Source organism: Taudactylus pleione, unplaced genomic scaffold (genome assembly GCF_031769625.1).
Source record: "Taudactylus pleione unplaced genomic scaffold, aTauple2 ptg000618l, whole genome shotgun sequence".
NCBI classification, from domain to species: Eukaryota; Metazoa; Chordata; class Amphibia; order Anura; family Myobatrachidae; genus Taudactylus; species Taudactylus pleione.
The window spans coordinates 226,425-298,513 of NW_028285020.1; the positions used below are offsets into that span (position 1 = coordinate 226,425).

Here is a 72,089-nt window from a genome sequence, read left to right on the forward strand (position 1 = left end):
TACGCGAAACCCGGAACACCTGGGGATCATACTTTCAGTGGTGCGAGGCCAGAAACTAAGTGTGCCACACTCTGTGATAGATCCTCGCGGAAGCAGGCTTGCGCGTCCTCAGCATGGTGGTAATAACGGAGCTAGAAACAGGTCCCGCCGATGAGGTAGGAGGTACGGAGCGTTGATGGACAGGCTCCGCAGATCGGAGTACCACGGCCTTCTGGGCCACGCTGGGGCCACCAGGATCAGTGTGCCTCCGTCCTGTTTGAACTTGCGCAGGACCCGAGGCAGCAGAGATATCGGAGGGAACAAGTAAGCCAGTTGAAACAGCCATTTCACCGACAGCGCGTCTATCAGACTTGCGCCTGCGTCCCTTGTCCTTGACCCGTACACAGGCAGCTTGTGATTGTGACGGGACGCCATCAGGTCCAGCTCTGGCAGCCCCCACTTGTCCACGAGTAGTTGGAATACCTCTGGATGAAGCGACCATTCCCTGGGATGCACGTCGTAACGGCTGAGGAAGTCTGCCTCCCAATTGAGGACTCCTGGGATGAAAACTGCCGAGAGAGCTGGAAGATAGCGCTCCGCCCAAGCCAGGACGTGGGACACCTCCGACATCGCAGCTCGACTGCGAGTCCCTCCCTGGTGATTGATGTATGCCACCGTGGTGGCGTTGTCTGACTGCACCTGAACGGCCCTTCTGTGAAGAGCGGTGCCGGACGACTGCAGGGCTCTGTATACTGCCCGCAGTTCCAGGATGTTGATGGGAAGAATCACTTCCTTCGCCGACCAACGACCCTGAAGTGACAAGGAGCCTGTCACCGCCCCCCAACCCCGGAGACTGGCATCTGTCGTGAGCAGAACCCATTCCGGAATCCAAAAGGGGCGCCCCTCTAGGAGATGAGCTGTCTGCAGCCACCAGGCTAGGGACAGACGCACCTCCGAGGACAACACCAGCATCTGAGAGTGGATCCTGTGTGGCAATCCGTTCCATTCCGAAAGAATCAGCCCCTGCAGGGGCCTGGAATGGAACTGGGCAAACTCCACCATGTCGAATGCCGACACCATGGACCCCAAAACTCTCATCGCTGAGTGCACCGACACTCTGCCACTGCTCAGACAACTGTGAATCCGCAGCTGTAAGGAGGAGACCTTCTCTGGAGTCAGAAAAATCTGTTGCTGACGAGAGTCCAGCAGGGCCCCCAAATGAACCATCCGTTGTGATGGGATGAGGGAAGATTTCTTCCAGTTGATCAACCAGCCGTGCGCCTGTAGACAAGCGACCGTCAGGTGGAGATGCTGGATCAGTACCTCCGGGGAGCTTGCCAGCAAGAGGAGGTCATCTAGATACAGTAGCAACCGTATCCCCTGGCTCCGAAGGTGAGCCGCCATGACCGCCATTCACCTTGGTAAATACCCTTGGTGCCGTGGAGAGACCAAAGGGTAGAGCCCTGAATTGGTTGTGGAGAATAGCAAACCGCAGAGACCGTTGGTGCGATGTTATAGGCACATGGAGGTAGGCGTCCTGGATATCCAGGGAGACCATATAATCCCCCGGTTCCATCGCCAGTATGATGGAACGCAAAGTTTCCATCCTGAATTTGGGAACCCTGAGAAACCTGTTCAGGGACTTCAAATTGAGGATGGGGCGATGAGAGCCATTGGGTTTCTGCACCAGAAACAGCGTAGAGTAATACCCCATCCCACGTTGAGACTGTGGTAAGGGTATAATGACCCCCGCCGTCAGCAAGGCCTCTATGGCTTCCTGAACCTGCAAGGCCTTGGTTTTGTCCTGAGAAGGACTTGTGCAAAAAAACTGGCAAGGCGGCCTGTGCCGAAAAGACAGGGCGTACCCCTGGGAGACCACTTCTCGCACCCAGGCATCCGTGGTGGTATTGTGCCAGCATTGGGCGAATTGAAGAAGTCGGCCTCCCACTCTGGGGTCCCCCAGAGGGAGGCCCATCCCATCACGCAGAAGGCTTATCTTCTGGCTTGGAAGAAGGGCGCCTAGCACTCCAGGCTTGCTTCTTTGGCTTTGAGGCGGTCTTGGGTGCGGACTGCCTCGGGAAGGACTGACCCTTTGCCTTGCCCTGAACCTGAAAGGAACGAAACGCCGAGCTCCGGACCTTAGCAGGTGTAGTAGCTGAAGGGAGGAAGGCTGACTTGGATTTTGCCAGGGTATCTACTATTTTGTCCAGGTCCGGACCAAATAGTAATTCCCCATTAAAAGGTAAGGCCTCCAAGAGTTTCTTTGAATCCGCGTCTGCTCTCCAAGACCGCAACCACAAGGATCTACGAGCAGACACTGCTGCCGCCGAAACCCTAGAGGTCAACAGGCTAGCATCCAAAGATGCTTCTCCAATGTAGGAGGCGGCATCTCTCATCTGTCCTAACAACGCCCTCTGGACGTCCGGAGATTCATCCGTAAACGTGTCCTCCAAGGCGTTGGCCCACCCCTCAATGGCCTTGGCCACCCAGGAGATGGCCATGGATGGCCGGGCTACAGCCCCTGAGAGAGAATAAATAGACTTTAGACAAGTCTCCACCTTCCTGTCCGTAGGATCCTTCAGCGAGGATATAGACGGCAATGGCAAAGTAGCACTCCTGATGAGGCGTGTTACATGGGAATCGACTGCAGGCGGAGTTTCCCATTTCTTACAATGTGCTTCCGGGAATGGATAATTGGACGCCAAGCATTTCTGTGGCAGGAAACGCTTACTGGGCGTCTGCCAGGCCACCGCCATGTGATCAGTCAACTGATCAGACAAGGGGAACGCTGTAGAAGTAACCTTAGCTTTTTTAAAACTAGGATACCTTGACTTGGGAGCGGGTGCCTCATCCTCAATCAGAAGAATGGCCCGCACCGCCTTAATCAGAGCACGCACATTGATGGAAGACTTAGTGTCTACCTCCTGGACTGAGGCATCTGAGGCTGAGTCATCCTGCACCTCACCATCATCTGAGGACCCCTCAGAATCCGAAAGATGCGCAGCCTGTGCCATGACTGAGCGTTTAGACGCCCTGGAGGGCACGTCACTGCGCAACATCGACTGAAAAGCCGAAGATGCTGCCGCCAAATCTTGGACCGTGTGGGAAAGCGCATCCACCCAGGGTGGAGGAGCTGTCACAGGAGCCTGAAACGGCACCACAGCCGGCTGTGCCACAGGGGTGGACTGAATATACATTGGCAACCCCGCATAGGGACCAACAGGCTGAGACCCTGGGGGAGTCTGCAATAATTGTGGGACACCCGGGGAATGGGGGATGGCAGGCTGGGGCAACGCCCTAGTAGGGGCGGCAGTCGGGACCGATAGATGGTCCGCGATGGACACCAGCACCTGGGAAAACATCGCCCATGGTGGCTCCTGCGACATGGGAGGTTTAGACGTACCAGGGACCGCCTGGCACCGTCCGCACAGGCCGTCCTGTGACAAATCCTACCTATCCACTCCTGCAGAACAGCGCCTGCAGGAGAACAATGCCGGAGCCCCGGAGTGCTCAATCTCCTCCTCAGACATGACTTAGGAAGAAAACGTGCGCACTCACCAGTGTGCTGAACAACAGCCCACAATATGGCACCGTGTAGCACACAACTGTATGTGACGGACCTCACAAATACGTGATCTATATAAGAGAGGTCAGTAGAAACACCCTTCCCCCGCACACCTGTAGGGCTTGTAGGAGAAGGAAAGGGATAGGTATAGGCTGACAGTAAGTAGAAATAAGCACAGACAGGCAGCACTAGCAATAATCACATACCATGCAGGAAGATATACTCACTGCACCTTTCCACTACAATCACCCTCCCAGATTCAGTGTCTGGGAGGGCTATAGCGCTGTGTACACTGTCCTTGTCGGGGGAGACGTACACAGGGGGACCGGTCCGCGTGCTCCCTGAAGATCTGCGCTGCCACAGAGAAAATGGCCGCTGGAGACCTCAGAGGAGGAGTGGCCGAGTAATCTGCAGCTCAGCGATGCCAGACTCCGAGCTGAAAGGCGCGCTGAGCTGAGAGGAGGAGCCGCTGACAGGGAAGGCTTCCTCCCCTGGCTAGCATATTTAACCCCCAAGATTGCGGCATCCCGCTTGCCGATTAATTTACCCTGGTGGTCTAGTGGTCTGGCGGGGTATGCCTCCGATGGAGGGGGGGCCCGCCGCCACTGCTAGCGCCCCCGGTCTGTCCCCTAGACCGGGGGCATGGGACTGCATATAAAAAGGCATTACCCGCGCACCGGCGTCTTCCGGCAGCAGTCCCGGGGGAAACCAGAGTCCAGCTAGTACAGACTCTGGCTTCCCCCGCCGTGATCCCCAGTTCAGTGCTGGCGTCGCGGCGCCAGCAGGGAGGAGCGGCAGCATGGACGTCTGTACAGACAGCCCAGCGCTGCCGCTCTGGAGAACAAAACTAATGTAAAAATAAATTTAAACTAGTTAAATAAAAAGCTTTAGGGGGCTGCTCCTGCAGCCCCCCCCCCCGCAGGGTGACCCGACTCCGGCCGGGCACCATCTCAAACTGAGGTGCCTGTGGCTCGGGGGTGGGGTATAGGGGAGGTTGGACCCAAGTGCATCCTGGGAGCAGCTAAAAGCTTTAACTCCGTGGTGCCCGAGGATCCAGCTATACCCCAAGGTCACCCTGTGGACCCCTATGGACCCTGAAGTAGAAATAAGCAATTTTTTTAGATCTCACTACATATGTGGAGGAAAATAAACTGGAGACAAATGTTACAGCAAGCCTACCGATGCAAACAATTTCATTTCTAATACAAGTGAACACCACAAGAATTGGCTCAATAGTGTCCCAAAGAGCCAATTCTTGAGATTAAAACAAAATTGTAGCAAAGAAGAAGTATGCATTGAACAAATTCAGACCATGGAAAAAAGGCGCGAAGAATAAGGATATAATAAAATGATGCTGAAAAATAGCAAACAAGAAGTCCTCAAGAAAGATAGAGTATCATTAATTCAACAAAAAGGCAAAAAAAATCAACTAGACAGAAGCACTTAATCAGTATGCGATTATCTCAGAATATACCAGACATCATAGAAAAATAGAATAGTAGATTTTCAAAAGGCATTGCCATCTTCTGCTAAAGGACCCGATATTAAGAAAGATGATTCCGAGAAATCCTTCAGTCATATATAGGAAAGTCCCCAATCTGAAGAAAAAGTTAACAAGGAGCGCTCTGACCACAGAAAGTACACACCCCATTAGGAATAAGGCAGTTTCTAGGTGTGGAAGCTGCCTTGCACGCAAAGTGGTTAAAAGTTCATCTAAATATACGGACTTCGTAATTAATGGGCAGACACATAAGATAAATTAATTTATGACATGTCAGACCACTCATGAGATTTATAGAGTGTAGCTGCCACTTAGTATATGTAGGTAGAACCAGCAGAGCCTTGAAGACCAGATTTGGGGAGCATCTACAGAATATCAGGAAATACTACACATTCTCGCTCCAATCGTTTTAAAGAGGTCCATAGTTCTTCAATGAAAGGAATCATACGGCAATAGAGAATGTAAAAAATACATGGAAAAACAGACGAAGAAACGAGACTGGATATTCAAATTAAAACCATTATCCCAGAGAAGGCTGAACTTAGACTTTGAGCTGAAATGGTTTCTGTAGTGGTCCATGAAAATGTAGAACCCCTCCCTCCATACCACTATACCTGTTTATCCTTTTAGTTTATTATCAGTATTTTTATATCAGGAATGTGAGACCCTTTTCATCGTATACCCCTCTCTTTTATGCACTATAGAAAGTTGTTGCGATCAATTTTCATTTTATATACAGTAGGTATTATGCATTTGCACTTGTAATATATTCTCATTTGCTGCTCATCACTTTGCACTTTGATGTGCGTTTTTTCTTTGCCATCCATGAATTTTATCTATACACAAATTTTATCATATATTTTTGCCTAGACTGGATTTTATTATTTAATTTTTTATAAATAGATTACAGATGTTTTCTTTTTTATTACATAAGGCTATTGCCCTGTTTTAAAGATGGCAGCAAGCATCACGATCTTCTACACTGAACATGGCAATTTGCCCCATTATAAATGGCCGCTTTTCCACAGAAAAGACATAGAAAATGTCCCTTCCACACACAAGATGGCCGCAAAAGTACATATGAGACTTTAATTTTTATTAATTTGAGACCCGAACTTCAGGAGAAGATGGAAGATAATTGTTTTAGTCCTATAAAATGAGTTGTGGTAAGAACTTACCTTTGTTAACTCTCTTTGTAGTCCATAGGGTCCACAGGGAGACCTTGGGGGTGTAGGTTGGATCTGAATCCCGGGCACCACGCAGTTAAAGCTTTTGCTCCCAGGATGCACTGGTCCATCTTTCCTATACCCTGCTCCCAAGCCAGAGGCACCTCATTATGTAATATATATCAATTATATGAGGCATATAATTGTAATAAATTAAATTTGGGGTAAGCGTTTGGGCGTAGGGCCCCCGGGGCTGGTCTGGCTGGGCCTCCTCATGGCATCACCACGTAATACACAGTTACTTTTCACATCACCTTTTATATTTGTCTTTTATTCATGTAATTTTTCACATATTTTAACCACTTTTTAAACACTTATTAATTAGTCTTACACATCTATACTTTACACTTCACACGAAAAATGGAAGAAGGGTGACAGTGATGCCCTGGGCTGGACGTTTTTCAGGGTGCACTGCGCCCCGGAAGTGAACCCCTTAGTGTTAGGGACTGCTACTGACAGAGAAGTTGTGAGGTGGCCTAGCAGCTTCCCATGTATATGCAAATGCATGCAACCAATATCTCTGATTTCTATTACCATGTAGTGTTCATATGTTGTTGCTGGTATAATTCCATGTCAGAATGCGTGACACTTCTGTCATAGCCGCCCGACTTCGAGCGCCTCCTTGATGGTTGATGTAAGCCACAGTTGTGGCATCGTCAGACTGTACCTGTACATGTTATCCCTGAAGTATGTGCTGGGCCAGGATGAGGGCCCTGCAGACAGCTCGAAGTTCCAATATTCTGATTGTCAGGGTTGATTCGACTGATGTCCAACAGTCCTGAACGGAGCGCGGACCGGTCACTGCACCCCAACCTGGGAGACTGGCATCTGTTGTTAGGATTACCCAGTCCGGGAACCAAAGGGGGCGACCCTTGGTTAGATTAGATGTCTGTAGCCACCAAGATAGAGACAAACGCCCCTCCGGACACAGCACCATCGTCTGAGCTTTGAGCGATGGTGAGCATATTCCACCATGTAGAAGGCGGACACCATGGATTCCAGAACCTCCATTGCTGAGGGGATCGACACTTGGCGACATCTGCGCACTCGTAGTTGAAGTGTGGAGATCTTGTCTGATGTCAGAAAGATGCTCTGATCCTGAGAATCCATCAGGGCTCCCAGATAAATCATTCTCTGTGAGAGATTCAGGGAGTACTTTTTCCAGTTGATTAACCATCCATGCTCGTGCAGGAAAGAAATGGTTAAATACAGATGGTGGAGAAGTACTTCTGTGGATCCTGCTAGGAGCAGGAGGTAATCCAGGTAAGGAAAGAGTCGGAGACCCTGACCACCCAGGTGCCATAATTTTGGTAAACACCCGTGGAGCTGTGGAAAGTCCAAAGGCAGAGCCTGAAATTGGAAGTGATGCTGTAGTATAGCAAACCGGAGATATCGCGGATGTGAGGGCACTATAGGTACCTGTAGGTACGCGTCCTGAATATCCAGAGATACTATAAAGTCTGGTGAAGAGACAAAAGCAGGAAAAACTCTCTTTTTGGGGGCCCTTTGTGTGATTATACTAGTTATGTAAAATAAATACTTAACTTTTAATGAATATGCATTAAAAAGAATTTTGGATCAACTCAGCCATGCAGTGCATGTGTTGCTTGATATCCGATATACATATACAGATGTGACAATACATACAATTAACATCAAAACACACAAACATATATAATTGATTTACTCTAGGAAAGCTAAGCGAAGTATTCCAAGATAATAACAGAGAACTGTGTGAGGTCAAGACCCTCAATTAGCATACAGTATTTAGGATCAGAACTCACCACTTCGCAGAAACACCCTCGCTTTTTTAGAAGAAAGCAGGAGTGCAAGAGGATACCGTCCAAGAGGAGGAGGACGAGGAGAGGTAATAAGAAGGGGAAGAGACATAAAGACATGGGACTCTCCCATACCGCAAAGACAGTCGTCCAGAAACCGCAAAAGGACTTAGGGGAAATCTCCAACCTAAAAGTCATTAACCTGTCCTCAAGACATCTAACGACAACAGATATTAAAGTTCTCAGTAAAGGTTTATCCTTTTCCCCTAAAATGTCATTCAACAGATTTACATGGGAAAAAGACCTACGCCTGTTCGGACGCAAACTACTTCTAAAAAAATTTTTTTTTCTAATAAACAAAATAGTGATCCAATCACTGATACCCAAGAACTAACCGACTTACTCCCACAAGAGATTCCTTTACCTTTTCATACAGAGGAGGAATTACAGGCTCTAGCAGATTTAGAAGAACTCATGGGGACACAAGAATCTTCTGAACATTTGAGAAAAGGGAACATTTCCTATAGAAATATCTATAAAAAGAAAAGCACATTTACACCATCAGACGGAATATGCCCAGAGGTTAAGATCTTTTTAGATCTTGTCTCTAGGGATATGGATAAAGCAGAAAGGGTCAAAATAACGACTGTCTATCCCAATGATAATCTGAGTATGGAAGAAAGACTAGCGCTCAAGAAAATGAAGGAGTGGGATGACTTATTAATAAAACCCTCGGACAAAGGGGGCAACGTGATATTGTGGCCCACAGAGATGTACCTGAAAGAAGCCTATAGGCATTTACATGACAAAACATGTTACAAACAAATGATCTTCAATCCCACAGAACTTTTCAACCTACTTTACCATAAACTCATCAACGATGCTCTCAAGAAGGGCACCATTACCAAAACAGAACAGGCTTTTTTACTAGTAGACAAACCAATAACCTACCTTCTACCTACTACCAAAAGTCCACAAGGATTTGAACAACCCTCCGGGACGACCTACCTTGTGAAGAGTAAAGACCTTACCCAACGCCTATTAAACAGAGGTTATAGTAACAAAACCATCAAAACTGTAAAATATCAGGCTTTGAAAACGGATAGACAAACCCTGATTTTTTCCAACAAAAAATTAAAAGAAAATGGGGATCAAGTACGTTTAATCACCAACTTCTGCAATGAATGGAAAGATCTTCAGAAAATTGTCACACGACATTGGCACATTCTAGTGATGGACAATGACTTACAAAAATCTTTAACAAATAAACCTATTTTTAGTTGGCGCAGATCCCAAAATCTAAAAGACAAACTAGTGAAGAGTCACTATGTGAGTAACCCCAGAAGACAGTTTAAATTAAATGGTACCTTTCCCTGTGGCAAATGTAAAGCTTGTGGATATATCATGAGAAAAGACCAAATAACTGACAGATATGGCCACAACATTGAAATAAAACAGTTTATTAACTGCAACGCCATGGGGGTTATCCATTGTTTGGAGTGCAGCTGTAACCTCAGGTACGTAGGCATGACCACTCGCACCTTCAAGCAGAGAATTCTTGAACATGCGGGGAATATTAAAAATGCCCAAAGTGATCTCATCAAAATGAAGAAATTGACCTCTGTAGCTAGACATTTTCTCAAATGCCACAAAGGAACAACTCAAGATTTAAAGGTATTCGGTCTAGAACATGTTAGATTAGGAGTTAGAGGAGGTAATCTTACGAATACGTTACTCAAGCGAGAATGCGAAAGGACTTTCAAACTGAATACGGTCAGCCCTAATGGACTGAATGAAATGATCAACTATACCCCTTTTTTATAATGATTAAAATTTACAATAATAAATGTTACATTATTTTATGAAATATTATTTATAGAATATTACACATAATTATTCCCTTAACACTCTTCACTATTCACTTCCGTAATAAATTCACAAAATTGTCACCTAATTTTTAATTAGCATCTTATAATTTAATTTATTTATCTCAATTATATTATAAGTATGAGGATAATAAACTCACTAACAAACCATGACACTATCTAACACATACTCTACACCCCTTATTATATATTAACAATCTTATATTTACTCCATAATGATTTTTATCTAAATTATATATATTTACACTTACATTTTTATTTTTCACTTATATATATATATATATATATATACACACACACCCTTTTCAATCGTTTAAATTTTTTCTTATATTTTTATTTATTTTCATCCTTTTTATCATTTTTCATATTATTATTTTTTTTATTTTTATCATTTTTTTATATATATATTTTTTTCCTTTATTTCCCCCTTTTTTTTCATTTTTTCAATCTTCCCCTTTTCTTATAATTATCACTAATTTTCATTACTAAAATTAAAGTTTGACATAATCATCCTATGGGCATAATAATAGATTTTGGTTATATTAATTAATTGATATAATAGTTCTATTTGCCTTTAAGGACAGGGATGGGTTAATCCCAGATTCAATGAATACCCTAGTGTTTCTGTCTATTGGAAGAATTTCACGTCACACAGACCATTAAATCCGTGGCATCTACCTTTGTCTATTCTCCCTACATCAGCCAATAAGAAGAGAGGTATGCAAGACCAATCAAATGGCGTTTCACATTTTGACATACCGAAACTGGCTCTCCCATAGGCTGAGACTAAGATTAAAGGACCACATGTGTCCTGGTTACCGGCATCTGACGGAAGAAGCGGAAGCGAAACGCGCGTCTCAGATCCGAGGATTCCCGCGAAGTACAAGCGGGACATGTGTCAGCTGCACACAAGCGGGCTCTGCATGCGATCCAACCACCCTCAATCCACACCATTCTGATACATAATCAGGTACCTTTCACCCCTACTGTCTCCAGGCACACTATATGACCATTGTACTTGGCGAGAGCAGGCAGCTCTGCAACACCTGATGGCAGACAGAGCGCTGCTCACCCAGTAGCGTCTAAGTGTAGCTGGATCTTACTTTCTTCTAAATCATTGTATACGGAGCTGGGCTTCTCACCATTCACCACAGCCCTAGAGGCAAGTGAGTGGCAGCAGCACCAGCCCCGATCACATACTATGGTATTTGTACCTATATTTAACAACACAGTATTACTCCTTTTTACTATGGGTACTCTCATTATAGTCCAGTCGGAGTAGGTTCCTGCTCTATATTATATCAGGCTCCCTCTTTTTCGTACTGGCTTTAACAGTAGATGCCCAATATACTTATTCCTACCCTTGTGTTATTTAAGAGTACGCTCACACGTCATCCGCTATTTTTACACATGATGACGTGCAGCAGCTGCGGTTTCTATAACCATTAGAAGGGTGTAGTCTATTCTATCTATTTTCTATATCACTCTATATTCTCCTATGGTACCTTAAGCTATTATCTGACTACTTCAGGAATCCATACTAGCATGCTCTCTTTGTACATGGTCAAATGTCATGTGGCTCAATTGAATACGCATGTTTTTTGCTACATGAGTATAATGAGTTACAAATATCTGTTTAATTGATTAGCCCACCTAATATATTGGTTTTTGATTGGTGATTAGCTCACCAATACCAGAAGAAAAGGCTCACTATGCTTTTTAACAATTATTTTTTGTATGTCTGCTGACACTATGATTGGTCATGGTACCATGATAATGCCGAGGATAATCATGGCATTTCGATTACTATAAATATAGAGATCATTAATATTGATCGGTCACTGTACCACTAAATACTGTATGCTAATTGAGGGTCTTGACCTCACACAGTTCTCTGTTATTATCTTGGAATACTTTGCTTAGCTTTCCTAGAGTAAATCAATTATATATATTTGTGTGTTTTGATGTTAATTGTATGTATTGTCACATCTGTATATGTATATCGAATATCAAGCAACACATGCACTGCATGGCTGAGTTGATCCAAAATTATTTTTAATGCATATTCATTAAAAGTTAAGTATTTATTTTACATAACTAGTATAATCACACAAAGGGCCCCCCAAAAGAGAGTTTTTACTTCTTTTGTCTCTTCACCAGTATATATACTCTCAAGGGGAGCACCTCCCCACCTAAGATTTACAGTAGCCATATAGAGGCATAATTGTATTTTATGTGGACTACTTTAATAACATAAAAAATAATTAATCTAATCTCTTTAATCCTGTGCTCAGAATCACTCCCTGACCCCCCTTCCCTTGGTTTTTGATACTATAAAGTCCCCAGGCTCCATAATTAGGATGACTGAGTGTAGGGTTACTATCCTGAATTTTGGCCCCCTTAAGAATTTGTTCAAGGATCTGAGGTTGAGGATAGGCCGATGTGACCCATTTGGCTTCTGAAATAGAGTAGAATAATAATAACCAGTCCCTCACTGAGATAGTGGGACTGGCACAATTACCCCTGCTTGCAGCAAAAACTGCATGGCTTTCTGGATTTGTAAGGCCTTGTTCAGGTCTGAATGAGGGGCCTGTGTAGAAAAACTGGTGGGGAGACGATCTGCAAAATGAGAGGGCGTGCCCATTTGAGATCACTTCTCTTACCCAAGTATCTGTGGTGTTTTGACACCAGTACTGGGCGAACTGAAGAAGTCGGCCTCCCACTCTGGTATATCCCAGAGGGAGGCCTGTCCTATCAGGCTGAGGGTTTATCCACAGGCTTTGGCGGCTCTAGTGGAAGCCAACTGCCTAGGAAAGGACTGACCTTTAGGCATTCCTAGGCCTAGTAGAAGTAGTTACAATCTTGTCAAGGTCTGTGACCAATAATCTCCCCATTGGAGGGTAACCCTTCGAGGCCTTTCTTGGAATCCGCATCAGCCCTCCATGAGCGTAGCCACAGGGTACAGCGGGCAGACACAGCCGCGGCAGAGAATCTGGAGGTTAGGAGACTGGCATCCAATGTTGCTTTTCCAAAATACATCTCGAATGTGAGCAACAAAAGACATCTGAACTCTAGAAGCATCTGAGGGAAAAAAAAAAAGTCTTCAAGTGCATCAGCCCAGCTCTCTATAGCTTAGCCACCCATGCAATAGCCATGATTGGATGGGAAACAGCCCCTGAAAGAGAGTATATCGATTGTAGGCAAGCTTCTACTTTCCTATCCGTAGGATCCTTCAAGGAAGTAACTGTAGGAATAGGCAATGTAGAGCTTTAAATTAAACTCGTAACATGTGAATCCACCTCAGGGGGTGTTTCCCATTTTGCACAATGAACCACAGGAAAGGGTAACATGAGGTCAGTATGAAACCTCTTACTGCAACTAGAAGAGGAAATTCTGCTTGAGGCTAAATTCTGTCATTTAAACAGAGGGTGCTTGGATTTAGAGGCTGGCTCGTCATCTTCTATTAATAAGATGGATCTGACAGCTCGCACCAAGGCAGGAATATTAATTTATTACCAACTCTCATCCTCCTCTGGAGGGGAGTCAGGGTTAGAGGGATCAGCATCTGTGCGTGGACTGTGACAATAACACAGGATGTGTAAAGGGTTTTCAGGGTAGAGGTTTCCCACCTTGCAACATGATTTGAAAGGCATTAGATGTAGCCATCAGACTACTGAGTTAGAGAGTACGTCTACCCATGGTGGGGGTACAGAAGGTACCTGTATCGCCTGAACCTGATGTGACAACCCCAAAGGCTGAATCTGACGTGACAACCCCAAAGGGGGAATCACAGCCGGATCCGCTAGACAATCCGTAATTGTGGCCAGTACCTGAACAAACAGGCGCTTAGGATGGATCTCTCTCTCTCTCTTGCCTGTCCCCATCTGTCCACAGTCCAGGATGTCCCGCGGGGCCTGGCTAGTACAGACCCCGGGGTCCTATCTGCTGTTGCGCGCTCTGAAGTTAGAAAAAATAAAAGTCATAAAATAAAATCAGCCTTGGGGCTACTAGACAGCACTCCTGTGTTAACAGTGACCTGACTCCGGCCGGGCACCAACTATAACTGTGGTGCCTCTGGCTCAGGGGCGGGGTATAGGGAGGATGCCACAGTGCATCCTGGGAGCAAAAGCTTTAACTGCGTGGTGCCAGGGATCCAGATCCAACCTAAACCCCAAGGTCTCCCTGTGGAGCCTATGGACCCTGAAGAAATTAAGTATGAGTTTTTATAAAGTGTAAAGACCCTGTTAATATCTGTGACCCATGACCTGGAAGTTTCTTAGACCAAGGGTATATAAGAGGATCCTCTGGAGCAAAGTCACACTGCCTTGAGGAAGGGAGCTGTTGTCTCTCGAAACGCGTTAGCGAGTGTGACGGGAGATACCCGGAAATACTATTGGACAAGGTCTGTGGATGAGCCTTCCAGAGACCTCCATCAGATTACAAACTACAGGCCTTTTACAAGGAGACTTCTGGTAATTCTCCTACCTTCTAACCTATGTGGATTTTTTTCATATTGGTTTTGTATATGAGACTCGTATATGTTTATGGTTCATAGTTTACTCTCATTGTACATATTGGTTATGTATCGGAGACTAGTATAGGTTATGGTTCCTAGTTACTCTCATTGTACATATTGGTTTTGTATTGGAGACTAGTATAGGTTTATGGTTCCTAGTTTACTCTCATTGTACATATTGGTTTTGTATTGGAGACTAGTAGATGTTTATGGTTCCTAGTTTACTCCAATTGTACATATTGGTTTTGTATTGGAGACTAGTATAGGTTTATGGTTCCTAGTTACTCTCATTGTACATATTGGTTTTGTATTGGAGACTAGTATAGGTTTATGGTTCCTACTTTACTCTCATTGTACATATTGGTTTTGTATTGGAGACTAGTATAGGTTTATGGTTCCTAATTACTCTCATTGTACATATTGGTTTTGTATTGGAGACTAGTATATGTTTATGGTTCCTAGTTACTCTCATTGTACATATTGGTTTTGTATTGGAGACTAGTATAGGTTATGGTTCCTAGTTACTCTCATTGTACATATTGGTTTTGTATTGGAGACTAGTATAGGTTTATGGTTCCTAGTTTACTCTCATTGTACATATTGGTTTTGTATTGGAGACTAGTAGATGTTTATGGTTCCTAGTTTACTCTCATTGTACATATTGGTTTTGTATTGGAGACTAGTATAGGTTTATGGTTCCTAGTTTACTCTCATTGTACATATTGGTTTTGTATTGGAGACTAGTAGATGTTTATGGTTCCTAGTTTACTCTCATTGTACATATTGGTTTTGTATTGGAGACTAGTATAGGTTTATGGTTCCTAGTTTACTCCAATTGTACATATTGGTTTTGTATTGGAGACTAGTATAGGTTTATGGTTCCTAGTTACTCTCATTGTACATATTGGTTTTGTATTGGAGACTAGTATAGGTTTATGGTTCCTACTTTACTCTCATTGTACATATTGGTTTTGTATTGGAGACTAGTATAGGTTTATGGTTCCTAATTACTCTCATTGTACATATTGGTTTTGTATTGGAGACTAGTATATGTTTATGGTTCCTAGTTACTCTCATTGTACATATTGGTTTTGTATTGGAGACTAGTATAGGTTATGGTTCCTAGTTACTCTCATTGTACATATTGGTTTTGTATTGGAGACTAGTATAGGTTTATGGTTCCTAGTTTACTCTCATTGTACATATTGGTTTTGTATTGGAGACTAGTAGATGTTTATGGTTCCTAGTTTACTCTCATTGTACATATTGGTTTTGTATTGGAGACTAGTATAGGTTTATGGTTCCTAGTTTACTCCAATTGTACATATTGGTTTTGTATTGGAGACTAGTATAGGTTTATGGTTCCTAGTTACTCTCATTGTACATATTGGTTTTGTATTGGAGACTAGTATAGGTTTATGGTTCCTACTTTACTCTCATTGTACATATTGGTTTTGTATCGGAGACTAGTATAGGTTTATGGTTCCTAATTACTCTCATTGTACATATTGGTTTTGTATTGGAGACTAGTATAGGTTTACAGTTCCTAGTTTACTCTCATTGTACATATTGGTTTTATATCGGAGACTAGTATAGGTTATGGTTCCTAGTTACTCTCATTGTACATATTGGTTTTGTATTGGAGACTAGTATAGGTTTATGGTTCCTAGTTTACTCTCATTGTACATATTGGTTTTGTATTGGAGACTAGTAGATGTTTATGGTTCCTAGTTTACTCTCATTGTACATATTGGTTTTGTATTGGAGACTAGCATAGGTTTATGGTTCCTAGTTTACTCCAATTGTACATATTGGTTTTGTATTGGAGACTAGTATAGGTTTATGGTTCCTAGTTACTCTCATTGTACATATTGGTTTTGTATTGGAGACTAGTATAGGTTTATGGTTCCTACTTTACTCTCATTGTACATATTGGTTTTGTATTGGAGACTAGTATATGTTTATGGTTCCTAGTTACTCTCATTGTACATATTGGTTTTGTATTGGAGACTAGTATAGGTTATGGTTCCTAGTTACTCTCATTGTACATATTGGTTTTGTATTGGAGACTAGTATATGTTTATGGTTCCTAGTTACTCTCATTGTACATATTGGTTTTGTATTGGAGACTAGTATATGTTTATGGTTCCTAGTTACTCTCATTGTACATATTGGAAGTTGTGTGATATAGTGTAATACGTCACACACTATTTATATCACTGCATGATCTTTTGTTTTTCAGGTTATGAAAAATCATCTATTCCAAGGAATTTCATTTCCACACAAGACCCAGTGTGTATGACTGTAAGGGAAGTATACGGTTATATATGTGTGATACCAGCGCACTCCGATTATCACCATATTATATATTTTGCTTATTACGATTGTAGTGAAGGGAACTATGTATTGAGTTTTCAGTCTGCTGCTATTTGTGTCAGTTGCACCCAGGGTACTTCAGCATTTATTCTTATATACATGTGATCACAAACCAATCGCTGCGCGGCTTACATACATGCGCAATGGCAAACAATCACTCGAGCTGCGTAAATATCGGCCTCATGTACATCTCTGAATCAGGCGCCATGCTCACAAGGTCGCCAGTGACACACAGAAATGACCGTGCACAAAGTCCCATTGAGGTGTGTATACACGGCGCGGCACATGTGCGTTTGCTAAAAATCACTGGGTGCATGGGACTCCAAATCAGGCCCTTTCGCTATAATCTGCAGCCCAAACTAATTTACAAGACTCTTGCCCCTGGGTCCAGCCCCACTGCCAACAGGGTGAAAGCCAGATCCAGGTGCAGTGGTCATCCTGCTAGAGCCAGCCTGATTATAATGAATCTAAGAGACGCAGTGCGTCTCATTCTACAGAATCGGGTGAGTGTTATGGAAAGAGCATCTAGTGCAACTCACTGAGCACGGCAGCAAGACACAGGCGTCCCTACTCTCTGCTGCACCAATCACGCCAATCTTACATAGAGCTGCAGCTCGCTCCTGTTCTCAGCACCTGACTACATGGAGCTACAGTGAGGAGTCCCGTTGCAGCTCGCTCCTGTTCTCAGCACTGACTACATGGAGCTACAGTGAGGAGTCCTGCTGCAGCTCGCTCCTGTTCCCAGCACGTGATTAACTGGAGCTACAGTGAGGAGTCGCGCTGCAGCTCGCTCCTGTTCTCAGCACGTGATTACCTGGAGCTACAGTGAGGAGTCCCGCTGCAGCTCGCTCCTGTTCCCAGCATGTGATTACGTGAAGCTGCAGTGGAGTCCCGCTGCAGCTCGCTCCTGTTCTCAGCACTGACTACATGGAGCTACAGTGAGGAGTCCCGCTGCAGCTCGCTCCTCTTCCCAGCATGTGATTACATGGAGATACAGTGAGGAGTTCCGCTGCAGCTCCCTCCTGTTCCCAGCACGGGATTAGCTGGAGCATCAGGGGGAGTCCCGCTGCAGCTCGCACCCATTCCCAGCACGTGATTACCTGGTGGTACAGTGGAGTCCCGCTGCAGCTCGCTTCTGTTCCCAGGACGTTATTCCCTGGAGCTACAGTGAGGAGTCCCGCTGCAGCCCGCTCCTGTTCCCAGCACGTGACTACGTGGAGCTACAGTGAGGAGTCACGCTGCAGCCCGCTCCTGTTCCCAGCACGTGATTACGTGGAGCTACAATGAGTCCCGCTGCAGCCCGCTCCTGTTCCCAGCACGTGATTACGTGGAGCTACAGTGAGGAGTCCCGCTGCAGCTCCCTCCTGTTCCCAGCACGTGATTCCCTGGAGCTACAGTGAGGAGTCCCGCTGCAGCTCGCTCCTGTTCCCAGCACGTGACTACATGGAGCTACAATGAGGAGTCCCACTGCAGCTCGCTCCTGTTCCCAGCACGGGATTAGCTGGAGCATCAGGGGGAGTCCCGCTGCAGCTTGCTCCTGTTCCCAGCACCTGATTACCTGGAGCTACAGTGAGGAGTCCCACTGCAGCTCCCTCCTGTTCCCAGCACCTGATTACCTGGAGCTACAGTGAGGCGTCCCGCTGCAGCTCGCTCCTGTTCTCAGCACGTGATTACCTGGAGCTACAGTGAGGCGTCCCGCTGCAGCTCGCTCCTATTCCCAGCACGTGATTCCCTGGAGCTAGAGTGAGGAGTCCCGCTGCAGCTCGCTCCTGTTCCCAGCACGTGATTCCCTGGAGCTACAGTGAGGAATCCCGCTGCAGCTCGCTCCTCTCAGCACTGACTACATGGAGCTACAGTGAGGAGTCCTGCTGCAGCTCGCTCCTGTTCCCAGCACGTGATTCCCTGGAGCTACAGTGAGGAGTCCCGCTGCAGCTCGCTCCTATTCCCAGCACCTGATTCCCTGGAGCTAGTGAGGAGTCCCGCTGCAGCTCGCTCCTATTCCCAGCACGGGATTCCCTGGAGCTAGTGAGGAGTCCCGCTGCAGCTCGCTCCTATTCCCAGCACCTGATTCCCTGGAGCTAGTGAGGAGTCCCACTGCAGCTCGCTCCTATTCCCAGCACCTGATTCCCTGGAGCTAGTGAGGAGTCCCGCTGCAGCTCGCTCCTATTCCCAGCACGGGATTCCCTGGAGCTACAGTGAGGAGTCCCACTGCAGCTCCCTCCTGTTCCCAGCACGTGATTCCCTGGAGCTAGTGAGGAGTCCCACTGCAGCTCGCTCCTATTCCCAGCACCTGATTCCCTGGAGCTAGTGAGGAGTCCCGCTGCAGCTCGCTCCTATTCCCAGCACCTGATTACCTGGAGCTAGTGAGGAGTCCCGCTGCAGCTCGCTCCTATTCCCAGCACATGATTCCTTGGAGCTACAGTGAGGAGTCCCGCTGCAGCTCGCACCTGTTCCCAGCACGGGATTAGCTGTAGCATCAGGGGGAGTCCCGCTGCAGCTTGCTCCTGTTCCCACCACCTGATTACCTTGAGTTAGTGAGGAGTCCTGCTGCAGCTCGCTCCTGTTCCCAGCATGTGATTCCCTGGAGCTACAGTGAGGCGTCCCGCTGCAGCTTGCTCCTGTTCCCAGGACGTGATTACCTGGAGCTAGTGAGGAGTCTCGCTGCAGCTTGCTCCTGTTCCCACCACCTGATTACCTGGAGTTAGTGAGGAGTCCTACTGCAGCTCGCTCCTGTTCCCAGCATGTGATTCCCTGGAGCTACAGTGAGGAGTCCCGCTGCAGCTCGCTCCTGTTCCCAGCACGGGATTAGCTGGAGCATCAGGGGGAGTCCCGCTGCAGCTTGCTCCTGTTCCCACCACCTGATTACCTGGAGTTAGTGAGGAGTCCTACTGCAGCTCGCTCCTGTTCCCAGGACGTGATTACCTGGAGCTAGTGAGGAGTCCTGCTGCAGCTTGCTCCTGTTCCCAGCATGTGATTCCCTGGAGCTACAGTGAGGCGTCCCGCTGCAGCTCACTCCTGTTCTCAGCACGTGATTACCTGGAGCATCAGGGGGAATGGGATCTTCTTCGATTACATTTCACTCAAACATAAAAAGTTCAAACCAAAAATTAATTTAACGGATCAATGGATATGAAGCGAGTGTAGGACAAGGTGCAGACTCCTATGGTTTACAAGGTGCTTTCAGAGGCGAAGGGGTGAAACTTCAATCAGAAGAGTTATCAGTGCTTTGCTGGGTAAATCTATAAAATGACGGATTCAGTGGAGTCCTCATTCAGACTATTGGGGCTCCATTGCTTCCTATAGTGGAGATAAAGTAGGACATTGTCTGTAACCCCCACATAGGAAGTTTCCTAATGACAAAGATTCTGGAGTCGCCCTTTGGACCCATCTAAATATTTTGCTGAAAGAAGACAAACCTCCAGCAGATGGGGACATAAAAGGAAAGAGACAATTAGGGAACACATACATGTCATGGTGATTAGAAATACCAGCAAATGTTTATCGGTAACGTTCCATGTTCTCTCGTCACATCCAGACCCCGGACCACACACACACGTTATTGTAAACATGGTTTTATTTGGTGCTAACACGCGCTCCATAGTATATATATATTCCCACCACGTGGGAAGCGTTTACATCACCGTTACTGGCCAAAGCAGGTATTATGAAGGAGCGAAGGCAGAGACACCAGTTCATCCAAGGGTGGGACTAGGGGGCACCAGACACCACCTGCTAACCTTAGGACAGAGTTCCTGCGAATCACTTCTGTGGCCGGCGCTCAGTCCAGGTGACAGGAGGGACACGGGTTATGCCTTCTGGTCTCCGAGTCTTCCACAGCAGTCCCCCCCACCGTTACTCAGTCACGCTTATCCTGCACCTGCCCTGGATGAACTGGGCGCCTCCTCCATTTGGATTAGATCATTCGAATGCTCCTTATCCTCAAATGTACCGGGCGTTTCAAATGCCCACATCTTTAGCTGAACTGGTTAATTCAGATGCCCCCTTCACTCCTTCCCCGGGACTGGGTAATTTAGATAATTCTCCCCACGGTTGTACTGGGTACTTCAGCTTCACCGCACACCCCTCCTTTTGGACTAATTGAAGTGCCCCTACCTACAGCTGACATGGGTAGTCCATATGCCCTCCACCCTCCCGCCATAGACTGGTTAATTCAGATGCCCCTTACGCTGGGATTGGGTAACTCTGTTGCCCCTCTGGGATGGATAACAGCTTGTCACTGCCTCGCTCCTCCCATCACACTGGCTGGACTGGTGAATTTGGTTCAGTTTCTCCCTTTTCTACCGGAGACTCCGCCGCCGACCTCCTCCGTTGTGCACAGGCTGGATTGTCGTGCAGCGGTTCAGTGTCGTCTCCTTCCTCGTCTCCCTTCACCTGGCAGAGACACACCTCTATGCCCGAGTCCCCAGTCAGTCTCCGCTGTCTGTAATGTTCTTCCTCAGATTCTTCATCAACCTCCTCAATGACCCAGCAGTGGTGGCCATCAAAAATGTCAACGTACGAGGAGAAGGCCGTCTGCTTGTGAAGAGTATGGTCACTGCCACAAGCCCCCTCCTCTTCTGGACTCTGCTCCCAGCTGCCTCCCTCGCTGGCTGTACTTCCCACACTGGTCATGGTTTCATCTGTCACCTGGACGGAGAACGAGCTAGTTCCAGACAGCAGACACCCGGAACTACAAGAGCACGTGCTGGAGTGGTCGGAGCTGGGAGTCAGGGACGGAGGGTCTGATGGTGTGGCCGGCGGTGGTGAGGAGGAAGAGGGTAGGCCTAGCTGGGTCAGGATGGAATTGTATGGAGGAGGAGGGGTTGTGGGCCGGTATGCAACCTCCTCATAGGCTGGAAGCTTAAATGATGACAACACCCCTGTGGAGAAAGAGACAGAACAAGTTACATGGGAACATGACTATAGTCTCTACAATACGGCCATTACTCAGCGTATAGGACATCTATGTGCTGCAGCCTTAACAGCCTCCGATATATATTATACGGCCATTACTCAGTGTATAGGACATCTATGTGCTGCAGCCTTAACAGCCTCCGATATATACTATACGGCCATTACTTAGCGTATAGGACAGCCATGTGCCGTAGCCTTAACAGCCGCCGATATATACTATACGGCCATTACTCAGCGTATAGGACAGCCATGTGCCGCAGCCTTAACAGCCGCCGATATATACTATACGGCCATTACTCAGCGTATAGGACAGCCATGTGCCGCAGCCTTAACAGCCTCCGATATATACTATACGGCCATTACTCAGCGTATAGGACAGCCATGTGCCGCAGCCTTAACAGCCTCCGATATATACTATACGGCCATTACTTAGCGTATAGGACAGCCATGTGCCGCAGCCTTAACAGCCTCCGATATATACTATACGGCCATTACTCAGTGTATAGGACATCTATATGCTGCAGCCATAACAGCCTCCGATATATACTATACGGCCATTACTCAGCGTATAGGACAGCCATGTGCCGCAGCCTTAACAGCCTCCGATATATACTATAAGGCCATTACTCAGCGTATAGGACAGCCATGTGCCGCAGCCACAACAGCCTCCGATATATACTATACGGCCATTGTAGGTGTAACCGTATTACCAGAAGAGAGAGAGAGCAGATATAGAGTAGGTGTAACCGTATTACTATACGGCCAGAAGAGGGAGAGCGGATACAGAGTAGGTGTAACCGTATTACTATACAGCCAGAAGAGGGAAAGCGGATACAGAGTAGGTGTAACCGTATTACTATACAGCCAGAAGAGGGAGAGCGGATACAGAGTAGGTGTAACCGTATTACTATACATACAGAAGAGGGAGAGCGGATACAGAGTAGGTGTAACCGTATTACTATACATACAGAAGAGGGAGAGCGGATACAGAGTAGGTGTAACCGTATTACTATACATACAGAAGAGGGAGAGCGGATACAGAGAAGGTGTAACCGTATTACTATACAGCCAGAAGAGGGAGGGCAGATACAGAGTAGGTGTAACCGTATTACTATACAGCCAGAAGAGGGAGGGCGGATACAGAGTAGGTGTAACCGTATTACTATACAGCCAGAAGAGGGAGAGCGGATACAGAGTAGGTGTAACCGTATTACTATACAGCCAGAAGAGGGAGAGCGGATACAGAGTAGGTGTAACCGTATTACTATACAGCCAGAAGAGGGAGAGCGGATACAGAGTAGGTGTAACCGTATTACTATACAGCCAGAAGAGGGAAAGCGGATACAGAGTAGGTGTAACCGTATTACTATACAGCCAGAAGAGGGAGAGCGGATACAGAGTAGGTGTAACCGTATTACTATACATACAGAAGAGGGAGAGCGGATACAGAGTAGGTGTAACCGTATTACTATACATACAGAAGAGGGAGAGCGGATACAGAGTAGGTGTAACCGTATTACTATACAGCCAGAAGAGGGAGGGGGGATACAGAGTAGGTGTAACCGTATTACTATACATACAGAAGAGGGAGGGGGGATACAGAGTAGGTGTAACCGTATTACTATACATACAGAAGAGGGAGGGGGGATACAGAGTAGGTGTAACCGTATTACTATACATACAGAAGAGGGAGAGCGGATACAGAGTAGGTGTAACCGTATTACTATACAGCCAGAATAGAGAGAGAGCGGATACAGACTAGGTGTAACCGTATTACTATACAGCCAGAAGAGAGAGAGAGCGGATACAGACTAGGTGTAACCGTATTACTATACAGCCAGAAGAGAGAGAGAGCGGATACAGACTAGGTGTAACCGTATTACTATACAGCCAGAAGAGAGAGAGAGCGGATACAGACTAGGTGTAACCGTATTACTATACAGCCAGAAGAGAGAGAGAGCGGATACAGACTAGGTGTAACCGTATTACTATACATACAGAAGAGGGAGAGCACAAAGTCATCAACCTAAAGATACTAAATAACAATTGTATGTTCATATCTACTTTACCCCTCTCATTGTTACGTGTTTCAGCACTGGACACTGAGGTCGATTGAATGATTTGTGACGCAGGGTGTGACGCAGGCCATGTGCTGTTGGGATGGCGTGTACATGGCGCAGATTACCTCACAGGGGTGCACAGAAAACGCTAGGCAGCGTATGTACAAATGATATTCAGACCGCACATCGCCCACACCTGGCACAGAACATGCCATGCTACATCACATTTACCTGAACTGTCCCCTGTGACCGGTCACTGTACGATGTTATTTAGTTTGAACCTGTACATGTATGTACTATTGGACACGTAGTGACAATATAGGATCACTTACTAAGGTCTAGCATAGATGGAGGATAGTGGCAGGCACGTTGGTACGCAATAAGGTTAATCTCGCGCTGCCTTTGCTGATGCTGCAGACGCAGTTTGGCGCGGCGGTGACGATAGGCACAGCAACAACTCAGGAGGATCAGTACAGTCCACAGGAGCCAGAACCCTGCGGGGGGAGAAGAGACGTCATCTACTAATCACTACACAGTCCTCACCCTTCCTATACAGCATATATGTACTAATCACTACACAGTCCTCACCCTTCCTATACAGCATATATGTGCTAATCACTACAGTCCTCACCCTTCCTATACAGCATATATGTACTAATCACTACACAGTCCTCACCCTTCCTATACAGCATATATGTACTAATCACTACACAGTCCTCACCCTTCCTATACAGCATATATGTACTAATCACTACAGTCCTCACCCTTCCTATACAGCATATATGTACTAATCACTACAGTCCTCACCCTTCCTATACAGCATATATGTACTAATCACCAAAACAGTCCTCACCCTTCCTATACAGCATATATGTGCTAATCACTACACAGTCCTCACCCTTCCTATACAGCATATATGTACTAATCACTACAGTCCTCACCCTTCCTATACAGCATATATGTGCTAATCACTACACAGTCCTCACCCTTCCTATACAGCATATATGTACTAATCACTACACAGTCCTCACCCTTCCTATACAGCATATATGTACTAATCACCAAAACAGTCCTCACCCTTCCTATACAGCATATATGTGCTAATCACTACACAGTCCTCACCCTTCCTATACAGCATATATGTACTAATCACTACAGTCCTCACCCTTCCTATACAGCATATATGTGCTAATCACTACACAGTCCTCACCCTTCCTATACAGCATATATGTGCTAATCACTACACAGTCCTCACCCTTCCTATACAGCATATATGTACTAATCACTACACAGTCCTCACCCTTCCTATACAGCATATATGTACTAATCACTCCACAGTTCTCACCCTTCCTATACAGCATATATGTACTAATCACCAAAACAGTCCTCACCCTTCCCATACAGCATATATGTGCTAATCACCAAAACAGTCCTCACCCTTCCTATACAGCATATATGTGCTAATCACTACACAGTCCTCACCCTTCCCATACAGCATATATGTGCTAATCACTACAGTCCTCACCCTTCCTATACAGCATATATGTACTAATCACTACACAGTCCTCACCCTTCCTATACAGCATATATGTGCTAATCACTACAGTCCTCACCCTTCCTATACAGCATATATGTGCTAATCACTACACAGTCCTCACCTATCCCATACAGCATATATGTGCTAATCACTACACAGTCCTCACCCTTCCTATACAGCATATATGTGCTAATCACTACACAGTCCTCACCCTTCCTATACAGCATATATGTACTAATCACTACACAGTCCTCACCCTTCCTATACAGCATATATGTACTAATCACTACAGTCCTCACCCTTCCTATACAGCATATATGTACTAATCACTACAGTCCTCACCCTTCCTATACAGCATATATGTGCTAATCACTACACAGTCCTCACCCTTCCTATACAGCATATATGTACTAATCACTACACAGTCCTCACCCTTCCCATACAGCATATATGTAATAATCACTACACAGTCCTCACCCTTCCTATACAGCATATATGTACTAATCACCAAAACAGTCCTCACCCTTCCTATACAGCATATATGTACTAATCACCAAAACAGTCCTCACCCTTCCTATACAGCATATATGTGCTAATCACTACACAGTCCTCACCCTTCCTATACAGCATATATGTGCTAATCACTACAGTCCTCACCCTTCCTATACAGCATATATGTGCTAATCACTACACAGTCCTCACCCTTCCTATACAGCATATATGTACTAATCACTACACAGTCCTCACCCTTCCTATACAGCATATATGTACTAATCACTACACAGTCCTCAACCTTCCTATAGAGCATATATGTACTAATCACTACACAGTCCTCACCCTTCCTATACAGCATATATGTACTAATCACCAAAACAGTCCTCACCCTTCCTATACAGCATATATGTACTAATCACTACACAGTCCTCACCCTTCCTATACAGCATATATGTACTAATCACTCCACAGTTCTCACCCTTCCTATACAGCATATATGTACTAATCACCAAAACAGTCCTCACCCTTCCCATACAGCATATATGTGCTAATCACCAAAACAGTCCTCACCCTTCCTATACAGCATATATGTGCTAATCACTACAGTCCTCACCCTTCCCATACAGCATATATGTGCTAATCACTACAGTCCCACCCTTCCTATACAGCATATATGTGCTAATCACTACACAGTCCTCACCCTTCCTATACAGCATATATGTGCTAATCACTACAAGTCCTCACCCTTCCTATACAGCATATATGTGCTAATCACTACACAGTCCTCACCCTTCCTATACAGCATATATGTGCTAATCACTACATAGTCCTCACCCTTCCTATACAGCATATATGTGCTAATCACTACACAGTCCTCACCCTTCCTATACAGCATATATGTACTAATCACTACACAGTCCTCACCCTTCCTATACAGCATATATGTACTAATCACTACAGTCCTCACCCTTCCTATACAGCATATATGTACTAATCACTACAGTCCTCACCCTTCCTATACAGCATATATGTGATAATCACTACACAGTCCTCACCCTTCCTATACAGCATATATGTACTAATCACTACACAGTCCTCACCCTTCCCATACAGCATATATGTAATAATCACTACACAGTCCTCACCCTTCCTATACAGCATATATGTACTAATCACCAAAACAGTCCTCACCCTTCCTATACAGCATATATGTACTAATCACTACACAGTCCTCACCCTTCCTATACAGCATATATGTGCTAATCACTACACAGTCCTCACCCTTCCTATACAGCATATATGTACTAATCACTACACAGTCCTCACCCTTCCTATACAGCATATATGTGCTAATCACTACACAGTCCTCACCCTTCCTATACAGCATATATGTGCTAATCACTACACAGTCCTCACCCTTCCTATACAGCATATATGTACTAATCACTACACAGTCCTCACCCTTCCTATACAGCATATATGTGCTAATCACTACACAGTCCTCACCCTTCCTATACAGCATATATGTACTAATCACTACACAGTCCTCACCCTTCCTATACAGCATATATGTGCTAATCACTACACAGTCCTCACCCTTCCTATACAGCATATATGTACTAATCACTACACAGTCCTCACCCTTCCTATACAGCATATATGTACTAATCACTACACAGTCCTCACCCTTCCTATACAGCATATATGTACTAATCACCAAAACAGTCCTCACCCTTCCTATACAGCATATATGTACTAATCACTACACAGTCCTCACCCTTCCTATACAGCATATATGTAAAAATCACCACACAGTCCTCACCCTTCCTATACAGCATATATGTGCTAATCACTACACAGTCCTCACCCTTCCCATACACCATATATGTGCTAATCACCAAAACAGTCCTCACCCTTCCTATACAGCATATATGTGCTAATCACTACACAGTCCTCACCCTTCCGATACAGCATATATGTGATAATCTCTACACAGTCCTCACCCTTCCTATACAGCTTATATGTGATAATCACTACACAGTCCTCACCCTTCCTATACAGCATATATGTACTAATCACTACACAGTCCTCACCCTTCCTATACAGCATATATGTGCTAATCACTACAGTCCTCACACTTCCTATACAGCATATATGTGCTAATCACCACACAGTCCTCACCCTTCCTATACAGCATATATGTGCTAATCACCACACAGTCCTCACCCTTCCCATACACCATATATATATGTGCTAATCACTACACAGTATATACATTGTCTCTGTACAGTAATTCCTGTCCTCACCCTTCCCATACACCATATATATATGTGCTAATCACTACACGGTATATACATTGTATCTGTACAGTAATTCCTGTCCTCACCCTTCCCATACACCATATATATATGTGCTAATCACTACACGGTATATACATTGTATCTGTACAGTAATTCCTCTCCTCACCCTTCCGATACACCATATATATATATATATATATATGTGCTAATCACTACACGGTATATACATTGTATCTGTACAGTAATTCCTGTCCTCACCCTTCCCATACACCATATATATATATGTGCTAATCACTACACGGTATATACATTGTATCTGTACAGTAATTCCTGTCCTCACCCTTCCCATACACCATATATATATATGTGCTAATCACTACACGGTATATACATTGTATCTGTACAGTAATTCCTCTCCTCACCCTTCCCATACACCATATATATATATGTGCTAATCACTACACAGTATATACATTGTATCTGTACAGTAATTCCTCTCCTCACCCTTCCCATACACCATATATATATGTGCTAATCACTACACGGTATATACATTGTATCTGTACAGTAATTCCTCTCCTCACCCTTCCCATACACCATATATATATATATATATGTGCTAATCACTACACAGTATATACATTGTATCTGTACAGTAATTCCTGTCCTCACCCTTCCCATACACCATATATATATATGTGCTAATCACTACACGGTATATACATTGTATCTGTACAGTAATTCCTCTCCTCACCCTTCCCATACACCATATATATATATGTGCTAATCACTACACAGTATATACATTGTATCTGTACAGTAATTCCTGTCCTCACCCTTCCCATACACCATATATATATATATATATATATATATGTGCTAATCACTACACAGTATATACATTGTATCTGTACAGTAATTCCTCTCCTCACCCTTCCCATACACCATATATATATATGTGCTAATCACTACACAGTATATACATTGTATCTGTACAGTAATTCCTGTCCTCACCCTTCCCATACACCATATATATATGTGCTAATCACTACACAGTATATACATTGTATCTGTACAGTAATTCCTCTCCTCACCCTTCCCATACACCATATATATATGTGCTAATCACTACACGGTATATACATTGTATCTGTACAGTAATTCCTGTCCTCACCCTTCCCATACACCATATATATATATGTGCTAATCACTACACGGTATATATATTGTATCTGTACAGTAATTCCTGTCCTCACCCTTCCCATACACCATATATATATATGTGCTAATCACTACACAGTATATACATTGTATCTGTACAGTAATTCCTCTCCTCACCCTTCCCATACACCATATATATATGTGCTAATCACTACACAGTATATACATTGTATCTGTACAGTAATTCCTCTCCTCACCCTTCCCATACACCATATATATATATATGTGCTAATCACTACACAGTATATACATTGTATCTGTACAGTAATTCCTGTCCTCACCCTTCCCATACACCATATATATATATATATATATATATATGTGCTAATCACTACACAGTATATACATTGTATCTGTACAGTAATTCCTCTCCTCACCCTTCCCATACACCATATATATATATATGTGCTAATCACTACACAGTATATACATTGTATCTGTACAGTAATTCCTCTCCTCACCCTTCCCATACACCATATATATATATGTGCTAATCACTACACAGTATATACATTGTATCTGAACAGTAATTCCTGTCCTCACCCTTCCCATACACCATATATATATATATGTGCTAATCACTACACGGTATATACATTGTATCTGTACAGTAATTCCTCTCCTCACCCTTCCCATACACCATATATATATATGTGCTAATCACTACACAGTATATACATTGTATCTGTACAGTAATTCCTCTCCTCACCCTTCCCATACACCATATATATATATATGCTAATCACTACACGGTATATACATTGTATCTGTACATTAATTCCTCTCCTCACCCTTCCCATACACCATATATATATATGTGCTAATCACTACACAGTATATACATTGTATCTGTACAGTAATTCCTCTCCTCACCCTTCCCATACACCATATATATATATGTGCTAATCACTACACAGTATATACATTGTATCTGTACAGTAATTCCTCTCCTCACCCTTCCCATACACCATATATATATATGTGCTAATCACTACACGGTATATACATTGTATCTGTACAGTAATTCCTCTCCTCACCCTTCCCATACACCATATATATATATATATATATGTGCTAATCACTACACGGTATATACATTGTATCTGTACAGTAATTCCTCTCCTCACCCTTCCCATACACCATATATATATATATATATATATATATGTGCTAATCACTACACGGTATATACATTGTATCTGTACAGTAATTCCTCTCCTCACCCTTCCCATACACCATATATATATATGTGCTAATCACTACACAGTATATACATTGTATCTGTACAGTAATTCCTCTCCTCACCCTTCCCATACACCATATATATATATATATATATATATATATATATATGTGCTAATCACTACACAGTATATACATTGTATCTGTACAGTAATTCCTCTCCTCACCCTTCCCATACACCATATATATATATATATATATATATATATATATATATATATATATATATATATATATATGTGCTAATCACTACACAGTATATACATTGTATCTGTACAGTAATTCCTCTCCTCACCCTTCCCATACACCATATATATATATGTGCTAATCACTACACGGTATATACATTGTATCTGTACAGTAATTCCTCTCCTCACCCTTCCCATACACCATATATATATATATATATATATGTGCTAATCACTACACGGTATATACATTGTATCTGTACAGTAATTCCTCTCCTCACCCTTCCCATACACCATATATATATATATGTGCTAATCACTACACAGTATATACATTGTATCTGTACAGTAATTCCTCTCCTCACCCTTCCCATACACCATATATATATGTGCTAATCACTACACAGTATATACATTGTATCTGTACAGTAATTCCTGTCCTCACCCTTCCCATACACCATATATATATGTGCTAATCACTACACGGTATATACATTGTATCTGTACAGTAATTCCTCTCCTCACCCTTCCCATACACCATATATATATATGTGCTAATCACTACACGGTATATACATTGTATCTGTACAGTAATTCCTGTCCTCACCCTTCCCATACACCATATATATATATGTGCTAATCACTACACAGTATATACATTGTATCTGTACAGTAATTCCTGTCCTCACCCTTCCCATACACCATATATATATATGTGCTAATCACTACACAGTATATACATTGTATCTGTACAGTAATTCCTCTCCTCACCCTTCCCATACACCATATATATATGTGCTAATCACTACACAGTATATACATTGTATCTGTACAGTAATTCCTGTCCTCACCCTTCCCATACACCATATATATATATATGTGCTAATCACTACACAGTATATACATTGTATCTGTACAGTAATTCCTCTCCTCACCCTTCCCATACACCATATATATATATATATGTGCTAATCACTACACAGTATATACATTGTATCTGTACAGTAATTCCTGTCCTCACCCTTCCCATACACCATATATATATATATATATATATATATATATATATGTGCTAATCACTACACGGTATATACATTGTATCTGTACAGTAATTCCTCTCCTCACCCTTCCCATACACCATATATATATATGTGCTAATCACTACACAGTATATACATTGTATCTGTACAGTAATTCCTCTCCTCACCCTTCCCATACACCATATATATATGTGCTAATCACTACACGGTATATACATTGTATCTGTACAGTAATTCCTCTCCTCACCCTTCCCATACACCATATATATATATATATGTGCTAATCACTACACGGTATATACATTGTATCTGTACAGTAATTCCTCTCCTCACCCTTCCCATACACCATATTATATATATATATATATATATATGTATTTATATATTTTAATCACTACACAGTATATACATTGTATCTGTACAGTAATTCCTGTCCTCACCCTTCCCATACACCATATATATATGTGCTAATCACTACACGGTATATACATTGTATCTGTACAGTAATTCCTCTCCTCACCCTTCCCATACACCATATTATATATATATATATATATATATATATATATATATATATATATATATATATATATGTATTTATATATTTTAATCACTACACAGTATATACATTGTATCTGTACAGTAATTCCTGTCCTCACCCTTCCCATACACCATATATATATGTGCTAATCACTACACAGTATATACATTGTATCTGTACAGTAATTCCTGTCCTCACCCTTCCCATACACCATATATATATATATGTGCTAATCACTACACAGTATATACATTGTATCTGTACAGTAATTCCTGTCCTCACCCTTCCCATACACCATATATATATGTGCTAATCACTACACAGTATATACATTGTATCTGTACAGTAATTCCTCTCCTCACCCTTCCCATACACCATATATATATATATGTGCTAATCACTACACAGTATATACATTGTATCTGTACAGTAATTCCTGTCCTCACCCTTCCCATACACCATATATATATATGTGCTAATCACTACACGGTATATACATTGTATCTGTACAGTAATTCCTCTCCTCACCCTTCCCATACACCATATATATATATGTGCTAATCACTACACAGTATATACATTGTATCTGTACAGTAATTCCTCTCCTCACCCTTCCCATACACCATATATATATGTGCTAATCACTACACAGTATATACATTGTATCTGTACAGTAATTCCTCTCCTCACCCTTCCCATACACCATATATATATATGCGCTAATCACTACACAGTATATACATTGTATCTGTACAGTAATTCCTCTCCTCACCCTTCCCATACACCATATATATATATGCGCTAATCACTACACAGTATATACATTGTATCTGTACAGTAATTCCTCTCCTCACCCTTCCCATACACCATATATATATATGCGCTAATCACTACACAGTATATACATTGTATCTGTACAGTAATTCCTCTCCTCACCCTTCCCATACACCATATATATATATATGTGCTAATCACTACACAGTATATACATTGTATCTGTACAGTAATTCCTCTCCTCACCCTTCCCATACACCATATATATATCTATATATATATATATATATATATATATATATATATATGTGCTAATCACTACACAGTATATACATTGTATCTGTACAGTAATTCCTCTCCTCACCCTTCCCATACACCATATATATATATGTGCTAATCACTACACAGTATATACATTGTATCTGTACAGTAATTCCTCTCCTCACCCTTCCCATACACCATATATATATGTGCTAATCACTACACGGTATATACATTGTATCTGTACAGTAATTCCTGTCCTCACCCTTCCCATACACCATATATATGTGCTAATCACTACACGGTATATACATTGTATCTGTACAGTAATTCCTCTCCTCACCCTTCCCATACACCATATATATATATATGTGCTAATCACTACACAGTATATACATTGTATCTGTACAGTAATTCCTCTCCTCACCCTTCCCATACACCATATATATATATGTGCTAATCACTACACGGTATATACATTGTATCTGTACAGTAATTCCTCTCCTCACCCTTCCCATACACCATATATATATATGTGCTAATCACTACACGGTATATACATTGTATCTGTACAGTAATTCCTCTCCTCACCCTTCCCATACACCATATATATATATATGTGCTAATCACTACACAGTATATACATTGTATCTGTACAGTAATTCCTCTCCTCACCCTTCCCATACACCATATATATATAATCACCAATAAGCTGTATTACACACTACGCATCGCCTATGACACAGGACATACGGCCACAACAGAGACACAGAAACAACGCAATCACTCACAGACCAAACACAGCCGTCTGCAGATCACGGATGGTTGAAACTCAGCTTGTGGTTATTATGCTGGGGTAAAAGCAGTATACATACCCTACGTCATATTACCCCTCACCAAATGCACTGATCCAGGACATAACTAGGCAGAGTGCATTGTACCTGGTGTACAATCCTGCATTTGGTTACATGGCTGTGATCTCATGTACACTAGGTGGTAGGACGGGAGGAGATACTTACACCACAGCTCGTAGTAGTAGGTACAGCAGCCGGTCTCCCCGCAGCAGTGGCCACTCTCACACACATAGGACTTATTGTTCACCCCAGGACAGTGCTCCCGAGCCTGCAGAGAGGACAAGGAGGTCACTGGATGTAGTACAGGAGGCTGGGTCTCATACTGATGGCAGGACGTTGTTCCATCTCAGCCTGTGCCGGAGGAGGAAAGGGAAAAGGGGAGCGGGGGGGGGGGAAGAGCAAAAGGGGAGCAGGGGGGGGAAGAGCAAAAGGGGAGCAGGGGGGGGGAAGAGCAAAAGGGGAGCAGGGGGGGGGAGAGCAAAAGGGGAGCAGGGGGGGGGAGAGCAAAAGGGGAGCAGGGGGGGGGGAATAGCAAAAGGGGAGCAGGGGGGGGAAGAGCAAAAGGGGAGCAGGGGGAGGAAGAGCAAAAGGGGAGCAGGGGGGGGAAGAGCAAAAGGGGAGCAGGGGGGGGAAGAGCAAAAGGGGAGCGGGGGGGGAAGAGCAAAAGGGGAGCAGGGGGGGGAGCAAAAGGGGAGCAGGGGGGGGGGGGGAAGAGCAAAAGGGGAGCAGGGGGGGGAAGAGGAAAAGGGGAGCAGGGGGGGGAAGAGCAAAAGGGGAGCAGGGGGGGGGAAGAGCAAAAGGGGAGCAGGGGGGGGAAGAGCAAAAGGGGAGCAGGGGGGGGAAGAGCAAAAGGGGAGCAGGGGGGGGGAAGAGCAAAAGGGGAGCAGGGGGGGGAGAGCAAAAGGGGAGCAGGGGGGGGAGAGCAAAAGGGGAGCAGGGGGGGGGGAAGAGCAAAAGGGGAGCAGGGGGGGGGGAAGAGCAAAAGGGGAGCAGGGGGGGGAAGAGCAAAAGGGGAGCAGGGGGGGGGAAGAGCAAAAGGGGAGCAGGGGGGGGAAGAGCAAAAGGGGAGCAGGGGGGGAGCAAAAGGGGAGCAGGGGGGGGAAGAGCAAAAGGGGAGCAGGGGGGGGAAGAGCAAAAGGGGAGCAGGGGGGGGGAAGAGCAAAAGGGGAGCAGGGGGGGGAAGAGCAAAAGGGGAGCAGGGGGGGGGAAGAGCAAAAGGGGAGCGGGGGGGGGGGAAGAGCAAAAGGGGAGCAGGGGGGGGAGAGCAAAAGGGGAGCAGGGGGGGAGAGCAAAAGGGGAGCAGGGGGGGGAGAGCAAAAGGGGAGCAGGGGGGAGAGCAAAAGGGGAGCAGGGGGGGAGAGCAAAAGGGGAGCAGGGGAGGGGGGGAAGAGCAAAAGGGGAGCAGGGGGGGGGGGAAGAGTAAAAGGGGAGCAGGGGGGGGGAAGAGTAAAAGGGGAGCAGGGGGGGGGGAAGAGCAAAAGGGGAGCAGGGGGGGGAAGAGCAAAAGGGGAGCAGTGGGGGGGAAGAGCAAAAGGGGAGCAGGGGGGGAGAGCAAGAGGGGAGCAAGGGGGGGGGAGAGCAAAAGGGGAGCAAGGGGGGGAGAGCAAAAGGGGAGCAAGGGAGGGGAAGAGCAAAAGGGGAGCAAGGGGGAGAGCAAAAGGGGAGAAGGGAAGAGGAGAGAGAGCAAAAAATATACAAAGAAAGGTGCGACTTCTTCATCCTGGTCACCTACTCTCCTCGCTGATGTACCCCGGTCACCCTGACCTCCCATCCCCTAATCAGTGTACCCCCTTCATCCTGGCCGCATGTTTCCCTGACTCATGTATCTGCTTCCGGGACTCCTATACCATAGCCTTGTGTACCCCCTTTACCCCTACCTCCCATAGCTTTCTCATACTGGCCTCCAGGCTAGTGTACCCTTCCTTATCCTGACCGTCCACTCCCTGGCTGATTCACCCCTGGTCCTGGCCTCACATACCCATGGCTGGTGTAATACCTTATCCTCACCTCCCATCTCGCTGACTGGTGTACCCCTCTCATACTGGCACCAAACACCTCTGGCTGGTGTACCCCCCTCGTCCTGACCTTCCATTAACCTGGCTGGCTTACCTCGTTCATCCTCACCTCCCATCCCTCTGGCTGCTGTACCCACCCCACCTCGTTCTAACCTCAAACTCTCCTGGCTGGTGTACTCCCCTGCTCCTAATTTCACAAACCCCTGGTGGTGTACCTCCTCGTTCTGATCTCCCACTCCCTTGGCTGGTGTATCCCCTGCTCCTGACCTCCCACCCACCTGGCAGGTGTATCCCCCTCGTTCTGACCTCCCACCCACCTGGCTGGTGTATCCCCTGCTCCTCACCTCCCACCCACCTGGCTGGTGTATTCCCCTCGTTCTGACCTCCCACCCACCTGGCAGGTGTATCCCCCTCATCCTGGCCCCCTATGCCCCTGGCTGGTGTATCCCCCTCATCCTGGCCTCCTATGCCCCTGGCTGGTGTATCCCCCTCATCCTGGCCTCCTATGCTCCTGGCTGGTGTATCCCCCTCATCCTGGCCCCCTATGCTCCTGGCTGGTGTATCCCCCTCATCCTGCCCCCCTATGCTCCTGGCTTGTGTATCCCCCTCATCCTGGCCCCCTATGCCCCTGGCTGGTGTATCCTCCTCGTCGCGGCCTCTATTATACCCCTGGCTGGTGTATCCTCCTCGTCGCGGCCTCTATCATACCCCTGGCTGGTGTATCCCCCTCGTCCTGACCTCTCACCCACCTGGCTGGTGTATCCCCCTCTCATCCTGGCCTCCTATGCCCCTGGCTGGTGTATCCCCCTCATCCTGGCCTCCTATGCCCCTGGCTGGTGTATCCTCCTCGTCCTGACCTCTCACCCACCTGGCTGGTGTACCCCCTCGTCCTGGCCCCCTATGCCCCTGGCTGGTGTATCCCCCTCATCCTGGCCTCCTATGCCCCTGGCTGGTGTATCCTCCTCATCCTGGCCTCCTATGCCCCTGGCTGGTGTATCCTCCTCATCCTGGCCTCCTATGCCCCTGACTGGTGTATCCTCCTCATCGCGGCCTCTATTATACTCCTGGCTGGTGTACTTCCTTAATCCTCACCTCCCATCCCACCACTGGAGTACCACCCTGGTCCTGTCCCCCTTCTGTGCTCCTTGTCATGCTCATGACTCAGAAGCACAGAGAGAAGTTTGGGAAAAGACAGTACATATATTGCATCCCTATCCTAATCCCAGCCCCCAGCCGATTTACCCCTGCCTCAGCCCGGAAGGACCGCTTACCATGACACTTGGAAATACAGGTGGTAGTACGTGCTCTGCTGAGCGCATATGTGTACCATACATGCAAGTCCCAGCACATATGGAGCTGTCCTAGTTAGTCATATCCACAGCGTGTTACTGAGAAATATGTTACAGAAACATCTGAGGACAGAATGGACCCAACACTCCAGCCTGACGTGTGTACAGTAAACAGAAAATAACTAAGGACTGAATCCAGCTTCATCCGCACCACAGCGGAACTGGCAGGGGCCCTGTGCCTCGCACCATACTCACTATTATCCCTGGTGTAATATATCTCCTAGCACAGAGGACAGAGGGAAGACTAATGCCCATTACATCTACACACTGTGCTGATCGGGGTCACCCCATCCTCTGTCCTCTCCACATGGGACTAGTGCAACTGTCACTACTATACATTATACTCACTATTATCCCTGGTGTAATATATCTCCTAGCACAGAGGACAGAGGGAAGACTAATGCTCATTACATGTACACACTGCTGATCGGGGTCACCCCATCCTCTGTCCTCTCCACACGAAACTAGTGCTTCTGTCACTACTATACATTATACTCACTATTATCCCTGGTGTAATATATCTCCTAGCACAGAGGACAGAGGGAAGACTAATGCTCATTACATGTACACACTGCTGATCAGGGTCACCCCATCCTCTGTCCTCTCCACACGGAACTAGTGCTTCTGTCACTACTATACATTATACTCACTATTATCCCTGGTGTAATATATCTCCTAGCACAGAGGACAGAGGGAAGACTAATGCTCATTACATGTACACACTGTGCTGATCGGGGTCACCCCATCCTCTGTCCTCTCAACAGGGGACTAGTGCAACTATCACTACTATACATTATACTCACTATTATCCCTGGTGTAATATATCTCCTGGCACAGAGGACAGAGGGAATACTAATGCTCATTACATGTACACACTGTGCTGAGCGGGGTCACCCCATCCTCTGTCCTCTCCACACGGGACTAGTGCTTCTGTCACTACTATACATTATACTCACTATTATCCCTGGTGTAATATATCTCCTAGCACAGAGGACAGAGGGAAGACTAATGCTCATTACATGTACACACTGTGCTGATCGGGGTCACCCCATCCTCTGTCCTCTCCACAGGGGACTAGTGCAACTGTCACTACTATACATTATACTCACTATTATCCCTGGTGTAATATATCTCCTAGCACAGAGCACAGAGGGAAGACTAATGCTCATTACATGTACACACTGTGCTGAGCGGGGTCACCCCATCCTCTGTCCTCTCCACACGGGACTAGTGCAACTGTCACTACTATACATTATACTCACTATTATCCCTGGTGTAATATATCTCCTGGCACAGAGGACAGAGGGAAGACTAATGCTCATTACATGTACACACTGTGCTGAGCGGGGTCACCCCATCCTCTGTCCTCTCCACACGGGACTAGTGCTTCTGTCACTACTATACATTATACTCACTATTATCCATGGTGTAATATATCTCCTAGCACAGAGGACAGAGGGAAGACTAATGCTCATTACATGTACACACTGTGCTGAGCGGGGTCACCCCATCCTCTGTCCTCTCCACACAGGACTAGTGCAACTGTCACTACTATTCATTATACTCACTATTATCCCTGGTGTAATATATCTCCTAGCACAGAGGACAGAGGGAAGACTAATGCTCATTACATGTACACACTGTGCTGAGCGGGGTCACCCCATCCTCTGTCCTCTCCACACGGGACTAGTGCAACTGTCACTACTATTCATTATACTCACTATTATCCCTGGTGTAACATATCTCCTGGCACAGAGGACAGAGGGAAGACTAATGCTCATTACATGTACACACTGTGCTGAGCGGGGTCACCCCCCATCCTCTGTCCTCTCCACACGGGACTAGTGCTTCTGTCACTACTATACATTATACTCACTATTATCCCTGGTGTAATATATCTCCTATCACAGAGGACAGAGGGAGGACTAATGCTCATTACATCTACACACTGTGCTGAGCGGGGTCACCCCCCATCCTCTGTCCTCTCCACAGGGGACTAGTGCAACTGTCACTACTATACATTATACTCACTATTATCCCTGGTGTAATATATCTCCTAGCACAGAGGACAGAGCGAAGACTAATGCTCATTACATGTACACACTGTGCTGAGCGGGGTCACACCATCCTCTGTCCTCTCCACAGGGGACTAGTGCAAATGTCACTACTATACATTATACTCACTATTATCCCTGGTGTAATATATCTCCTAGCACAGAGTACAGAGCGAAGACTAATGCTCATTACATGTACACTGTGCTGATCGGGGTCAACCCATCCTCTATCCTCTCCACATGGGACTAGTGCTTCTGTCACTACTATATATTATACTCACTATTATCCCTGGTGTAATATATCTCCTAGCACAGAGGACAGAGGGAAGACTAATGCTCATTACATGTACACACTGTGCTGATCAGGGTCACCCCATCCTCTGTCCTCTCCACACGGGACTAGTGCTTCTGTCACTACTATACATTATACTCACTATTATCCATGGTGTAATATATCTCCTAGCACAGAGGAAAGACTAATGCTCATTACATGTACACACTGTGCTGAGCGGGGTCACCCCATCCTCTGTCCTCTCCACACGGGACTAGTGCAACTTTCACTACTATTCATTATACTCATTATCATCCCTGGTGTAATATATCTCCTAGCACAGAGGACAGAGGGAGGACTAATGCTCATTACATGTACACACTGTGCTGAGCGGGGTCACCCCATCCTCTGTCCTCTCCACACGGGACTAGTGCTTCTGTCACTACTATACATTATACTCACTATTATCCCTGGTGTAATATATCTCCTGGCACAGAGTACAGAGGGAAGACTAATGCTCATTACATGTACACACTGTGCTGAGCGGGGTCACCCCATCCTTTGTCCTCTACACACGGGACTAGTGCAACTGTCACTACTATACATTATACTCACTATTATCCCTGGTGTAATATATCTCCTAGCATAGAGGGAATACTAATGCTCATTACATGTACACACTGTGCTGAGCGGGGTCACCCCATCCTCTGTCCTCTCCACACGGGACTAGTGCAACTGTCACTACTATACATTATACTCACTATTATCCCTGGTGTAATATATCTCCTGGCACAGAGGACAGAGGGAAGATTAATGCACATTACATGTACACACTGTGCTGATCGGGGTCACCCCATCCTCTGTCCTCTCCACAGGGGACTAGTGCAAATGTCACTACTATACATTATACTCACTATTATCCCTGGTGTAATATATCTCCTAGCACAGAGGACAGAGGGAAGACTAATGCTCATTACATGTACACACTGTGCTGATCAGGGTCACCCCATCCTCTGTCATCTCCACACGGGACTAGTGCTTCTGTCACTACTATACATTATACTCACTATTATCCCTGGTGTAATATATCTCCTAGCACAGAGGACAGAGGGAAGACTATTGCTCATTACATGTACACACTGTGCTGAGCGGGGTCACCCCATCCTCTGTCCTCTCCACAGGGGACTAGTGCAAATGTCACTACTATACATTATACTCACTATTATCCCTGGTGTAATATATCTCCGAGCACAGAGCGAAGACTAATGCTCATTACATGTACACACTGTGCTGATCGGGGTCAACCCATCCTCTATCCTCTCCACATGGGACTAGTGCTTCTGTCACTACTATACATTATACTCACTATTATTCCTGGTGTAATATATCTCCTAGCACAGAGGACAGAGGGAAGACTAATGCTCATTACATGTACACACTGTGCTGATCAGGGTCACCCCATCCTCTGTCCTCTCCACACGGGACTAGTGCTTCTGTCACTACTATACATTATACTCACTATTATCCCTGGTGTAATATATCTCCTATCACAGAGGACAGAGGGAGGACTAATGCTCATTACATGTACACACTGTGCTGAGCGGGGTCACCCCATCCTCTGTCCTCTCCACACGGGACTAGTGCAACTGTCACTACTATTCATTATACTCACTATTATCCCTGGTGTAATATATCTCCTAGCACAGAGGAAATACTAATGCTCATTACATGTACACACTGTGCTGATCGGGGTCACCCCATCCTCTGTCCTCTCCACAGGGGACTAGTGCAAATGTCACTACTATACATTATACTCACTATTATCCCTGGTGTAATATATCTCCTAGCACAGAGGACAGAGGGAAGACTAATGCTCATTACATGTACACACTGTGCTGATCAGGGTCACCCCATCCTCTGTCCTCTCCACACGGGACTAGTGCTTCTGTCACTACTATACATTATACTCACTATTATCCATGGTGTAATATATCTCCTATCACAGAGGAAAGAGGGAGGACTAATGCTAATTACATGTACACACTGTGCTGAGCGGGGCACCCCATCCTCTGTCCTCTCCACACGGGACTAGTACAGAAGTGTCAGCTACTGGGGGCAGTTGGTCAGTGTGGAGGGTCAGCTCCTGGGGGCAGTCAGTGTGGAGGGTCAGCTCCTGGGGGCAGTCAGTGTGGAGGGTCAGCTCCTGGGGGCAGTCAGTCAGTGTGGAGGGTCAGCTCCTGGGGGCAGTCGGTCAGTGTGGAGTGTCAGCTCCTGGGGGCAGTCGGTCAGTGTGGAGTGTCAGCTCCTGGGGGCAGTCGGTCAGTGTGGAGTGTCAGCTCCTGGGGGCAGTCGGTCAGTGTGGAGTGTCAGCTCCTGGGGGCAGTCGGTCAGTGTGGAGTGTCAGCTCCTGGGGGCAGTCGGTCAGTGTGGAGTGTCAGCTCCTGGGGGCAGTCGGTCAGTGTGGAGTGTCAGCTCCTGGGGGCAGTCGGTCAGTGTGGAGTGTCAGCTCCTGGGGGCAGTCGGTCAGTGTGGAGTGTCAGCTCCTGGGGGCAGTCGGTCAGTGTGGAGTGTCAGCTCCTGGGGGCAGTCGGTCAGTGTGGAGTGTCAGCTCCTGGGGGCAGTCGGTCAGTGTGGAGTGTCAGCTCCTGGGGGCAGTCGGTCAGTGTGGAGTGTCAGCTCCTGGGGGCAGTCGGTCAGTGTGGAGTGTCAGCTCCTGGGGGCAGTCGGTCAGTGTGGAGTGTCAGCTCCTGGGGGCAGTCGGTCAGTGTGGAGTGTCAGCTCCTGGGGGCAGTCGGTCAGTGTGGAGTGTCAGCTCCTGGGGGCAGTCGGTCAGTGTGGAGTGTCAGCTCCTGGGGGCAGTCGGTCAGTGTGGAGTGTCAGCTCCTGGGGGTAGTCAGTGTGGAGTGTCAGCTCCTGGGGGCAGTCGGTCAGTGTGGAGGGTCAGCTCCTGTGGGGAAGTCAGTCAGTGTGGAGGGTCAGCTCCTGTGGGGAAGTCAGTCAGTGTGGAGGGTCAGCTCCTGTGGGGAAGTCAGTCAGTGTGGAGGGTCAGCTCCTGTGGGGAAGTCAGTCAGTGTGGAGGGTCAGCTCCTGGGGGCAGTCGGTCAGTGTGGAGGGTCAGCTCCTGGGGGCAGTCGGTCAGTGTGGAGGGTCAGCTCCTGGGGGCAGTCGGTCAGTGTGGAGGGTCAGCTCCTGGGGGCAGTCGGTCAGTGTGGAGGGTCAGCTCCTGGGGGCAGTCGGTCAGTGTGGAGGGTCAGCTCCTGGGGGCAGTCGGTCAGTGTGGAGGGTCAGCTCCTGGGGGCAGTCGGTCAGTGTGGAGGGTCAGCTCCTGGGGGCAGTCGGTCAGTGTGGAGTGTCAGCTCCTGGGGGCAGTCGGTCAGTGTGGAGTGTCAGCTCCTGGGGGCAGTCAGTGTGGAGGGTCAGCTCCTGTGGGGAAGTCAGTCAGTGTGGAGGGTCAGCTCCTGTGGGGAAGTCAGTCAGTGTGGAGGGTCAGCTCCTGTGGGGAAGTCAGTCAGTGTGGAGGGTCAGCTCCTGTGGGGAAGTCAGTCAGTGTGGAGGGTCAGCTCCTGGGGGCAGTCGGTCAGTGTGGAGGGTCAGCTCCTGGGGGCAGTCGGTCAGTGTGGAGGGTCAGCTCCTGGGGGCAGTCGGTCAGTGTGGAGGGTCAGCTCCTGGGGGCAGTCGGTCAGTGTGGAGGGTCAGCTCCTGGGGGCAGTCGGTCAGTGTGGAGTGTCAGCTCCTGGGGGCAGTCGGTCAGTGTGGAGTGTCAGCTCCTGGGGGCAGTCAGTGTGGAGGGTCAGCTCCTGTGGGGAAGTCAGTCAGTGTGGAGGGTCAGCTCCTGGGGGCAGTCGGTCAGTGTGGAGGGTCAGCTCCTGGGGGCAGTCAGTCAGTGTGGAGTGTCAGCTCCTGGGGGTAGTCAGTGTGGAGGGTCAGCTCCTGGGGGCAGTCGGTCAGTGTGGAGTGTCAGCTCCTGGGGGCAGTCAGTGTGGAGGGTCAGCTCCTGTGGGGCAGTCGGTCAGTGTGGAGTGTCAGCTCCTGGGGGCAGTCAGTGTGGAGGGTCAGCTCCTGTGGGGAAGTCAGTCAGTGTGGAGGGTCAGCTCCTGGGGGCAGTCAGTCAGTGTGGAGTGTCAGCTCCTGGGGGTAGTCAGTGTGGAGGGTCAGCTCCTGGGGGCAGTCGGTCAGTGTGGAGTGTCAGCTCCTGGGGGCAGTCAGTGTGGAGGGTCAGCTCCTGGGGGCAGTCAGTGTGGAGGGTCAGCTCCTGTGGGGAAGTCAGTCGGTCAGTGTGGAGGGTCAGCTCCTGGGGGCAGTCGGTCAGTGTGGAGGGTCAGCTCCTGGGGGCAGTCAGTCAGTGTGGAGTGTCAGCTCCTGGGGGCAGTCGGTCAGTGTGGAGTGTCAGCTCCTGGGGGTAGTCAGTGTGGAGGGTCAGCTCCTGGGGGCAGTCGGTCAGTGTGGAGTGTCAGCTCCTGGGGGCAGTCAGTGTGGAGGGTCAGCTCCTGTGGGGAAGTCAGTCGGTCAGTGTGGAGGGTCAGCTCCTGGGGGCAGTCGGTCAGTGTGGAGGGTCAGCTCCTGGGGGCAGTCAGTCAGTGTGGAGTGTCAGCTCCTGGGGGCAGTCAGTCAGTGTGGAGTGTCAGCTCCTGGGGGCAGTCAGTCAGTGTGGAGTGTCAGCTCCTGGGGGTAGTCAGTGTGGAGGGTCAGCTCCTGGGGGTAGTCAGTGTGGAGGGTCAGCTCCTGGGGGTAGTCAGTGTGGAGGGTCAGCTCCTGGGGGTAGTCAGTGTGGAGGGTCAGCTCCTGGGGGCAGTCGGTCAGTGTGGAGTGTCAGCTCCTGGGGGCAGTCAGTGTGGAGGGTCAGCTCCTGTGGGGAAGTCAGTCGGTCAGTGTGGAGGGTCAGCTCCTGGGGGCAGTCGGTCAGTGTGGAGTGTCAGCTCCTGGGGGCAGTCAGTCAGTGTGGAGTGTCAGCTCCTGGGGGCAGTCAGTCAGTGTGGAGTGTCAGCTCCTGGGGGTAGTCAGTGTGGAGGGTCAGCTCCTGGGGGCAGTCGGTCAGTGTGGAGTGTCAGCTCCTGGGGGCAGTCAGTGTGGAGGGTCAGCTCCTGTGGGGAAGTCAGTCGGTCAGTGTGGAGGGTCAGCTCCTGGGGGCAGTCGGTCAGTGTGGAGGGTCAGCTCCTGGGGGCAGTCAGTCAGTGTGGAGGGTCAGCTCCTGGGGGCAGTCAGTCAGTGTGGAGTGTCAGCTCCTGGGGGCAGTCAGTCAGTGTGGAGTGTCAGCTCCTGGGGGCAGTCGGTCAGTGTGGAGGGTCAGCTCCTGTGGGGAAGTCGGTCAGTGTGGAGGGTCAGCTCCTGGGGGCAGTCGGTCAGTGTGGAGGGTCAGCTCCTGGGGGCAGTCGGTCAGTGTGGAGGGTCAGCTCCTGGGGGCAGTCGGTCAGTGTGGAGGGTCAGCTCCTGGGGGTAGTCAGTGTGGAGGGTCAGCTCCTGGGGGTAGTCAGTGTGGAGTGTCAGCTCCTGGGGGCAGTCGGTCAGTGTGGAGGGTCAGCTCCTGGGGGCAGTCAGTCAGTGTGGAGTGTCAGCTCCTGGGGGCAGTCAGTCAGTGTGGAGTGTCAGCTCCTGGGGGCAGTCGGTCAGTGTGGAGGGTCAGCTCCTGTGGGGAAGTCAGTCAGTGTGGAGGGTCAGCTCCTGTGGGGAAGTCAGTCAGTGTGGAGGGTCAGCTCCTGGGGGCAGTCGGTCAGTGTGGAGGGTCAGCTCCTGGGGGCAGTCGGTCAGTGTGGAGGGTCAGCTCCTGGGGGTAGTCAGTGTGGAGGGTCAGCTCCTGGGGGTAGTCAGTGTGGAGGGTCAGCTCCTGGGGGCAGTCGGTCAGTGTGGAGTGTCAGCTCCTGGGGGCAGTCGGTCAGTGTGGAGTGTCAGCTCCTGGGGGCAGTCGGTCAGTGTGGAGGGTCAGCTCCTGGGGGCAGTCGGTCAGTGTGGAGGGTCAGCTCCTGGGGGCAGTCGGTCAGTGTGGAGGGTCAGCTCCTGGGGGCAGTCGGTCAGTGTGGAGTGTCAGCTCCTGGGGGCAGTCGGTCAGTGTGGAGTGTCAGCTCCTGGGGGCAGTCGGTCAGTGTGGAGTGTCAGCTCCTGGGGGCAGTCGGTCAGTGTGGAGTGTCAGCTCCTGGGGGCAGTCGGTCAGTGTGGAGTGTCAGCTCCTGGGGGCAGTCGGTCAGTGTGGAGTGTCAGCTCCTGGGGGCAGTCGGTCAGTGTGGAGTGTCAGCTCCTGGGGGCAGTCGGTCAGTGTGGAGTGTCAGCTCCTGGGGGCAGTCGGTCAGTGTGGAGTGTCAGCTCCTGGGGGCAGTCGGTCAGTGTGGAGTGTCAGCTCCTGGGGGCAGTCGGTCAGTGTGGAGTGTCAGCTCCTGGGGGCAGTCGGTCAGTGTGGAGTGTCAGCTCCTGGGGGCAGTCGGTCAGTGTGGAGTGTCAGCTCCTGGGGGCAGTCGGTCAGTGTGGAGTGTCAGCTCCTGGGGGCAGTCGGTCAGTGTGGAGTGTCAGCTCCTGGGGGCAGTCGGTCAGTGTGGAGTGTCAGCTCCTGGGGGCAGTCGGTCAGTGTGGAGTGTCAGCTCCTGGGGGCAGTCGGTCAGTGTGGAGTGTCAGCTCCTGGGGGCAGTCGGTCAGTGTGGAGTGTCAGCTCCTGGGGGCAGTCGGTCAGTGTGGAGTGTCAGCTCCTGGGGGCAGTCGGTCAGTGTGGAGTGTCAGCTCCTGGGGGCAGTCGGTCAGTGTGGAGTGTCAGCTCCTGGGGGCAGTCGGTCAGTGTGGAGTGTCAGCTCCTGGGGGCAGTCGGTCAGTGTGGAGGGTCAGCTCCTGGGGGCAGTCGGTCAGTGTGGAGGGTCAGCTCCTGGGGGCAGTCGGTCAGTGTGGAGGGTCAGCTCCTGGGGGCAGTCGGTCAGTGTGGAGGGTCAGCTCCTGGGGGCAGTCGGTCAGTGTGGAGGGTCAGCTCCTGGGGGCAGTCGGTCAGTGTGGAGGGTCAGCTCCTGGGGGCAGTCGGTCAGTGTGGAGGGTCAGCTCCTGGGGGCAGTCGGTCAGTGTGGAGGGTCAGCTCCTGGGGGCAGTCGGTCAGTGTGGAGGGTCAGCTCCTGGGGGTAGTCAGTGTGGAGTGTCAGCTCCTGGGGGCAGTCAGTATAGAGTGTCAGCTCCTGTGGGGAAGTCGGTCAGTGTGGAGGGTCAGCTCCTGGGGGCAGTCGGTCAGTGTGGAGGGTCAGCTCCTGGGGGCAGTCGGTCAGTGTGGAGGGTCAGCTCCTGGGGGCAGTCGGTCAGTGTGGAGGGTCAGCTCCTGGGGGCAGTCGGTCAGTGTGGAGGGTCAGCTCCTGGGGGCAGTCGGTCAGTGTGGAGTGTCAGCTCCTGGGGGCAGTCGGTCAGTGTGGAGTGTCAGCTCCTGGGGGCAGTCGGTCAGTGTGGAGGGTCAGCTCCTGGGGGCAGTCGGTCAGTGTGGAGGGTCAGCTCCTGGGGGCAGTCGGTCAGTGTGGAGGGTCAGCTCCTGGGGGCAGTCGGTCAGTGTGGAGGGTCAGCTCCTGGGGGCAGTCGGTCAGTGTGGAGGGTCAGCTCCTGGGGGTAGTCAGTGTGGAGTGTCAGCTCCTGGGGGCAGTCAGTATAGAGTGTCAGCTCCTGTGGGGAAGTCGGTCAGTGTGGAGGGTCAGCTCCTGGGGGCAGTCGGTCAGTGTGGAGGGTCAGCTCCTGGGGGCAGTCGGTCAGTGTGGAGGGTCAGCTCCTGGGGGCAGTCGGTCAGTGTGGAGTGTCAGCTCCTGGGGGCAGTCGGTCAGTGTGGAGGGTCAGCTCCTGGGGGCAGTCGGTGTGGAGTGTCAGCTCCTGGGGGCAGTCAGTATAGAGTGTCAGCTCCTGTGGGGAAGTCGGTCAGTGTGGAGGGTCAGCTCCTGGGGGCAGTCGGTCAGTGTGGAGGGTCAGCTCCTGGGGGCAGTCGGTCAGTGTGGAGGGTCAGCTCCTGGGGGTAGTCAGTGTGGAGTGTCAGCTCCTGGGGGCAGTCAGTATAGAGTGTCAGCTCCTGTGGGGAAGTCGGTCAGTGTGGAGGGTCAGCTCCTGGGGGCAGTCGGTCAGTGTGGAGGGTCAGCTCCTGGGGGCAGTCGGTCAGTGTGGAGGGTCAGCTCCTGGGGGCAGTCGGTCAGTGTGGAGGGTCAGCTCCTGGGGGCAGTCGGTCAGTGTGGAGGGTCAGCTCCTGGGGGCAGTCGGTCAGTGTGGAGGGTCAGCTCCTGGGGGCAGTCGGTCAGTGTGGAGGGTCAGCTCCTGGGGGCAGTCGGTCAGTGTGGAGGGTCAGCTCCTGGGGGCAGTCGGTCAGTGTGGAGGGTCAGCTCCTGGGGGCAGTCGGTCAGTGTGGAGGGTCAGCTCCTGGGGGCAGTCGGTCAGTGTGGAGGGTCAGCTCCTGGGGGTAGTCAGTGTAGAGTGTCAGCTCCTGTGGGGAAGTCGGTCAGTGTGGAGGGTCAGCTCCTGGGGGCAGTCGGTCAGTGTGGAGTGTCAGCTCCTGGGGGCAGTCGGTCAGTGTAGAGTGTCAGCTCCTGTGGGGAAGTCAGTCAGTGTAGAGTGTCAGCTCCTGTGGGGAAGTCAGTCAGTGTAGAGTGTCAGCTCCTGGGGGCAGTCAGTCAGTGTAGAGTGTCAGCTCCTGGGGGCAGTCAGTCAGTGTGGAGGGTCAGCTCCTGGGGGCAGTCGGTCAGTGTGGAGGGTCAGCTCCTGGGGGCAGTCGGTCAGTGTGGAGGGTCAGCTCCTGGGGGCAGTCGGTCAGTGTGGAGGGTCAGCTCCTGGGGGCAGTCAGTCAGTGTAGAGTGTCAGCTCCTGGGGGCAGTCGGTCAGTGTGGAGGGTCAGCTCCTGGGGGCAGTCGGTCAGTGTGGAGGGTCAGCTCCTGGGGTCACTGCTGATACTGACCGGGTGTCCCGGGCCATCTCTCCTCTCCCACAGGCCAGCGCTGCTCCCGGCCCCCTCCATGCTCTCACAGTAGCCGGGCCTGGCTCATCTCTCCAGCCCGGGACCCCGGCTCCGAGGCCGCCATCTTATTCCGCCAGGCGGCCGCTCGCATAGCAACAGTTCAAGCTCCGCCTCAATACACCTACAGCCAATCAGCGAGCTGCACCTGCGGAGGCGTGCGCTGATTGGCTGGCTGATCACAATAACTAGGAAGTGACATCATAAGTGGGCGGGATTAAGGCAGTTCTGGTCTGTTTTCTGACCAATAAGGAAAACGCCTAATAGCCATGTGAGTGGCAGCTCTTTGCACCAATGAGAAGGGATGTTTGTGAGTTGTCGGCAGATGTGAGCGGGGATTGGCTGAGAGTGTCTGTGGGCGGGTGTGTTGGAGGCTATATATGTGCTGAGTGCTGGCCTCCTGATTATACACTTGGAGAGAGCGAGGGCTGATCCGTAGATGGACGTTATTATTATTATTATTATTATTATTATTATTACTACTACCAGTTATTTATATAGCGCACACATATTCCGCAGCGCTGTACAGAGAATGCGATCGCAGCTGCCAAAATATACCTGACAGGGGCGTATCTATAGTGGGCACATGGGCCCCTGGGTGCAGGGGGGCCCCATCGGTGCGGGGGTCCGGCACTGTAAAAACGACTGGAAAATGGCCGCCACATCCATTTTCCCGTTGTTTGCGCATGTGCAGTACAGGGAAAATGGCCGTGGCGGCCATTTTTCTGGTGACTAGCGCATACTCTATAGACTCTGGGCGTACTCTAGTGCCCAGAGTCTATAACTCTGGCGCTGGCCGCGCACAGCTCAGTGCTCTGCGGCCGCCGGACAGAGAGGAGGGGGCCCGTGTCAGAGACTGTACACGGGACCCCCAGAGACTGCACACGGGCCCACTCCTCTCTAGAAACGCCCCTGCTACCCAACCTCTCCGAAGGAGATCGCAGTGGCTAATATATGCACGCCCGCCCATGTAACAGCATGGTAAACCAATAAAACTTACCCGAACCAGAGCGGACAGATGTAAGTACAGTCAGGTGCATAAATATTGGGACATTGACAGAATTGTCATATTTTGGCCTCTATTCACCACCACAATGGCTTTGAAATGAAACAAACAAGATGTGCTTTACCTGCAGACTTTCAGATTTAATTTGAGGGTAATTACATCCAAATCAGGTGAACGGTGTAGGAATTACAACGGTTTCTATATGTGCCTCCCACTTTTTAAGGGGCCAAAAGTAATGGGACTATCAACGCAAAAGCTATTTCATGGACAGGTGTGGGCTATTCCCTCGTTATTTCATTATCAATTAAGCAGGTAAAAGGTCTGGAGTTGATTCTAGGTGTGACATTTGCATTTGGAATCAGTTGCTGTCGACTCTCAATATAAGATCCAAAGAGCTGTCACTATTAGTGAAGCCATCATTAGGCTGAAACATCAAAACAAACCCATCAGAGAGATAGCAAAAACATTAGGTGTGGCCAGATCAACTGTTTGGAACATTCTTAAAAAGAAAGACCGCACCGGAGAGCTCAGCAACACCAAAAGACCCGGAAGACCACTGTGGTGGATGACAGAAGAATTTTATTACAGTAACATGGGGTTATGGTAACATGGGGATGAGGAACAGATGGGCCCAGCTAGTCTGTTACTCATAGTGCGCCATTCAGGCCTCTGTGTCACACCATGGAACGTTACGTGATGGCTGTACTTTGGTGTACTGTGGTGTTCAACGAAAGATACGCTACGGCAGTAATACAGCGCTTAACTGCTGAGTGGCGAGTGCTCCACTGTTGTAATTTTGTACTGAATACCATACTGTTACATTGGATAGATATAACATTCACGCAGTGTATTTGCATGTTGCATATCCAATCTTTAATATCACATAAGCTCTTAGAACGGGACACAAATCAGTACACATACAGTACATACAGTAGTGAAATTGCCGTGTTCTTAGGACGGTATAACCGATACCGTATATTAATGAGACGCACCCACAGCTTTCAATGATATGGGATGAATTAGTCTCTAATCGTGGGGAAGTTTGTTATATATGGATTGTTATATTTTGAAAGGAAGACACTTTTTTTATTATTAAAAACAGCTGCGGGTGGGTGGAGTACACGTGGATGAGCCTGCTATTAACATTGTACACATGTAGCGCCCTGCTAGGCGCACTATGCCATAGCATATGGAGGCTTATAATACTGCACATGCCCAGTGGGTCGGCAGTCACACAATGCATCCCAGACTTAGACATTATAGTGATTTCATGACGTTAGAAACTAGTAGTGGGCCCTGGGCCTGATTCAGACCCGGACGCTATTAGCGTACGCTCGTTCTTAAAAAGGGGCCGGATATTTAGATTGAGCGCTCGCTCTTTGCGGTATGTTGACGCCTCTATGTCTGAGCGAGCGTCCGAAAAATTCGCTCACTATTTTGTAAAGACGCCCCTTGGCCGCTCGCATCATACATCATCGGTATTTATTAGATTAATCGGGAACATCGAAAGGCATCTGAACTGCTCGCAGTGCTTGTGGTAGGTTTATCCTACCGCAATCACTGCGAGCAGTTCAGGCTAAAAGACAACCAAGTGACGTGGTCGATGACGCTCCTTTACTAATTATGCACTCCCAATAAACGCCGTTTTGACCGTTAGGCACGCCTGCGTTTGGATCTCCACTCCCCCGTTTTCAAGCACCTTCCCCTGTTACCACCCACAACGGTACATTCTGTCAATCAAATTAGCAGGCACTCGCTGTTTTACGAGCGCACGATTTCCGACCACAATGACTGGTTTGCGCATGCGCATTGCGAACCAAACACATGCGCAGTTGGGTGAACATCGCTCAGAGCGAACGAGCGGCTCTGAATAAGGGCCTCTGTTGGAAAGAGGGGTCTCCAGATTACAAACTGACTGTGCGTTTTAAGATGCACACTTGCAGCACTGTCGGTCTGTTGGCGCTGTGGTGGCTGCCAGCTCCGGGGGTTGCATATGGGATCTCTGGCACATGCCCAGTGGCGCTGCTCCATACGCCATGTAGCGCCCTGTTAGTCGCGCTATGCAGTGGCGTAAATGACAATAAGTCCTGTAGTGAAGATTTAAAAAAAAAAAAAAAATGTCCCTTACCAGGGCTCAAACCCAGGAAGCTCACGCTTGCATTGCGGTCACCCATACCACTAACCCATACACACCAGCCGTGTCAAAAGCCGCAGCGGTTGTGTACAGCATGCAGTGCATCAGTGTAGTGCTGATGTACTGTCACTCACGGTCAGCTCCACTGGGCATGCGCAGTAATATGAGACTCAATACGCCACAGCATAGCATGACTAGCAGGGCGCTACATGACGTATGGAGTGGCAACACGGGCATGCGCAAAGATCCCATGTGCAACCGCACAGTGTGTGTGAAATATTTTTATAAAAAAAGTACTTAGATCATTACACTAAAACTTTATTAAACATTCTTCTGATTCCATGAGGAAACTGCTGTACTATAGTGTACCGAGTCACTGCTTCTGTCAGTCAATCATCGGCCGGTGATACAGAAAACGCATTGGAAATCTGACGCATGTGCTGTGTAATTTAGGAAAGGTGACACCTGGTGGACAAAAAGTCGTATTACACTTTGACTTTTTTCCAGTTCTACGCTATGTTTCATTACAAAACGTTCTGTGTGGCACAACTCAAGGCGTACTGTGTAGCGTGAGATGCATGGCACGCTACATGGCGTACGGAGCAAGAAACTAGCTGGGCACATCTGTAATATGCTCAAATTCCCCTTCAGAGGCAAATCGTCTAGATTGCTCACATGCAGATTGCAGTCCATTGCCTGAGATTCCTCTCTTGCTTGACAAGCACATTAGTGATCGGTATCGCCACATGTACAGATGTTCCCAAACGCCGGGCACTGCTCTTTCCCTCGCCTGTGTATGTTACTGCAGTATTTGCAGGCTGTATATAGGCTCTCCTGCTATTTATATCTTATGGCTATCCATCAATTCCCCCCTGATGTGCTGTTGTCTCTCTGCAGCATTAACATTGTCACTCTGTCTGTCCGTCTATTGCTGTCACTCTGTCTGTCTATTGCTGTCACTCTGTCCGTCTATTGCTCTGATAAGTGAGCTCCGCTGTGCAGCACAGATCAATAGCTGCTGACAGATCTAATTTCCGCTCTCTTAAGACGCGGTGACGTGAGCTCTCCCAATTTATACCCGTCAGCTGGGGGAATAGTGTTACTAGTTGCCATCGGCATCCCGTCAGCTGGGGGAATATTGTTACTAGTTGCCATCGGCATCCCGTCAGCTGGGGGAATAGTGTTACTAGTTGCCATCGGCATCCCATCAGCTGGGGGAAGATTGTTACTAGTTACCATCGGCATCCCGTCAGCTAGGGGAAGATTGTTACTAGTTGCCATCGGCATCCCGTCAGCTGGGGGAAGATTGTTACTAGTTGCCATCGGCATCCCGTCAGCTGGGGGAAGATTGTTACTAGTTGCCATCGGCATCCCGTCAGCTGGGGGAACATTGTTACTAGTTGCCATCGGCATCCCGTCAGCTGGGGGAACATTGTTACTAGTTACCATCGGCATCCCGTCAGCTGGGGAAAGATTGTTACTAGTTACCATCGGCATCCCATCAGCTGGCAGAATATTGTTACAAGTTGCCATCAGCATCCCGTCAGCTGGGGGAATATTGTTACTAGTTGCCATCGGCATCCCGTCAGCTGGGGGAAGATTGTTACTAGTTACCATCGGCATCCCGTCAGCTGGGGGAAGATTGTTACTAGTTGCCATCCGCATCCCTTCAGCTGGGGGAATATTGTTACTAGTTGCCATCGGCATCCCGTCAGCTGGGGGAAGACTGTTACTAGTTACCATCGGCATCCCATCAGCTGGGGAAGAATGTTACTAGTTGCCATCGGCATCCCGTCAGCTGGGGGAATATTGTTACTAGTTACCATCGGCATCCCGTCAGCTGGGGGAATAGTGTTACCATCGGCATCCAGTCAGCTGGGGGAATATTGTTACAAGTTGCCATCGGCATCCCGTCAGCTGGGGGAATATTGTTACTAGTTACCATCGGCATCCCATCAGCTGGGGGAATAATGTTACTAGTTACCATCGGCATCCCGTCAGCTAGGGGAATATTGTTACCATCGGCATCCCGTCAGCTGGGGGAATATTGTTACAAGTTGCCATCGGCATCCCGTCAGCTGGGGGAAGATTGTTACTAGTTACCATCGGCATCCCATCAGCTGGGGGAAGATTGTTACTAGTTACCATCGGCATCTCGTCAGCTGGGGGAATATTGTTACTAGTTGTCATCGGCATCCCGTCAGCTGGGGGAAGATTGTTACAAGTTACCATCGGCATCCCGCCAGCTGGGGGAATATTGTTACTAGTTACCATCGGCATCCCGTCAGCTGGAGGAATAGTGTTACTAGTTGCCATCGGCATCTCGTCAGCTGGAGGAATAGTGTTACTAGTTACCATCGGCATCCCGTCAGCTGGGGGAATATTGTTACTAGTTACCATCGGCATCCCGTCAGCTGGGGGAATAGTGTTACTAGTTGCCATCGGCATCCCGTCAGCTGGGGGAATAGTGTTACTAGTTGCCATCGGCATCCCGTCAGCTGGGGGAATAGTGTTACTAGTTACCATCGGCATCCCGTCAGCTGGGGGAATATTGTTACTAGTTGCCATCGGCATCCCGTCAGCTGGGGGAATAGTGTTACTAGTTGCCATCGGCATCCCGTCAGCTGGGGGAATAGTGTTACTAGTTGCCATCGGCATCCCGTCAGCTGGGGGAATACTGTTACTAGTTGCCATCGGCATTCCGTCAGCTGGGGGAATAGTGTTACTAGTTGCCATCGGCATCCCGTCAGCTGGGGGAAGATTGTTACTAGTTACCATCGGCATCCCGTCAGCTGGGGGAATAGTGTTACTAGTTGCCATCGGCATCCTGTCAGCTGGGGGAATATTGTTACTAGTTACCATCGGCATCCCGTCAGCTGGGGGAATAGTGTTACTAGTTGCCATCGGCATCCCGTCAGCTGGGGGAATATTGTTACTATTTACCATCGGCATCCCTTCAGCTGGGGGAATATTGTTACTAGTTACCATCGGCATCCCGTCAGCTGGGGGAAGATTGTTACTAGTTGCCATCGGCATCCCGTCAGCTGGGGGAAGATTGTTACTAGTTGCCATCGGCATCCCGTCAGCTGGGGGAAGATTGTTACTAGTTGCCATCGGCATCCCGTCAGCTGGGGGAACATTGGCCCTCATTCAGAGCCACTCGTTAGCGGCAGTACGCTCGTTCCGAGCGATGTTTGCACATCTGCGCATGCGTACGGTTTTTAGTACGCATGCGCGAACCAGTCAGTGCGGCCAAAAATCGTTGGTACGCAATATAGCGAGTGCCTGCTATTTTGAGTGACAGAATGAGGCGTATGTGGGTGGTAACAGGGGAAGGTGCTTGAAAATGGGGAGTGGAGATCCGAACGCAGGTGTGCTTAAAGGTCAAAACGGGCGTTTTATGGGTGTGTATATTTAAAACAGCAGCGTCATTGTTCACGTCACTGGGTTATTTTATAGCCAGAACTGCTCGCAAATTTGTGGTAGCAAACACCAACCACAAGAATAGCGAGCAGTTCATACGCTGGTCGATGTACTCGATTAATCTAATAAATAGCGGACATGACGTAGGATGCGAGCGGCCAGGGGGCGTTTTTCACAAATAAACGAGCGTATGTTTTGCTCGCTCGTTCAGACTTAGAGGTGTGAACAGACTACAATGTGCGTACGGATCATTTGAATAGCCACCCCTTGTTTTTAAACGAACGACCGCAAATAGCGAACGGCTCTGAATGAGGGCCATTGTTACTAGTTACCATCGGCATCCCGTCAGCTGGGGGAATATTGTTACTAGTTACCATCGGCATCCCGTCAGCTGGGGAAAGATTGTTACTAGTTACCATCGGCATCCCGTCAGCTGGGGGAATATTGTTACAAGTTGCCATCGGCATCCCGTCAGCTGGGGGAATATTGTTACTAGTTGCCATCGGCATCCCGTCAGCTGGGGGAAGATTGTTACTAGTTACCATCGGCATCCCGTCAGCTGGGGGAAGATTGTTACTAGTTGCCATCCGCATCCCTTCAGCTGGGGGAATATTGTTACTAGTTGCCATCGGCATCCCGTCAGCTGGGGGAAGACTGTTACTAGTTACCATCGGCATCCCATCAGCTGGGGGAAGAATGTTACTAGTTGCCATCGGCATCCCGTCAGCTGGGGGAATATTGTTACTAGTTACCATCGGCATCCCATCAGCTGGGGGAATAGTGTTACCATCGGCATCCAGTCAGCTGGGGGAATATTGTTACAAGTTGCCATCGGCATCCCGTCAGCTGGGGGAATATTGTTACTAGTTACCATCGGCATCCCATCAGCTGGGGGAATAATGTTACTAGTTACCATCGGCATCCTGTCAGCTAGGGTAATATTGTTACCATCGGCATCCCGTCAGCTGGGGGAATATTGTTACAAGTTGCCATCGGCATCCCGTCAGCTGGGGGAAGATTGTTACTAGTTACCATCGGCATCCCATCAGCTGGGGGAAGATTGTTACTAGTTACCATCGGCATCTCGTCAGCTGGGGGAATATTGTTACTAGTTGTCATCGGCATCCCGTCAGCTGGGGGAAGATTGTTACAAGTTACCATCGGCATCCCGCCAGCTGGGGGAATATTGTTACTAGTTACCATCGGCATCCCGTCAGCTGGAGGAATAGTGTTACTAGTTGCCATCGGCATCTCGTCAGCTGGGGGAATATTGTTACTAGTTGCCATCGGCATCCCGTCAGCTGGGTGAAGATTGTTACTAGTTACTATCGGCATCCCGTCAGCTGGGGGAATAGTGTTACTAGTTGCCATCGGCATCCCGTCAGCTGGGGGAATATTGTTACTAGTTACCATCGGCATCCCATCAGCTGGGGCAATAGTGTTACCATCGGCATCCCGTCAGCTGGAAGAATAGTGTTACTAGTTACCAACGGCATCCCGTCAGCTGGGGGAATATTATTACTAGTTGCCATCGGCATCCCGTCAGCTGGGGGAATATTGTTACTAGTTGCCATCAGCATTCCCCTCAGCTGGGGGAAGATTGTTACAAGTTGCCATCGGCATCCCGTCAGCAGGGGAAAGATTGTTACAAGTTGCCATCGGCATCCCGTCAGCTGGGGGAATAGTGTTACCATCGGCATCCCGTCAGCTGGAGGAATAGTGTTACCATCGGCATCCCGTCAGCTGGAGGAATAGTGTTACTAGTTGCCATCGGCATGCCGCCAGCTGGGGGAATATTGTTACTAGTTGCAATCGGCATCCCGTCAGCTGGGGGAATATTGTTACTAGTTACCATCGGCATCCCGTCAGCTGGGGGAATATTGTTTCTAGTTGCCATCGGCATCCCTTCAGCTGGGGGAATATTGTTACTAGTTGCCATCGGCATTCCAGTCAGCTGGAGGAATAGTGTTACTAGTTACCATCGGCATCCCATTAGCTGGGGGAATATTGTTACTAGTTGCCATCGGCATCCCGTCAGCTGGAGGAATATTGCTACCATCGGCATCCCGTCAGCTGGGGGAATATTGTTACTAGTTGCCATCGACATCCCGTCAGCTGGGGGAATATTGTTACTAGTTGCCATCGGCATCCCGTCAGCTGGGGGAATATTGTTACTAGTTGCCATCGGCATCCCGTCAGCTGGGGGAATATTGTTACTAGTTGCCATTGGCATCCCGTCAGCTGGGGGAATATTGTTACTAGTTGCCATCGGCATCAAGTCAGCTGGGGGAATAGTGTTACTACTTACCATCAGCATCCCGTCAGCTGGGGGAAGATTATTTCTAGTTGCCATCGGCATCTCGTCAGCTGGGGGAATAGTATTACTAGTTGCCATCGGCATCCCGTCAGCTGGGGGAATAGTGTTACCATCGGCATCCCGTCAGCTGGGGGAAGATTGTTACTAGTTGCTATCGGCATCCCGTCAGCTGGGGGAAGATTGTTACTAGTTACCATCGGCATCCCATCAGCTGGGGGAAGATTGTTACAAGTTGCCATCGGCATCCCGCCAGCTGGGGGAATATTGTTACTAGTTAACATCGGCATCCCGTCAGCTGGAGGAATAGTGTTACTAGTTGCCATCGGCATCTCATCAGCTGGAGGAATAGTGTTACTAGTTACCATCGGCATCCCGTCAGCTGGGGGAATATTGTTACTAGTTACCATCGGCATCCCGTCAGCTGGGGGAATATTGTTACTAGTTACCATCGGCATCCCGTCAGCTGGGGGAATATTGTTACTATTTACCATCGGCATCCCTTCAGCTGGGGGAATATTGTTACTAGTTACCATCGGCATCCCGTCAGCTGGGGGAATAGTGTTACTAGTTACCATCGGCATCCCGTCAGCTGGGGGAATAGTGTTACTAGTTACCATCAGCATCCTGTTAGCTGGGAGAATATTGTTACTAGTTGCCATCGGCATCCCGTCAGCTGGGGGAATAGTGTTACTAGTTACCATCGGCATCCCGTCAGCTTGGGGAATATTGTTACTAGTTACCATCGGCATCCCGTCAGCTGGTGGAATAGTGTTACTAGTTGCCATCGGCATCCAGTCAGCTGGGGGAATAGTGTTACTAGTTGCCATTGGCATCCCGTCAGCTGGGGGAATAGTGTTACTAGTTGCCATCGGCATCCCGTCAGCTGGGTGAAGATTGTTACTAGTTACCATCGGCATCCCATCAGCTGGGGGAATAGTGTTACTAGTTGCTATCGGCATCCCGTCAGCTGGGGGAATATTGTTACTAGTTACCATCGGCATCCCGTCAGCTGGGGCAATAGTGTTACCATCGGCATCCCGTCAGCTGGGGGAATATTGTTACTAGTTCCCATCGGCATCCCATCAGCTGGGGTAAGATTGTTACTAGTTGCTATCGGCATCCCGTCAGCTGGGGGAATAGAGTTACTAGTTACCATCAGCATCCCGTCAGCTGGAAGAATAGTGTTACTAGTTACCATCGGCATCCCGTCAGCTGGGGGAATATTATTACTAGTTGCCATCGGCATCCCGTCAGCTGGGGGAATATTGTTACTAGTTGCCATCAGCATTCCCGTCAGTTGGGGGCATAGTGTTGCCATCGGCATCCCGTCAGCTGGAGGAATAGTGTTACCATCGGCATCCCGTCAGCTGGGGGAATAGTGTTACTAGTTGCCATCGGCATGCCGTCTGCTGGGGGAATATTGTTACTAGTTCCCATCGGCATCCCGTCAGCTGGGGGAATATTGTTACTAGTTACCATCGGCATCCCGTCAGCTGGGGGAATATTGTTACTAGTTCCCATCGGCATCCCGTCAGCTGGGGGAATATTGTTACTAGTTACCATCGGCATCCCGTCAGCTGGGGGAATAGTGTTACTAGTTACCATCGGCATCCCGTCAGCTGGGGGAATATTGTTACTAGTTGCCATCGGCATCTCGTCAGCTGGGGGAATATTGTTACCATCGGCATCCCGTCAGCTGGCGGAATAATGTTACCATCGGCATCCCGTCAGCTGGGAGAATATTCTCACTAGTTGCCATCGGCATCCCATTAGCTGGAGGAATATTGTTACTAGTTGCCATCGGCATCCCGTCAGCTGGAAGAATATTGTTACCATCGGCATCCCGTCAGCTGGGGGAATAGTGTTACTAGTTGCCATCGGCATCCCGTCAGCTGGGGGAATATTGTTACTAGTTGCCATCGGCATCCCGTCAGCTGGGGGAATATTGTTACTAGTTGCCATCGGCATCCCGTCAGCTGGGGGAATATTGTTACTAGTTGCCATCGGCATCCCGTCAGCTGGAGGAATATTGTTACTAGTTACCATCGGCATCACGTCAGCTGGGGGAATATTGCTACTAGTTACCATGGGCATCCCGTCAGCTGGGGGAATATTGTTACCATCGGCATCCCGTCAGCTGGCGGAATAATGTTACCATCGGCATCCTGTCAGCTGGGAGAATATTGTCACTAGTTGCCATCGGCATCCCGTCAGCTGGGGGAATATTGTTACTAGTTACCATCGGCATCCCGTCAGCTGTGGGAATATTGTTACTAGTTACCATCGACACCCCGTCAGCTGGGGGAATAGTGTTACCATCGGCATCCTGTCAGCTGGAGGAATAGTGTTACCATCGGCATCCCGTCAGCTGGGGGAATAGTGTTACTAGTTGCCATCGGCATGCCATCAGCTGGGGGAATATTGTTACTAGTTGCAATCGGCATCCCGTCAGCTGGGGGAATATTGTTACTAGTTACCATCGGCATCCCGTCAGCTGGGGGAATATTGTTACTAGTTGCCATCGGCATTCCCTTCAGCTGGGGGAATATTGTTACTAGTTGCCATCGGCATTCCCGTCAGCTGGGGGAATATTGTTACTAGTTGCCATCGTCATCCCGTCAGCTGGGGGAAGATTGTTACTAGTTACAATCGGCATCCCGTCAGCTGGGGCAATAGTGTTACCATCGGCATCCCGTCAGCTGGGGGAATATTGTTACTAGTTGCCATCGGCATCCCGTCAGCTGGGGTAAGATTGTTTCTAGTTACCATCAGCATCCCGTCACCTGGAAGAATAGTGTTACTAGTTACCATCGGCATCCCGTCAGCTGGGGGAATATTATTACTAGTTGCCATCGGCATCCCGTCAGCTGGGGGAATATTGTTACTAGTTGCCATCGGCATTCCCGTCAGCTGGGGGAATATAATTACTAGTTGCCATCGGCATTCCCGTCAGCTGGGGGAATATTGTTACTAGTTGCCATCGGCATTCCCGTCAGCTGGGGGAATAGTGTTACCATCAGCATCCCGTCAGCTGGGGGAATATTGTTACTAGTTGCCATCGGCATCCCATCAGCTGGGGGAAGATTGTTACTAGTTGCCATCGGCATCCCGTCAGCTGTGGGAATATTGTTACTAGTTGCCATCGGCATTCCCGTCAGCTGGGGGAATATTGTTACTAGTTGCCATCGGCATTCCCGTCAGCTGGGGAAATATTGTTACTAGTTGCCATCGGCATTCCTGTCAGCTGGGGAAATATTGTTACTAGTTGCCATCGGCATTCCCGTCAGCTGGGGGAATATTGTTACTAGTTGCCATCGGCATTCCCGTCAGCTGGAGGAATAGTGTTACTAGTTAGCATCGGCATCCCGTTAGCTGGGGGAATACTGTTACTAGTTGCCATAGGCATCCCGTCAGCTGGGGGAATATTGTTACCATCGGCATCCTGTCAGCCGGAGGAATAGTGTTACTAGTTGCCATCGGCATCCCGTCAGCTGGGGGAATATTGTTACTAGTTGCCATCGGCATCCCGTGAGCTGGGGGAATATTGTTACTAGTTACCATCGGCATCCCGTCAGCTGGGGGAATATTGTTACTAGTTACCATCGGCATCCCGTCAGCTGGGGGAATATTGTTACCAACGCCATCCCGTCAGCTGGAGGAATAGTGTTACCATCGGCATCCCATCAGCTGGAGGAATAGTGTTACCATCGGCATCCTGTCAGCTAGGGGAATAGTGTTATTAGTTGACATCGTCATGCCGTCAACTGGGGAAAATTGTTACTAGTTGCCATCGGCATCCCGTCAGCTGGGGGAATAGTGTTACTTGTTACCATCGGCATCCCATCAGCTGGGGGAATATTGTTATTAGTTGACATCGTCATGCCGTCAGCTGGGGGAATATTGTTACTAGTTACCATCGGCATCCCGTCAGCTGGGGGAATATTGTTTCTAGTTGCCATCGGCATCCCGTCAGCTGGAGGAATAGTGTTACTAGTTACCATCAGCATCCCGTTAGCTGGGAGAATATTGTTACTAGTTGCCATCGGCATCCCGTCAGCTGGGGGAATATTGTTACTAGTTGCCATCAGCATTCCCCTCAGCTGGGGGAAGATTGTTACAAGTTGCCATCGGCATCCCGTCAGCAGGGGGAAGATTGTTACAAGTTGCCATCGGCATCCCGTCAGCTGGGGGAATAGTGTTACCATCGGCATCCCGTCAGCTGGAGGAATAGTGTTACCATCGGCATCCCGTCAGCTGGGGGAATAGTGTTACTAGTTGCCATCGGTATGCCGCCAGCTGGGGGAATATTGTTACTAGTTGCAATCGGCATCCCGTCAGCTGGGGGAATATTGTTACTAGTTACCATCGGCATCCCGTCAGCTGGGGGAATATTGTTTCTAGTTGCCATCGGCATCCCTTCAGCTGGGGGACTATTGTTACTAGTTGCCATCGGCATTCCAGTCAGCTGGAGGAATAGTGTTACTAGTTACCATCGGCAACCCATTAGCTGGGGCAATATTGTTACTAGTTGCCATCGGCATCCCGTAAGCTGGAGGAATAATGCTACCATCGGCATCCCGTCAGCTGGGGGAATATTGTTACTAGTTGCCATCGACATCCCGTCAGCTGGGGGAATATTGTTACTAGTTGCCATCGGCATCCCGTCAGCTGGGGGAATATTGTTACTAGTTGCCATCGGCATCCCGTCAGCTGGGGGAATATTGTTACTAGTTACCATTGGCATCCCGTCAGCTGGGGGGAATATTGTTACTAGTTGCCATCGGCATCCCGTCAGCTGGGGGAATAGTGTTACTACTTACCATCAGCATCCCGTCAGCTGGGGGAAGATTATTACTAGTTGCCATCGGCATCCCGTCAGCAGGGGGAATAGTATTACTAGTTGCCATCGGCATCCCGTCAGCTGGGGGAATAGTGTTACCATCGGCATCCCGTCAGCTGGGGGAAGATTGTTACTAGTTGCTATCGGCATCCCGTCAGCTGGGGGAAGATTGTTACTAGTTACCATCGGCATCCCATCAGCTGGGGGAAGATTGTTACAAGTTGCCATCGGCATCCCGCCAGCTGGGGGAATATTGTTACTAGTTACCATCGGCATCCCGTCAGCTGGAGGAATAGTGTTACTAGTTGCCATCGGCATCCCGTCAGCTGGAGGAATAGTGTTACTAGTTACCATCAGCATCCCGTCAGCTGGGGGAAGATTATTACTAGTTGCCATCGGCATCCCGTCAGCTGGGGGAATAGTGTTACTACTTACCATCAGCATCCCGTCAGCTGGGGGAAGATTATTACTAGTTGCCATCGGCATCCCGTCAGCTGGGGGAATAGTATTACTAGTTGCCATCGGCATCCCGTCAGCTGGGGGAATAGTGTTACCATCGGCATCCCGTCAGCTGGGGGAAGATTGTTACTAGTTGCTATCGGCATCCCGTGAGCTGGGGGAATATTGTTACTAGTTACCATCGGCATCCCGTCAGCTGGGGGAATATTGCTACTAGTTACCATGGGCATCCCGTCAGCTGGGGGAATATTGTTACCATCGGCATCCCGTCAGCTGGAGGAATAGTGTTACCATAGGCATCCTGTCAGCTGGAGGAATAGTGTTACCATCGGCATCCTGTCAGCTTGGGGAATAGTGTTACTAGTTGCCATCGGCATGCCGTCAGCTGGGGGAATATTGTTACTAGTTCCCATCGGCATCCCGTCAGCTGGGGGAATATTGTTACTAGTTACCATCGGCATCCCGTCAGCTGGGGGAATAGTGTTACTAGTTGCCATCGGCATCTCGTCATCTGGGGGAATATTGTTACCATCGGCATCCCGTCAGCTGGCGGAATAATGTTACCATCGGCATCCCGTCAGCTGGGAGAATATTGTCACTAGTTGCCATCGGCATCCCGTCAGCTGGGGGAATATTGTTACTAGTTACCATCGGCATCCCGTCAGCTGTGGGAATATTGTTACTAGTTACCATCGACACCCCGTCAGCTGGGGGAATAGTGTTACCATCGGCATCCTGTCAGCTGGAGGAATAGTGTTACCATCGGCATCCCGTCAGCTGGGGGAATAGTGTTACTAGTTGCCATCGGCATGCCGTCAGCTGGGGGAATATTGTTACTAGTTGCAATCGGCATCCCGTCAGCTGGGGGAATATTGTTACTAGTTACCATCGGCATCCCGTCAGCTGGGGGAATATTGTTACTAGTTGCCATCGGCATTCCCTTCAGCTGGGGGAATATTGTTACTAGTTGCCATCGGCATTCCCGTCAGCTGGGGGAATATTGTTACTAGTTGCCATCGTCATCCCGTCAGCTGTGGGAAGATTGTTACTAGTTACCATCGGCATCCCGTCAGCTGGGGCAATAGTGTTACCATCAGCATCCCGTCAGCTGGGGGAATATTGTTACTAGTTGCCATCGGCATCCCGTCAGCTGGGGTAAGATTGTTACTAGTTACCATCAGCATCCCGTCAGCTGGGGGAATATTGTTACTAGTTGCCATCGGCATCCCGTCAGCTGGGGGAATAGAGTTACTAGTTACCATCGGCATCTCGTCACCTGGAAGAATAGTGTTACTAGTTACCATCGGCATCCCGTCAGCTGGGGGAATATTATTACTAGTTGCCATCGGCATCCCGTCAGCTGGGGGAATATTGTTACTAGTTGCCATCGGCATTCCCATCAGCTGGGGGAATATTGTTACTAGTTGCCATCGATATCCCGTCAGCTGGGGGAAGATTGTTACAAGTTGCTATCAGCATCCCGTCAGCTGGGGGAATATTGTTACTAGTTGCCATCGGCATCCCGTCAGCTGGGGGAATATAGTTACTAGTTGCCATCGGCATTCCCGTCAGCTGGGGGAATATATTTACTAGTTGCCATCGGCATTCCCGTCAGCTGGGGGAATATTGTTACTAGTTGCCATCGGCATTCCCGTCAGCTGGGGGAATAGTGTTACCATCAGCATCCCGTCAGCTGGGGGAATATTGTTACTAGTTGCCATCGGCATCCCATCAGCTGGGGGAAGATTGTTACTAGTTGCCATCGGCATCCCGTCAGCTGTGGGAATATTGTTACTAGTTGCCATCGGCATTCCCGTCAGCTGGGGGAATATTGTTACTAGTTGCCATCGGCATTCCCGTCAGCTGGGGAAATATTGTTACTAGTTGCCATCGGCATTCCCGTCAGCTGGGGAAATATTGTTACTAGTTGCCATCGGCATTCCCGTCAGCTGGGGGAATATTGTTACTAGTTGCCATCGGCATTCCCGTCAGCTGGGGGAATAGTGTTACTTGTTACCATCGGCATCCCATCAGCTGGGGGAATATTGTTATTAGTTGACATCGTCATGCCGTCAGCTGGGGGAATATTGTTACTAGTTGCCATCGGCATCCCGTCAGCTGGGGGAATATTGTTACTAGTTGCCATCGGCATCCCGTCATCTGGGGGAATATTGTTACTAGTTACCATCGGCATCACGTCAGCTGGGGGAATATTGCTACTAGTTACCATGGGCATCCCGTCAGCTGGGGGAATATTGTTACCATCGGCATCCCGTCAGCTGGAGGAATAGTGTTACCATAGGCATCCTGTCAGCTGGAGGAATAGTGTTACCATCGGCATCCCGTCAGCTGGGGGAATAGTGTTACTAGTTGCCATCGGCATGCAGTCAGCTGGGGGAATATTGTTACTAGTTGCAATCGGCATCCCGTCAGCTGGGGGAATATTGTTACTAGTTACCATCGGCATCCCGTCAGCTGGGGGAATATTGTTACTAGTTGCCATCGGCATCCCTTCAGCTGGGGGAATATTGTTACTAGTTGCCATCGGCATCCCGTCAGCTGGGGGAATATTGTTACTAGTTGCCATCGGCATCCCGTCAGCTGGGGGAATATTGTTACTAGTTACCATCGGCATCACGTCAGCTGGGGGAATATTGCTACTAGTTACCATGGGCATCCCGTCAGCTGGGGGAATATTGTTACCATCGGCATCCCGTCAGCTGGAGGAATAGTGTTACCATCGGCATCCTGTCAGCTGGGGTAATAGTGTTACTAGTTGCCATCGGCATGCCGTCAGCTGGGGGAATATTGTTACTAGTTCCCATCGGCATCCCGTCAGCTGGGGGAATATTGTTACTAGTTACCATCGGCATCCCGTCAGCTGGGGGAATAGTGTTACTAGTTGAAATCGGCATCTCGTCAGCTGGGGGAATATTGTTACCATCGGCATCCCGTCAGCTGGCGGAATAATGTTAACCATCGGCATCCCGTCAGCTGGGAGAATATTGTCACTAGTTGCCATCGGCATTCCGTCAGCTGCGGGAATATTGTTACTAGTTACCATCGGCATCCCGTCAGCTGTGGGAATATTGTTACTAGTTACCATCGACACCCCGTCAGCTGGGGGAATAGTGTTACCATCGGCATCCTGTCAGCTGGAGGAATAGTGTTACCATCGGCATCCCGTCAGCTGGGGGAATAGAGTTACTAGTTGCCATCGGCATGCCGTCAGCTGGGGGAATATTGTTACTAGTTGCCATCGGCATCCCGTCAGCTGGGGGAATATTGTTACTAGTTGCCATCGGCATCCCTTCAGCTGGGGGAATATTGTTACTAGTTGCCATCGGCATTCCCGTCAGCTGGGGGAATATTGTTACTAGTTGCCATCGGCATCCCGTCAGCTGGGGGAAGATTGTTACTAGTTACCATCGGCATCCCGTCAGCTGGGGCAATAGTGTTACCATCGGCATCCTGTCAGCTGGGGGAATATTGTTACTAGTTGCCATCGGCATCCCGTCAGCTGGGGTAAGATTGTTACTAGTTACCATCAGCATCCCATCAGCTGGGGGAATATTGTTACTAGTTGCCATCGGCATCCCGTCAGCTGGGGGAATAGAGTTACTAGTTACCATCGGCATCTCGTCACCTGGAAGAATAGTGTTACTAGTTACCATCGGCATCCCGTCAGCTGGGGGAATATTATTACTAGTTGCCATCGGCATCCCGTCAGCTGGGGGAATATTGTTACTAGTTGCCATCGGCATTCCCGTCAGCTGGGGGAATATTGTTACTAGTTGCCATCGGCATCCCGTCAGCTGGGGGAATATTGTTACTAGTTGCCATCGGCATTCCCGTCAGCTGGGGGAATATTGTTACTAGTTGCCATCGGCATCCCGTCAGCTGGGGGAATATTGTTACTAGTTGCCATCGGCATCCCATCAGCTGGGGGAATATTGTTACTAGTTGCCATCGGCATCCCGTCAGCTGGGGTAAGATTGTTACTAGTTACCATCAGCATCCCATCAGCTGGGGGAATATTGTTACTAGTTGCCATCGGCATCCCGTCAGCTGGGGGAATAGAGTTACTAGTTACCATCGGCATCTCGTCACCTGGAAGAATAGTGTTACTAGTTACCATCGGCATCCCGTCAGCTGGGGGAATATTATTACTAGTTGCCATCGGCATCCCGTCAGCTGGGGGAATATTGTTACTAGTTGCCATCGGCATTCCCGTCAGCTGGGGGAATATTGTTACTAGTTGCCATCGGCATCCCGTCAGCTGGGGGAATATTGTTACTAGTTGCCATCGGCATTCCCGTCAGCTGGGGGAATATTGTTACTAGTTGCCATCGGCATCCCGTCAGCTGGGGGAATATTGTTACTAGTTGCCATCGGCATCCCATCAGCTGGGGGAATATTGTTACTAGTTGCCATCGGCATCCCGTCAGCTGGGGGAATATTGTTACTAGTTCCCATCGGCATCCCGTCAGCTGGGGGAATATTGTTACTAGTTACCATCGGCATCCCGTCAGCTGGAGGAATAGTGTTACCATCGGCATGCCGTCAGCTGGGGGAATATTGTTACTAGTTCCCATCGGCATCCCGTCAGCTGGGGGAATATTGTTACTAGTTACCATCGGCATCCCGTCAGCTGGGGTAATAGTGTTACTAGTTGCCATCGGCATCTCATCAGCTGGGGGAATATTGTTACCATCGGCATCCCGTCAGCTGGCGGAATAATGTTACCATCGGCATCCCGTCAGCTGGGAGAATATTGTCACTAGTTGCCATCGGCATCCCGTCAGCTGCGGGAATATTGTTACTAGTTACCATCGGCATCCCGTCAGCTGTGGGAATATTGTTACTAGTTACCATCGACACCCCGTCAGCTGGGAGAATAGTGTTACCATCGGCATCCTGTCAGCTGGAGGAATAGTGTTACCATCGGCATCCCGTCAGCTGGGGGAATATTGTTACCATCGCCATCCCGTCAGCTGGAGGAATAGTGTTACCATCGGCATCCCATCAGCAGGAGGAATAGTGTTACCATCGGCATCCTGTCAGCTTGGGGAATAGTGTTATTAGTTGACATCGTCATGCCGCCAACTGGGGAAAATTGTTACTAGTTGCCATCGGCATCCCGTCAGCTGGGGGAATTTTGTTACTTGTTACCATCGGCATCCCATCACCTGGGGGAATATTGTTATTAGTTGACATCGTCATGCCGTCAGCTGGGGGAATATTGTTACTAGTTACCATCGGCATCCCGTCAGCTGGGGGAATATTGTTTCTAGTTGCCATCTGCATCCCGTCAGCTGGAGGAATAGTGTTACTAGTTGCCATCAGCATCCCGTTAGCTGGGAGAATATTGTTACTAGTTACCATCGGCATCCCGTCAGCTGGAGGAATAGTGTTACTAGTTACCATCAGCATCCCGTTAGCTGGGAGAATATTGTTACTAGTTGCCATCGGCATCTCGTCAACTGGGGGAGTATTGTTACCATCGGCATCCCGTCAGCTGGAGGAATAGTGTTACCATCGGCATCCCGTCAGCAGGGAGAATATTGTTACTAGTTGCCATCGGCATCCCGTCAGCTGGGGGAATATTGTTACTAGTTGCCATCGGCATCCCGTCAGCTGGGGGAATATTGTTACTAGTTACCATCGGCATCCCGTCAGCTGGGGGAATAGTGTTACTAGTTGCCATCGGCATCTCGTCAGCTGGGGGAATATTGTTACCATCGGCATCCCGTCAGCTGGCGGAATAATGTTACCATCGGCATCCCGTCAGCTGGGAGAATATTGTCACTAGTTGCCATCGGCATCCCGTCAGCTGGGGGAATATTGTTACTAGTTACCATCGGCATCCCGTCAGCTGTGGGAATATTGTTACTAGTTACCATCGACACCCCATCAGCTGGGGGAATAGTGTTACCATCGGCATCCTGTCAGCTGGAGGAATAGTGTTACCATCGGCATCCCGTCAGCTGGGGGAATAGTGTTACTAGTTGCCATCGGCATGCCGTCAGCTGGGGGAATATTGTTACTAGTTGCAATCGGCATCCCGTCAGCTGGGGGAATATTGTTACTAGTTACCATCGGCATCCCGTCAGCTGGGGGAATATTGCTACTAGTTGCCATCGGCATTCCCTTCAGCTGGGGGAATATTGTTACTAGTTGCCATCGGCATTCCCGTCAGCTGGGGGAATATTGTTACTAGTTGCCATCGTCATCCCGTCAGCTGGGGGAAGATTGTTACTAGTTACCATCGGCATCCCGTCAGCTGGGGCAATAGTGTTACCATCAGCATCCCGTCAGCTGGGGGAATATTGTTACTAGTTGCCATCGGCATCCCATCAGCTGGGGTAAGATTGTTACTAGTTACCATCAGCATCCCGTCAGCTGGGGGAATATTGTTACTAGTTGCCATCGGCATCCCGTCAGCTGGGGGAATAGAGTTACTAGTTACCATCGGCATCTCGTCACCTGGAAGAATAGTGTTACTAGTTACCATCGGCATCCCGTCAGCTGGGGGAATATTATTACTAGTTGCCATCGGCATCCCGTCAGCTGGGGGAATATTGTTACTAGTTGCCATCGGCATTCCCGTCAGCTTGGGGAATATTGTTACTAGTTGCCATCGATATCCCGTCAGCTGGGGGAAGATTGTTACAAGTTGCTATCAGCATTCCGTCAGCTGGGGGAATATTGTTACTAGTTGCCATCGGCATCCCGTCAGCTGGGGGAATATAGTTACTAGTTGCCATCGGCATTCCCATCAGCTGGGGGAATATAATTACTAGTTGCCATCGGCATTCCAGTCAGCTGGGGGAATATTGTTACTAGTTGCCATCGGCATTCCCGTCAGCTGGGGGAATAGTGTTACCATCAGCATCCCGTCAGCTGGGGGAATATTGTTACTAGTTGCCATCGGCATCCCATCAGCTGGGGGAAGATTGTTACTAGTTGCCATCGGCATCCCGTCAGCTGTGGGAATATTGTTACTAGTTGCCATCGGCATTCCCGTCAGCTGGGGGAATATTGTTACTAGTTGCCATCGGCATTCCCGTCAGCTGGGGAAATATTGTTACTAGTTGCCATCGGCATTCCCGTCAGATGGGGAAATATTGTTACTAGTTGCCATCGGCATTCCCGTCAGCTGGGGGAATATTGTTACTAGTTGCCATCGGCATTCCCGTCAGCTGGAGGAATAGTGTTACTAGTTACCATCGGCATCCCGTTAGCTGGGGGAATACTGTTACTAGTTGCCATAGGCATCCCGTCAGCTGGGGGAATATTGTTACCATCGGCATCCTGTCAGCCGGAGGAATAGTGTTACTAGTTGCCATCGGCATCCCGTCAGCTGGGGGAATATTGTTACTAGTTGCCATCGGCATCCCGTGAGCTGGGGGAATATTGTTACTAGTTACCATCGGCATCCCATCAGCTGGGGGAATATTGTTACTAGTTACCATCGGCATCCCGTCAGCTGGGGGAATATTGTTACCATCGCCATTCCGTCAGCTGGAGGAATAGTGTTACCATCGGCATCCCATCAGCTGGAGGAATAGTGTTACCATCGGCATCCTGTCAGCTAGGGGAATAGTGTTATTAGTTGACATCGTCATGCCGTCAACTGGGGAAAATTGTTACTAGTTGCCATCGGCATCCCGTCAGCTGGGGGAATAGTGTTACTTGTTACCATCGGCATCCCATCAGCTGGGGGAATATTGTTATTAGTTGACATCGTCCTGCCGTCAGCTGGGGGAATATTGTTACTAGTTACCAACGGCATCCCGTCAGCTGGGGGAATATTGTTTCTAGTTGCCATCGGCATCCCGTCAGCTGGGGGAATGTTGTTACTAGTTACCATCGGCATCCCGTCAGCTGGGGGAATATTGTTACTAGTTGCCATCGGCATCTCGTCAACTGGGGGAGTATTGTTACCATCGGCATTCCGTCAGCTGGAGGAATAGTGTTACCATCGGCATCCCGTCAGCAGGGAGAATATTGTTACTAGTTGCCATCGGCATCCCGTCAGCTTGGGGGAATATTGTTACTAGTTGCCATCGGCATCCCGTCAGATTGGGGAATATTGTTACTAGTTGCCATCGGCATCCCGTCAGCTGGGGGAATATTGTTACTAGTTGCCATCGGCATCCCGTCAGCTGGGGGAATATTGTTACTAGTTACCATCGGCATCACGTCAGCTGGGGGAATATTGCTACTAGTTACCATGGGCATCCCGTCAGCTGGGGGAATATTGTTACCATCGGCATCCCGTCAGCTGGAGGAATAGTGTTACCATAGGCATCCTGTCAGCTGGAGGAATAGTGTTACCATCGGCATCCTGTCAGCTGGGGGAATAGTGTTACTAGTTGCCATCGGCATGCCGTCAGCTGGGGGAATATTGTTACTAGTTCCCATCGGCATCCCGTCAGCTGGGGGAATATTGTTACTAGTTACCATCGGCATCCCGTCAGCTGGGGGAATAGTGTTACTAGTTGCCATCGGCATCTCGTCAGCTGGGGGAATATTGTTACCATCGGCATCCCGTCAGCTGGCGGAATATTGTTACCATCGGCATCCCGTCAGCTGGGAGAATATTGTCACTAGTTGCCATCGGCATCCCGTCAGCTGCGGGAATATTGTTACTAGTTACCATCGGCATCCCGTCAGCTGTGGGAATATTGTTACTAGTTACCATCGACACCCCGTCAGCTGGGGGAATAGTGTTACCATCGGCATCCTGTCAGCTGGAGGAATAGTGTTACCATCGGCATCCCGTCAGCTGGGGGAATAGTGTTACTAGTTGCCATCGGCATGCCGTCAGCTGGGGGATTATTGTTACTAGTTGCAATCGGCATCCCGTCAGCTGGGGGAATATTGTTACTAGTTACCATCGGCATCCCGTCAGCTGGGGGAATATTGTTACTAGTTGCCATCGGCATCCCTTCAGCTGGGGGAATATTGTTACTAGTTGCCATCGGCATTCCCGTCAGCTGGGGGAATATTGTTACAAGTTGCCATCGGCA

At 48.7% G+C, this 72,089-nt stretch overlaps 1 protein-coding gene across 1 annotated transcript; it reads right to left on the reverse strand.

Moving 5' to 3' along the window:
- Positions 1-20,383: 20,383 nt before the first annotated feature.
- On the reverse strand, positions 20,384-49,029 carry WBP1 (WW domain binding protein 1). Its single transcript, XM_088454460.1, has 4 exons — positions 48,819-49,029; positions 34,420-34,522; positions 24,134-24,295; positions 20,384-21,707 (listed from the first exon to the last, which is right to left on the reverse strand). The coding sequence occupies exons 1-4, from the start codon at positions 48,876-48,878 to the stop codon at positions 21,082-21,084; spliced, it is 951 nt and encodes a 316-aa protein (XP_088310586.1). The 5' UTR covers positions 48,879-49,029; the 3' UTR covers positions 20,384-21,081.
- Positions 49,030-72,089: the final 23,060 nt, after the last annotated feature.

Excerpts from the sequence above, each read along its gene's own strand:
- WBP1 (XM_088454460.1), bottom strand. The coding sequence starts at position 48,878 with ATGGAGGGGGCCGGGAGCAGCGCTGGCCTGTGGGAGAGGAGAGATGGC. Across the intron at positions 24,296-34,419 it reads CTACTACTACGAGCTGTGGT|GGTTCTGGCTCCTGTGGACT; the intron begins GTAAGTATCTCC and ends CTCCCCCCGCAG. Across the intron at positions 21,708-24,133 it reads TCCATCTATGCTAGACCTTA|GGGTGTTGTCATCATTTAAG; the intron begins GTAAGTGATCCT and ends CTTTCTCCACAG.